The 71,876-nt window shown below is 32.9% G+C and overlaps 7 protein-coding genes and 1 pseudogene across 8 annotated transcripts in view; 3 read left to right on the top strand and 5 right to left on the bottom strand.

Annotated features, from left to right (window-relative positions):
* Positions 1-15,364: 15,364 nt before the first annotated feature.
* Positions 15,365-20,214, bottom strand: LOC130823658 (uncharacterized). The gene is made up of 5 exons (XM_057688373.1): positions 20,075-20,214; positions 19,900-19,985; positions 18,965-19,015; positions 15,869-16,180; positions 15,365-15,792 (listed from the first exon to the last, which is right to left on the bottom strand). The coding sequence occupies exons 1-5, from the start codon at positions 20,121-20,123 to the stop codon at positions 15,460-15,462; spliced, it is 831 nt and encodes a 276-aa protein (XP_057544356.1). The 5' UTR covers positions 20,124-20,214; the 3' UTR covers positions 15,365-15,459.
* Positions 20,215-20,269: 55 nt separating this feature from the next.
* Positions 20,270-21,330, bottom strand: LOC130823217 (zinc finger BED domain-containing protein RICESLEEPER 2-like). Its single transcript, XM_057687846.1, has 2 exons — positions 20,574-21,330; positions 20,270-20,514 (listed from the first exon to the last, which is right to left on the bottom strand). The coding sequence occupies exons 1-2, from the start codon at positions 21,328-21,330 to the stop codon at positions 20,270-20,272; spliced, it is 1,002 nt and encodes a 333-aa protein (XP_057543829.1).
* A 6,811-nt stretch (positions 21,331-28,141) lies between these two features.
* LOC130823657 (uncharacterized) lies at positions 28,142-36,263 on the top strand. Its single transcript, XM_057688372.1, has 7 exons — positions 28,142-28,544; positions 30,290-30,371; positions 31,190-31,308; positions 31,604-31,737; positions 33,682-33,844; positions 33,970-34,129; positions 35,826-36,263. Exons 2-7 carry the CDS (start codon positions 30,359-30,361, stop codon positions 35,915-35,917), a joined length of 681 nt encoding a protein of 226 aa, XP_057544355.1. The 5' UTR covers positions 28,142-28,544; positions 30,290-30,358; the 3' UTR covers positions 35,918-36,263.
* A 3,637-nt stretch (positions 36,264-39,900) lies between these two features.
* On the top strand, positions 39,901-42,420 carry LOC130823656 (cytochrome P450 89A2-like). The gene is made up of 2 exons (XM_057688370.1): positions 39,901-40,798; positions 41,502-42,420. The coding sequence occupies exons 1-2, from the start codon at positions 39,972-39,974 to the stop codon at positions 42,250-42,252; spliced, it is 1,578 nt and encodes a 525-aa protein (XP_057544353.1). The 5' UTR covers positions 39,901-39,971; the 3' UTR covers positions 42,253-42,420.
* A 917-nt stretch (positions 42,421-43,337) lies between these two features.
* On the top strand, positions 43,338-46,300 carry LOC130823655 (cytochrome P450 89A2-like). Its single transcript, XM_057688369.1, has 2 exons — positions 43,338-44,422; positions 45,402-46,300. The coding sequence occupies exons 1-2, from the start codon at positions 43,581-43,583 to the stop codon at positions 46,132-46,134; spliced, it is 1,575 nt and encodes a 524-aa protein (XP_057544352.1). The 5' UTR covers positions 43,338-43,580; the 3' UTR covers positions 46,135-46,300.
* Positions 46,301-48,520: 2,220 nt separating this feature from the next.
* Positions 48,521-51,709, bottom strand: LOC130823216 (cytochrome P450 89A2-like; annotated as a pseudogene).
* Positions 51,710-53,146: 1,437 nt separating this feature from the next.
* LOC130823215 (protein GAMETE EXPRESSED 1-like) lies at positions 53,147-59,470 on the bottom strand. Its single transcript, XM_057687845.1, has 8 exons — positions 59,400-59,470; positions 59,234-59,288; positions 58,873-58,980; positions 57,865-58,496; positions 56,892-57,018; positions 56,089-56,275; positions 55,664-55,811; positions 53,147-53,378 (listed from the first exon to the last, which is right to left on the bottom strand). Exons 1-8 carry the CDS (start codon positions 59,468-59,470, stop codon positions 53,147-53,149), a joined length of 1,560 nt encoding a protein of 519 aa, XP_057543828.1.
* A 4,130-nt stretch (positions 59,471-63,600) lies between these two features.
* LOC130823653 (mitochondrial import inner membrane translocase subunit TIM44-2-like) overlaps positions 63,601-71,876 on the bottom strand; it is a 12,334-nt gene continuing 4,058 nt past the window's right edge. Inside the window, exons 1-11 of one of the 2 annotated variants that reach the window (XM_057688368.1) lie at positions 71,823-71,876; positions 68,790-68,834; positions 68,278-68,685; positions 68,126-68,194; positions 66,878-66,942; positions 66,718-66,786; positions 66,567-66,639; positions 66,349-66,453; positions 65,719-65,790; positions 65,566-65,628; positions 63,601-64,140 (exon numbers count right to left, since the gene is read on the bottom strand). The exon at positions 71,823-71,876 is cut by the window's right edge and continues 277 nt beyond it. In XM_057688368.1, the coding sequence (XP_057544351.1) occupies positions 64,009-64,140; positions 65,566-65,628; positions 65,719-65,790; positions 66,349-66,453; positions 66,567-66,639; positions 66,718-66,786; positions 66,878-66,942; positions 68,126-68,194; positions 68,278-68,685; positions 68,790-68,834; positions 71,823-71,876 (1,155 nt within the window). In that variant the 3' untranslated portion in view covers positions 63,601-64,008. The remainder of the gene's footprint in view (positions 64,141-65,565; positions 65,629-65,718; positions 65,791-66,348; positions 66,454-66,566; positions 66,640-66,717; positions 66,787-66,877; positions 66,943-68,125; positions 68,195-68,277; positions 68,686-68,789; positions 68,835-71,822) is intronic. The other variant, XM_057688367.1, reaches the window with a different exon arrangement.

Here is a 71,876-nt window from a genome sequence, read left to right as displayed (position 1 = left end):
ACTTCATGCCTTGGCCCAAGAACATCACTATGCATCATGGACAACCTACTGAAATGAGCCATGAAGGTCAGCCACTCAACAAGAAGTACAGATGCTTGTGCTGACCAGCTGACCTAGCATGCGTTGTGTAGATCGTGTTTCATGGTATCTTGTGCCACCAAGGGTTGAAATGGAATCTCTACACTAGGAACTTGCTATCAAAGTCCTAAAACCATTCTAAAGATCCACGTGGAGTCCTAGAAGTTGAGCTAAAGGAGGGCTGTTTGGCTGATTTGCAGATCAGAATATTTTCTAAGTGTTTTTGCTTTCTGTTTCTGTTTTAAACACCTTGTAAATAGCACGTGTATTTTAAATAAAGCTCGTGTCATAATATAGCCGTTAAGGTAGTTGAGGACTCTATATAAGGAGGGCCTCACCCATGTAATAAGACGTTCAATTCATGTACGTTTCATTTTGACAATTCAATATAGTGAGGTAATTCAGAAAAGTGTTTTTCTATTTTCTTCTCTGAAGTTGGAGGCAACTTCATCAAAGGCTACGGAGTAACCTTTGATCCTTCGAGTGTTAAGAGTTGCGGAGCAGCCTTGATACTTTAAGGAAACCTCGAGTGCAAGGTCTGGAAGGCTTTGTACATATCAGTTTAGAGTCGATCATAGAGGAGGGTCACAGGTGATCAACATCAGAAAATCAAGAACGGAGTTCTTGGTTCTGTTTGTGGTTGTTTCGTGTCCTTTGTATGGTCATTTGTAGTTTTTATGAGTTTCATTGATTCAAGCTTCCGCACAACTTTAATCCTTGCATAACCAAGGCCCTAATCAGCCCTTGATTACGCATCACAAGGGAAAGGCAAGAGAAGTTGGAAGACAGCCCAAGAAAGGAAACTTCAAAACAGACTTTCGTAAAGCTATGATCGCAGCCTGGGGTGGTACTGAAAGTGAAGCTGAAACTGAAGCTCCAGTAGAAGAAGAAACTGCAAATCTGTGTCTCATGGCATCTCATCACAGCAAGGATGAAGAGTCTAAGGAAAAGGATGTAATGTCTTCTTACTCATTTCCTAAATACCTATTTAAATTCAACAAGAATAAATTGATTAAGTTGCTCTTGGAGACACAAGAAAAATTAGATGAACAGAATACTAAGAATCTCCAAATTAAGAAAGACTTTAACTCAAGTAAAGATTATGTTTCCTACCTAAATTCATTTAGGATCGATGTGCAAAGTAGATTTTTTAATTTGCTAGATCAGAATATAATGTTGAGAGAAACATTGGAGAAAATGAAGCAGGAATATATTATTTTTAATATTGAAATAAATCAATACAAATTGCTAGGATTAAGAAGGGACGTAAATGAAATATCCACTCACGTGTTTAGCACAGAATTTCAAGAGATGAAATTAAAATTAGAATCCTGTGAAAAAGTGAATGAATATCTGAAAGATAAACAGAACTTAAAAGCAAAAGGGAAAATCAATGAAGTTCCCAAATGGATTCTAGATGCTAAAACAAAGAGTAAAGAAGGCCTAGGTTATGTTAAGAATACTAGAAAGAAAAAGGTCTATGTAGATCTTCCCAGTAGTAAAATCTGTTCCTTTTGTGGGAAAACTGGACACCTGAAAAATCAATGTGTAAAAAGGGAACAACATAACAAAGCAAATAAAACCTATGTCGAACACATATGGATTAAGAAATATGATTCATGTATTATCGACAGGGAACCCAAGGATGACTGGGTTCCTGAACCTAACCATTAATTTGCTTTGCAGGTTCAAGTGAGGGGGAACAACTCATGATATCTCGACAGTGGGTGTTCCAAGCACATGACGGGTGACAAATCTAGATTACTCTCACTTGAAGCTTATGATGGGGGAACGGTAACCCTCGGTGACAATATGAAGGGTGAGATAATCGCCAAAGGAAAGGTTGGAAGGTCAAGTTCCCATGCCATTGACAATGTATTTTTAGTCGAGAATTTAAAACACAATCTTCTAAGTATTTCTCAATTTTGTGATAAAGGTAACTCTGTTAAGTTTACTTCTGAACGATGCATAATTTCTAGGAACGACACAGAAGACACTGTGCTCGAGGGAATCAGAAAAGGGAACACTTATGTAGTGGACCTGGACACTGTTCCCAAAACCAGTCTAACATGTTTAAGTGTTATAAAAGAAGACCCACTACTTTAGCATAAGCGTCTAGGTCATGCTAGTTATACATTGATTAATACATTAAGATCAAAAGACCTAGTTAGAGGACTTCCAGCTATAAAATTTCTTAAGGATGAAATTTGTGATCCTTGTGCCAAAGGAAAACATGTAAGGTCATATTTTAAATCAAAGAATATGGTGACTACCTCTAGACCGCTAGAATTAATTCATATGGATCTATGTGGACCTATGAGAATACAGAGCCGTAGCGGCAAAAAATATTTGTTTGTCATTATTGATGATTATAGTAGATTCACTTGGACTTTATTTTTGGTAAGCAAAGATGAAGCTTTTGATGAGTTTGTTTCTTTCGCGAACAAAATACAAAAGTCTACCAATAATCAAATAATTCACATAAGGTTAGATCATGGAAAAGAATTTGAAAATTCAAACTTTATAATATATTGCAATGAACATGGAATTAATCACAATTTTTCCGCACCAAGAACACCACAACAAAATGGAGTGGTAGAAAGGAAAAATAGAACTTTAGAAGAATGGCCAGAACCATGTTGATTGCTAGCGATCTACCTAGAAATTTTTGGATCGAGGCTGTTAATATTGCTTGTTATATTATGAATCGTGTATTAATAAGACCAATCACTTCAAAGACACCCTATGAATTGCTTAAAGGTGTTAAACCAAACATTTCCTATTTTCGTATATTTGGATGCAAATGCTTTGTTCATGTTAATGGAAAACGAAATATAGGCAAGTTTGATGAAAGAAGCGATGAAGCAGTATTTCTTGGCTACTCATCACATAGTAAAGCTTACAGAGTTTATAATAAAAGAACAACGTGTGTAGAAGAGTCAGTTCACATCATTTTTTATGAAACTAACTTTTCAACAAGTGTACAGGATATCAACAATGTCAAAATAAGTCTTGCTCATCTAGAAGACGATGATGAAGAAATGAAAATGCTAGATCAAGGAACAGCAGGTGAACAGCCAATAAAAGAAGATGCAGAAAGAACTGATCAAGTTCAGGAACTGCCAGAACATCAGTACCCGCAGACTGTTCCCAATCCAGCCGTACCCACAGACGAGCAAGATGATCGAGAAGTTGAACAGAATGGCAATCAAGTTGTTGAACCAGAACATGCTACTATTCCCACAAGAGAATTTGTGCCTAAGCCTTGGAAATATCAAACTTACCATCCTCTTGATTTGATTGTAAGTGATATGAATAAGGGAACACAAACCAAATCCCAAATTAGAAACTTTTGTGCACACTTTGCGTTCTTATCATCACTTGAACCCAAAAATCACGAGGAAGCTCTAAAGGATTCCGAATGGATAGTAGCCATGCAAGATGAATTGAATGAATTTGAAAGAAACAAAGTATGGCACTTAGAGCCCAAACCAAAACACAAAAAGGTAATTGGTTTAAAATGGGTATTTTGAAACAAATTAGATGAGCACGAAATAATTGTAAGAAACAAAGCAAGACTCGTGGTCAAAGGGTACAACCAACAAGAAGGTATTGATTACACCGAGACTATTGCTCCAGTAGCAAGGTTAGAGGCTATTAGAATTTTAATTTCTTTTGCTGCATTCATGAACTTTAAATTATATCAAATGGATGTGAAATGTGCTTTTTTAAATGGCTTTCTTAATGAAGAAGTTTTTGTTGAACAACCCCCAGGTTTTGAAAATACCTCTTGTCCTGATCATGTCTACAAACTTGATAAAGCTCTATATGGCTTGAAGCAAGCTCCTAGGCATTGGTATGAAAGACTGTCAAAGTTTTTGACTCATAATAACTTTGTTAGAGGAAAAATCGACAAAACCTTATTCTTTAAGAATAAAGGTTTCGATATTTTGGTTGTTTAAATTTATGTTGATGATATTATTTTTGGTGCTACCAATGACTTGTTATGTAAAGAATTTGCCAACCTTATGGGAACAGAATTTGAAATGAGCATGATGGGAGAATTAAATTTCTTCCTTGGTTTACAAATTAAACAAACTGAAAATGGTATTTTTATTCATCAACAAAAATACATAAAAGAACTTCTTAAGAAGTATGGACTAAACAATGCTAAAACCAACCATACACCCATGGCTACAAATGTTAGATTAGATGAAGACTTAAATGAGATTAATGTAGATCAAACAATATATCGAGGCATGATCGGTTCATTATTATATCTAACAGCAAGTAGACCTGATATTTCATTTAGTGTTGGTTTATGCGCTAGATTTCAGTCTAACCCCAAAGAGTCACATTTTACTGCAGTTAAAGAATCATGAGATATTTAAAGGGAACAGATGACTTGTCCCATTTTACCCTAAAAGTGATGTCTATGACTTGAAAGGTTTTAGTGATGCAGATTATGCTGGAGATCTTGTAAATAGAAAAACTACTTCAGGTATCATGGTGCTCCAAGAAACAAAACACTGTTGCATTATCCACTGCTGAAGCTGAATATGTAGCAGCAGCAGCAGCTTGCTGTTCCCAAATGCTTTGGATAAAACAGCAGCTAAGAGATTTTGGTATTAAATTTGAATGTGTTCCTATTTTTTGTGACAATACCAGTGCCATATGCATATCCAAAGATCCAGTGCATCATTCTAGGGTTAAACACATACATATAAGACATCATTTTCTTAAGGACAATGTAGAAAACAAAAATATAATAGTCAAGCATGTTAACACTAATGAGCAAGTTGCGGATATCATGACTAACCGCTTCCAAGGGAACAATATGAAAAGATGAGATTGGAACTCGGTATGATCAAGCTCCACTAAAGTTGATAGCAAGAATTCCCCATGAAGCATCATGAAATTGAAAAGGGTTAAATCAACCTCAAGATCTTGATTGTGAATCAGTTATTGAAGGAATCGGGTATACAGTTGATAAAGTTCGTACTATAAATGTCTTCTTGATTGCATGTTTTGAATTGATCAGACCAAAGCAGCATGTGTTCATTATTTTTTTTAAGATAATATAATAATATCATTTTTCAAGTTTTATATTTTTCATATTTTTCTAATATATGGTCAACTCAAAATTAAATAATGGGAATTCGATTTATTTACTCATTCCATGAATTTGTCCCCCAACTCTTCAATAATCATTTTATTTCAATTGAAATGATTAATGCATTAAAGAGTTGAACCTTTGGTTAACCGTCCTTTCACCCATATATTAACCCCCTTCCTCACGTCACACCTCTCACACATTACTTGTTTCCCTCATCAAACGTCACTCATCATCTTCCCTCTCTCAATACACCTTCAAAATCAAAATGAAAACACCAAAAACCTCAAACTCCGGCAAGAAAATGAACAGGAAAACACCGAAATCCTGTAAAATTTCTCAACTGCAACCTCTTAAGGTGGTTCATCCTTTACCACAGATTGATGCTCCACCATCCTCATCTACTGAAACCAAAAATGAAACCCCAATTCCATCCACAATACATGCAGGAACCAAACGCCAAATCTCCACACCAAAAGGTGGTTCATCATCTAGACCAACCAAACGTTCGAAGATTACTGATCCCGATAGTGCTGAAGAAGTTTCAAAGGAAATGTCTGTAGGTTTCAGTTTAGACAAGTACTGTTATGATACTACTCCTTTTCCACAACTTCATGCCATTCTACAAAATCAAAACTGGGAAGTATTAATGTCCGATTTCAGTTGCAACCCAATATTCCCTAACCTAATGCGTGAATTTATTTTAAATTTTTCTATTGATTGTGGGGTGTGTTCTAGCAATGTTAAGGATATAAAAATAGAATTTAATAGTGTTATGTTGGGGGAATGGTTCAATGTTCCTGCTGTTGGATTTGACACTTATCATGTTGGCTCAAAGATAGTGTGTTCTGGGATTAATGAAAGAACAGTTCTAAAATTCTTAGGAATTGATCAAAAGAAAGGGAAAATAAGCCACAACATCCTGTCTCCTTTGCATAAATTGTTGTATAATATTGCTCGTAGATTCATCTTACCACGAAATTCCAAACGAAGTGAAGTTAGTCTACGTGATGCCACTTTGATTTATTGCATGGCCAATCATATTAAAATAAACTTTCCTTCCTTGATGATTTCTCATCTGTCGGACTACATTGAAAAGGGGAGTTTTGTTGGATATGGAGGGCTATTGACATGGATTTTCAGAAAATTTGGTGTACCTCTAGATGGCTTGGAGTTCCCTATGGGTCCTAATACGAAAATAGGTGCCAAATGCTTACACAATCTGCACGTAAAATTGAATGATAAAGGGATATTGGTACATGTTGCGGAAGAGGTTAATGATGTTGAATTAGAAGAGGAGAAGGTTGAGGAAGTAAGGGAACAACCAGTTGAGGAAGAAAAGGAGCAGGAGTCTGTTCCCACTGCAACCACTAAAACAGCAGAAACTAGGGAACAGGGAGAAGCAGCTAGTAAGGGGGAATCAGAAGAGAAAGGAGATGCTATGGAGGATAATGATGATTACACTCTAAGTAGTGACTCTAGTGATGAGGAGGTTGAGATGACTATGAAGAAGCAGCCAGGTTTAATACTGAGAAAAAGTAGGAGGTTGGCTTCTAAACGTACGGTTGTTATGGATGATGATATCACCTCTCACAACATCCTTGAACCTACAAAATATGCACCTCCCTCTCCCAAGCCAGCCACACCACCATCAAAACAAATTCCATCACCACCACCATCACCTATACAGTCTAAACCACCACCATTTCCAACACACACTTCACCAGGTATAGGCTGTGCTAATTTTGATTTTGTTCCGGCAGCTTCTTTAGACTCCATACTATCTACGCTCCAAGACCTCCAGTCTCAATTTCTTGCTTTTCAAGATGAAACTCGTGTCTCACTTGCCTTAATTGCTGATCAGCTCATCCAGATGGAGAACCGTCTTGGTGCCAAGCTGGACACAGTTGAAGTGCAGACTGAGTTCATAGATGAAGATGAGACTGCTCCTTGATTCCTCTTCCCACATTATTTAATGATCATTTGTTGGCCTTACTATCTATCAATCTAAATTTATCAAACACTTTTTTTTTGTACCATCTGGGGTACAAGGTTGTATTTTTTAAACAGCTGCTACAATTTCCTTGGTTAAATTGGTCTGTGATTTTAACAATATGCATATTTGGATTGCTGTTTATGGTGCTTGCTTTCATTTACTGTTTCTGATTTTCTTCAATGGCAAAATATTTATATTTGCGCTGTGGTTTGATTATACTCATTCTTTTTGATTGATGACAAAAGGGGGAAGGTATTACACAAACTTAAGAGAAGTTGTGAATGCACAGTCTCCATATCTTTCTATTTATATTGCTTGCTCCAATAATGGAAGAGGATGCACAAACCTTAAGAGAAGTTGTGAATACACAATTTCACATCTTGATTGATTTATATTGCTCTAATAATGAAAGTTATTCTTTGATAGTGGTTTGTCTTGTTTGCTCTGATGATGAATTGTTCTAATAATTGTTTTGAATGATCTGTTGATAGTTTTATAAGATAATTATGGATATATGAGCTAATGTACTACATATATGATGCTCTAATGATATCTAAGCTATGTACTCTGATTATGATGATTGTTAATCTGATCATGTACTAACTATGTTTATGGTAAGTTTTAAACTTTGAGCTGTTTGTGTTTGAGTTTATAATTAGTTGTTTTGATAAAGTTCTGAATTCGTATTCACTGTTATTACATCGTAAATACTTAGTGAATTGTGTTAACTATTTTTGGAAATTATTTAAAAACATATATATTTGATATTATGTTTTTATACAATATGGAGTAAATTGTTTTACTATGCATGCTTGGTAAATTATATTGTAACGAGTTCATTTACTAAGTTATTTAGAGTTGCTTTAATCTCTAGTATGCTCTAAGAATTTTGTTTTACTCTATTTTACTTAAGTTTGTTTATAAGTTTGTCTTCATTAAAAAGGGGGAATTTGTTGGCCTCTTAGGTTTTGATGATGACTTCACTTTTAAATAAACAAACATGTTTTAGAGATTGTTTTGTAGGTAAATATCCGATTTTATTAAAATCGTTGATCAAGCCTATGACTTGGTTTGTGGACGTTGTACGTGTCGTAAATATCCAAGAAGTCAGATAAACGCTTAGAATGTTAAAAGTAGACAGGCTGTCTACTGTTCCCAAAGTTGACAATCTGACGGAAGTTGTAGATGGAGACAGTACACTGTTCCTACGTTGCAAGTCTGGAGAAGACATCGGCTGGAAAACTGCAAATAATTTATTTTCTGTTTTTAAGTTGATATAACGGTTAAGAGTTAAATTAGTTGCTTAATTAATTAATAAGTTGGTTGGTAAAACTATTTTTAGTCATCTAAAAATAACATAAGACTTATTCTTTATTGAGAAAAGGTGTCCTTTTATTTAGGATCTTCATTAAATTCCTATGCTATTTTCAGCTTGAAAGAACCGTCTCCTATTTTTAGCAAATGGTAACCGGTTCTATTTCTGGTTCTCCACTATCTTTTGCTTTAGGAACAAGTAAGTTAGTGGAAGTTATTTTGCAAAAGAAAGTTACGGCTGTTTTCATCATAAATAGGAAGAACTACGCCTAAACTGGTTTGGTATCCAAGAGTGTCCAATAAGGGAGATCAATTAAGAAAAATTTTTACAGCTATTTCATGCCAATTAATTTATTATATTTTTCTTAAAGCAACTATTTAATTTTTATCCTCTTGAGAATTTGGCCTTGTAAGGGTAATTGAGTGTTTTGTTGTAACTGGACTTAAGGGAAGTCTATGGGATTAGAGAAGCTTCAAGTGAAGCGTGAAAATTAGAAGAGAAAGAGAAGGAGAAAAAGAAGTGAAAGAGAAATAAGCCTAGAATAGAGAAGCTTCAAGTGAAGCAAATTGTTTTATGTGATTGTAATTGATTGCCTAAAACATAGTAAGAATTTTGAAATCCCGGGGGTCGTGGTTTTTCCTTCTTATTAGGCCAAGAAGGTTTCCACGTAAAATCTATATATATATATATATATATATATATATATATATATATATATATATATATATATATATATATATATATATATATATATATATATATATATGTATATATACACATATACATATATATATATATATATGTATATGTGTATATATATATATATATATATATATATATATATATATATATATATATATATATATATATATGTATATATATATATATATATGTATATATATATATATATATGTATATATATATATATATATGTATATATATATATATATATATATATATATATATATATATATATGTATATATATATATATATGTATATATATGTATATATATATACATATATATATATATATATATATATATATATATATATATATTAAAAATATAGTTATGATTTCTCAAATAAAGAGGTTCTTTATTAAAATGTGTGAGCCCATAAAGGTGAGTCTCTTAGTTGGGTCTCGCAAGAAAATGAATCGAGATAAAAATAAATAAATAAACCTAATAATAAATAAACATAATAATAATAATAATAATAATAATAATAATAATAATAATAATAATAATAATAATAATAATATTGATAAGAATAACAAGGATAAAACGCATAAAGCCCTCGTTGCTCAAAACCTAGCCGTCATTCTCCTTTCTTCTTTTCCTCCTTCTTTCTCTCTTCTCCTCTTGCGCCGCCTCCTCCTTTCCCCAACCAGCTGTCGCCTCCTCACTTCCTCACTAGCAAGCAGCTGCCGCCTACGTGACCACCAGCAAGCAGCTGCCCTCGCCTCTCCTCGCAAGCAGCAGCAGGGGCTGCGTTTTTCCCCCCAAAACACCAGCTGCCCAGCAACTAGCGCCACCACCTGCTGTGCGTCTGCTGCAGCCACTACCGCCAGCTTTCTCCTCCCCTTCTGCCGTGAAGGCTGCCGCTACCAGCAGCCACGGTCCAGCCGCGTGGTGTCCTTCACAACCATCTAGTCTTCACTCCTAGTCTCATTGCCCCATTGTAAGCCTCTCAAGTTTACACTAAGTAATCTTCCTAGTATCTAATTAGAATATTATAAAGGCTTATGAGTTTGGTGTTGATTTTATGTTAAATTCATTGAATCTTGTTATGGGTAAGAATTTGATTGATGATTTGAATGTACTTATGAATTGGGTTTTTGAATTATGAATGAAAAGTGTTGAACCTTGTATTAATTTCATTGAACCTTTTTGTGGGTAAAAGTGTGTTTGATGAGTTTAACATATTTATGGCTTAGAGTTGAAGTATGAATGAAAATAATTGTTGTGTGCTATCTTGATGGTGTCTTAGTACATGAGTAACTTTATTTGTGTTGAATGTGGGAGTTTTGTTAGGCATGGTAGTCATAATTGGCCTTGTTGAAGTAAAAGAAATTATTAATGTTGATTACAAGTACTCTTGTTAGGTTATCGAAGTTATAATTAAATGATATTAGTAAGACCATGAACATAGTGTCAACTTGTTGAGAATTATTAAAGTTACTTGTTATGATGTTTTGATTTTAGTTCTTTCTAACCTTAGAGATTATAATAAATGATATTGCAATGCGATAACCTTAAGATTTGTTCTTGTCGTCATATTAGCACTACACTAACATTGTGAGACTTAAGTGTGAATCGTCGTTTTATTTTAAGATAATGTGAATCCTTATAACTCAAAGTTAGTTGGTGTAATGAAACAGTTGACATAATCCTTTTATTCTTTGTCGATGGAAAAACTTGTGTTATTGTTGAATTGACTATTAAGCTTGGTGTTGAATGAGATGCGTACGTGCTAGAAGTAATTGAAAACTTGTCGTGAATGGATGATAGTGGTTACTTTGGCTTTTAGCTGGTATGACAAAGTAGTTAAGGGAACTTATTAGTTCTATTCATAACTTATATAGGTGCCCACTTCATAAGAGGAAAGTAGAACCTTAGTCGGGTGATTTTTGTAACTTGTGGTCGCACAATGACGCTTGCAGGTACGTACACGCAGTAGTTAATTATCATATTCATTGTTTCAAAGTATTATCCATATTTCATGATTATATGCATCGTATTAGAATTATAGAACGCCAGAAAGTAAGCCATGCTAGTGAATGGTCATAATAGTGATATAGGCAAGTAGAATGAAAGCATTAGGAGACTATGAGAACAGATTTCTAAATAGTAGAGAATGCACCATGGTTGTGTGTGGTATCGAAGTGATTTCCTACTTATTGAGCCTTGATTTATGATTAGTTGGCGTGACTCAATTGGATTATGTCCGGTTGATTTAGTAGTCCCCTAGGTGAGGTCTGACGGGACCACCGTAAGGGGGGTATGAGCATGCTTGGGTCATTGGGCGCCGGGTGGCCGATACCGCCCCTTGACTGAGGTGTTACCATACGAGCCTTGCAAACCCCAATATGGTGGCCTCTTTACTGGTTTAGTACCCCAGTGTGATAGTTTTTCCCGAAGGTAGGACCCGAGAGGGTCAGCTGGAGGGGGCATGAGCTCATACTTTGCCATGGGCGCCGGGTGGCCGATAACGCCCTTGGCCGCGTCACTATGCCATGAATAAAGAAAAGATCCACTACCTTGAATATACTTCGAGAGATTAGTAGTTTGAAAGAGAAATTATGAGTAAATAGAGGTGTTTAGACAGATGAGTAGACTCGTTATTGCCATACTATGTCGTTGTCTATAGTTTGTTCAATGACTTTAATTGTTATAAGTTCATTAATTACTGACGTGTATGTGTTTGTTGTTGTCTGTTCATGACTCTCTATGATGTTCCTGCTATGACACATCTGACTATGGTCATTATGTTGAGTAGCAGGTTGATCATAACTTGACATGACAGGTATAGGAGCTTCTTTTGCTTTGCATTGGGGGAAAGAGTGGAGTACGGTCGTAACAATTGTGTACAAATTGCCTAATGCTTGTAGCTTCTATATTACTTGTAAAGTTTTCTTTTAGGATTGTATAATTTCTTTTGTATAAAGTCATGTGACTCCTTGTATGATCCATAGTTCTGTTGCGTAGTTTTTGGATGTATAGTAGTGAGAATACTCCTTTAGTATCCGTCAGATCGATGCGTTAACACTGGAACCACAATCCTCGCTAGAGCTGATGATTGGAGAAGCCGACGATGATTCTTTCTGTCGTGACGTATTCTTGAAGGTATTAAAGGCCTTAGATTATTTTAGTTATGTTATCCATTTATATATTCTTGTCACATCCTCAGTATTCAGCAGAGATGCTGCCGAAATTTCCACTTACTCACCTTTTCAATTAATCTTTAGCGTTTATTTTAATTATTTTCCCTTTTCTTTTTATGTAACACCCGAATTTCCTCCCTTCCTTCACGATTCTGGTTTCATTAAAGGGGTTGAAAATTCAGGGGCGTTACAGTAAATTTTCTGATTTTTTTTTTGTGATGTTCATATGCTTCAAATGACCATTAAAAGGTCTATGTAAATGCCCATAATTTCACAATTTAATACCTAACTTAATTATACTTAATTAAGCATTTAGGGAGGAGTTACATGGACTCATCCACTCCCTTTGCACAACCGGCCACTATGGCCTTCCAAGCTATATATTTATTTTGTTTTTTTATTTTAATTAATTAATAGTTTGGTTTAATGTAGGACGCAAAAAAACTTATTATGAGAAGAAACGCGAGCACAACAAAACCCAAATAAATAATTATTTAATATATTTAATTGACTAATTATTTATTAAATAATTAATTTTTTTAAGATGTTACATGAATTAATGCCGCCACTCATCATTTCTCTTATTCATCAGTTCTTCTTTAGTCCTCCTCACAAACGCCATCACTCTCTAAGCCCTCACAAACGCCATCACTCAGCCGTCACTTAGCGACGAGACGCCATCACGCCTGACGTCACTGAACTGATTTGTTTTCTTTTTTTTTTTTAGTTTAGGGTTTGTTCTATTTAAGGTGTGTTCTTCTTATTCCCTATGTTAGATATAGTTGTATGTTATATGTTATTGATGTTTGGTTTGCTTTGGTTTCTACGCTCTAGAAGCCTCCTATTTAGAGTTTGTTCTTGTTTTCTGTTTTTTAGTTGTACTCATTGTTGTTAAAATCGCGATTCTAATCTACGATTCTACGATTTTACGATCCAAAAAACAAGCGAGCGATTTGAATCGCATGTAGAATCTTAAAGTTGTAGAATCTTACGATTCTAGTTGGAATAAAATTTTTAGAGGTAGAATCATAACACGATTCAACGATTTAACGATCCGATTCTACTACTTTACTATGAATTATTTTTAATTTTCCATACACATAAATTTCAAATTTTCCATCATGAAAACTTTAAAAAAACAAATTTCTTAATCGATATGAAGATAAGTCAAAGAAACTTTAATTCATAAATTTAAACTTTTGAATTGGATAATAAAGATAAGAAACTATATATTTTTAATATTTAAGTTTATTTGTAGAATCGTATGATTTTACAATTCGATTCTGTCGATTCGATTCTACCTCTCTAAACAATTCTAAGTAGAATCGTGATTTTAACAACTTTAGTTGTACTTGTTGTTGAACATTTAGAGTATATAGACCTAGATTTGTATACACTACATACTTAGTATAGTAGTGGGACTAAATAAATATATTATAAGTTCAATTAAGTGCCTCAAAGAATTTGATGAATTATAACTTTGATTCATAAGTTTTGTTTGATGAATCATTACTTTGATTCATAAGCTTTGCTTGGTGAAAGATTACTTTGGTTCGTAAGCTTTGCTTGGTGAAACATTACTTTGATTCATAAGCTTTGCTTGGTGAAACACTTTTGTTTCAAAATGAGGTATTGTTTGATGCATAGCTGTATAAATAAAGGTTGCATGTCTAGGGACATTCCATCCCAATTTCATATCATTTATGATTTCTCTCGTAAGAATACTCTCATTCTTGTTCTTCCTTTCATGAGATAATATTGAGAGAGTAATTAACTCTTAATATCATCAAAGTTCATAATTCACTACAACACTTGTATTTACTATTGCAATTTCCTTGTGCTAGGATTTTGTTGTGTAGATTGTATCTCATTGTGAATTTCATTTTATCATCCCAAGCACCTTTTGTGGGAGAAATATCACAATAGGAAAGTGCATGAACGCCTTCTACTCATATCAAGTTTCCGAGCGACTTCTCTGATTGTCGCAACCTTGTCTTCATGGTATCCATTTAGTGATTTACAAAGCAAGGAGTTCCATTGCCATCCACACAAGGGAAATACAAATCGGTTTGTTTATTTGTATTTGCAATATACTTCCAATAATTATATTTCCAATACTTGTTTCATGGTAGCTAATAGAAGTTGAATTTCATCATATTTTGGTTGATATGTTTGGTTGCTTCAAGAATCTTTCAATTTGGTTTGGTTAATGTTTGGTTTCTGTCAATTTCATCATATTCTAATGTTATTGATGTTTGGTTTCTGTCAATTTCATCATATTGCTAATGTTACTTGTTTTAGTTGTACTTGTTACTTATTTCTGTCAATTTCATCATATTTTTTAGTTTCTGTTTGATTGACTTCAACGAATTGCTAATGTTATTCATGTTGGAAAACATTTGAATCTTGCAAGTGATCAAACAACTTTAAGAGTTACAAGGAATCTAATGGGTCAAGTTCTTTGGAATTTAGTGGTAAAAGAAACTCAAAGAGTTCGACTAAGATTTTTCGAGAAAGGAATTAGTTTCCAAGATTATTATATACACTGTCTATGGTGGATCATATTGGGTTTAGGAGGTTTGTTGAAAGCCTTAATTGCAAAGTTAAGATGATTTCTAGGGAATTTTTGAAATGGATAAGCAATTTTATAAAAAAGCAGGAAATTAGTCAACATTCAACTTATTTCAGATTATAAGCATCTAATTTCCAAACCGGAGGTTTGGTGTTGTTTGCAGTTAGTAACTGCGAACATCTGCTTAATTTTTTAAAAAGGCAAAAAAGCTGTTTGCAGTTAATAACTGCGAATAGGCCTGTTGACTTGTTTGACCGTGTTCGCAGTTACTAACTGCAAACACCATCGAGCATGATAACAGTATAACACCACTATCATAAGTTTTTACAAGTCAATGTATGTTCCAGGCGGGATCAATCATCGCCAAAAGTCCGAGTATTCGTAAGTCAAAGCTTGGAGATTATGATAAACTAAATAAACATATATATATACAACTAAATAAACATATATATACATAGTCAATCAAAATACACAAAAACCTAACACGATCATCACTCTCATCTAACCTATCCAACTGAGTTGGTCTCCTACGCCTCCTACGGTAGTAAGAGGCATTTGTGCGTCGCGCTGGTAGGGGAGGTGACTAGTACTTTGATGGTTGGGATGGCCCAGCCTGCGAGATCCCCACAACATCACCGGGGTATGACAAGTCCGTCTCCTCCAAATGAACGTCATAAGGAGGAGATGGACATGCACATCGACGGTAGTCAGTGATGACTTCGTAGCGATTTTCGATGTGAAGTACTGGAACTGCGTGCCGAGGAGCATGCCTTGCGCAATCTCCCTCACCGGCTCTTCGTGGCTAGACCGGATCACGACTGCCGCAGCTTGTGCCTGCAATTAAATAGTTAATGTAATATTAAATTATGTAATCGACAACTTAATCATTTAAATGCGAATGAAGACTTACAAATTGGGTCATCGTAGACACTGCAAGAGCATAATGGGCCGCTGCAACGATGCCACGTGGAGTCATCCATCGGCGAGTGATGGACAGGAACCACGGCATGTAGTCACGTGTAGTAGGCGCGCTAACAGCATCAATTAGCGCACCTTGGGCTAGCAGCTCCAGTCTATGATCCCAACGAGCGATGTGGCACCCGTTGATCTTAGTCGAATTCGTCGTACCCTCATTCTTGCGCGAAATCAGGTGCAACTCGGGTTCAGTTTCGTAAGGTGGTGGAATGCCCTGTACCAATCCATTTTGGCACAGTGCTGCAAGCTTTAAAAAGCGTGGAAGGAGAGAGTAAGAACCTTCCTAAGTTCCATATATGGACAACAAGGCTTATTGCTTAGCACACCACGCTCGCTTATAATTCACTTCTATACCAAAACGATCTTTAGCCATCTGTCTAATGATAATACCTTATTTTGTGTATTTTTCCATTTCAATTTCGGTTTTATTAAGTACAATTTAGATTTAACTATATAACAATTAGAGAAATTACTTTATAGAATAGTTTTATTGATATAATTCTCTAAGATGATGATTCTAGCTTTATTAGAAGGTCATTATGTAAACATATCATTTCAAGCAAAGAAGAAGAAGCAAGCAAAGAATCAGATCAGACTAGGATGCGCGGCCCGCGGAGTTTTACGCGGCTCGCGCATGCGCGACATGCGGAGTTTTACACGGCACGCGCATGTCAGTTTGTAGGCTGGGCAGCTATTTCACTTTTCCCATTTCGGCTTTCATTTCAATTGGATATTTAGAGGGGTTTAGGAGGTGACTTGGAGAGTAGAATGATGAGAAAATCCAATAGCAAGAACCTTCATCAAATCTTTATAAATAGGCAAGAAAGCTTAGAAATGGGGGGCATCTTGTAATTTTTCATTAAAATACTTCTTCTTTATTTCTGTTTTCCTATGGTTATGGAGCTTCAAGCTTAAATTTTCATTTCTTAAGGAAGGTTGATTGGAAACTTCTAATTACTCATTGTAAGAATTCCTCTACTTAATATACTTTTGACTATTGAAAATTTCTTATTATAATTTCATGAATATTGTTTGAATTGGAAATCAACTATTGTTCTTATTATTGTAATATTCATTTATGCTAAATCTATTTGCAAAATCAGTTAGTTTTGTACTTGGATTAATGGTAGCAACTAGTTCTAATTGTGAATGCAGATTATGAATGATTAGAATCTAAATGAACTTTTCATTTTGATTGAAAACTATTTGCTTGAATAGTTTTAGCAAACCTATTGATTCTTTTTTCATAAAGCTATTGTTAGATTGAATTTATTCTTTGATTGGAGTGAATTAACTAATAATAAGAGCTTTAAATTCAAACTGATTTTGATGTTTAGCTACACTTAAGGAGAATAGAAGTATAATCATCTTCACAATAGGCAGTCAAAAGTAAATTTCTTAAGTAAAGTATTCAATGATCAATGAGAAACAAGAAGTATATAATCAACTCAACTTAAGATATCCTTTCCATTGATTTTTAGGCCATTGTTATAGATTTCATGTAGTTCATTGCTTGTTCAAGTTATTTTATTTTAGAAAGACAAATCAAAACCCCCCTTTTTCTTTGTGTTATTGATTGTTTTCAATTTCATCTTCCAAAGCACATATCATACTAAAACTTTCTCAAATCCCATCTCTCTATGGATACGAACCTTACTACCCTACTACATTAACTTGTATTTGAAAAGTAAGTGAATTTATTTTGGGTTAGATTTTAGGCGACTGAGGAATAACCTACCACCTAACGACACATACCTTAATTGATGGGTCTTTCGCAAGTGAATGCGTCCAGCAACGATAGTGTCACTACCTAAAACATAAGACCCATGCTTACTATTGTACGAAACAATATGCCATGAAATATGAATATGAATCGAGCGTAGCCCTAAGTCTCCACGAACAGCCTCGCTTACAAAGGCAAGGACGGTTTGGTTTGAAGCCTCCGTTCTATACTCTACATTTCTTTGAATATGATACACTTATAGTTTCCAACAAAGCTTCCTTACTATCGAACATCATACCCTTCTCCAACTCCGCTTCTTCGGTGTAAGTGGTATCACAAGCCAAAGTCGTCTAGGAGTTTTCCTCCTCATACTCGTCTAGGGGTGGACATAGGGCATAGGGTGTAGAAGCAAAAATTGTAGGAATGTTGCCTAAGGTCATATCATTTGCTAGGGCATACTCATCGACATCCACATCATCCTCAAAAGGATCGTCAACCAGCTCATTACTCTCATTACCATCATCCCAAGGTCCCATCTCATCACTTTCTCCAAAGTTAACTACTGCATCACTTGAAACTTGATTCGGAGGGATTTGGAAACGAGTACAAGATGGGGAAGGAACAAAGGGATTTTGAGTTTCTTGAGTTGATATGGGCATAGGCGTAGGATAAGGATTAGAAGCACTTACATTCCCTAAGGGTACTTCTTCTATGTATAACTCCAAAGAGGGTATTTGGGTAGACTTTGAATGCTCCCACATAGCATCTATAGCCTCATCCTCCTCAACCGAAAAGGCTAGCAATTCTCCACTCATGTCATATATAAAGCTTACATTTACGGTTCTTATAATGGGGTCCAATCCAATCTTAGAATATATAAAACGTTTAAAGTGATTCAAATCCATGTTCGAGTTGCACGCAAACAACCTACGTCTAACCCCAACATAATGAACTTTGCCACTACTTTCTCGAATAGAACCATTCCAAAAAATACTATAATGACACGAAATGATGCCATTTCTACATGAATACAAATAAAATCAACTTCATCCTCAACTTCATGCCGATACAAGTACATTATATTCATTTGATTATAATCTTTTTGATATATAAAGTATTAAAATACATAATGTAACTAAGTTCATACATATATAATGTACGTAAAATTCAACTAATAAATAAATTAATAACAACATCAAATTTCTAATAATATATAATGTACATATTATTCAAGTAATTCAATATGCTTATCAACAACAATACTTCAAAAAACAACAAAATAAAGCAATTAAAACAATCAAACATTACCTTGATCAGTTGTGGATGAATAAAAAGAGTGTAGATTTTAGAACTAGTGACCTACATTTGAGTAAATAACCAAACTTCATTAAAACCCTAAAAAACAATATATATAGTCAAAAACACGCATAAAAGTTTACCTTTGTGCAAGCTAGAGTATCCCAGACTAAATTTGAAGTGCCAAATTGAAAGAGGAATGTAAGAATTGATGGATTAAAGGTAGTCCAAGAGTATTTTTGAAAGGGGAGTGTCGAGTTTTAATAAGTTAGGGTTTTGAATTTGGGGAAAATGGGGAAGAAGAGACCTGCAGCTGTTATTATGCTCGATGGTGTTCGCAGTTAGTAACTGCGAACAGGGTCAAACAAGTCAACATGCCTGTTCGCAGTTACTAACTACGAACAACTTCTTTGCCTTTTTAAAAAATTAAGCAGTTGTTCGCAATTAATAACTTCTATGGATGATCATGGGGCGGGTCTGGCCAGACCCAGACCCGAAATCTTTTATTTTTTATAGATCCAGACCCGGACCCGAACCCTAAGGGTCCAAATTTTTCAGACCCAGACCCAGACCCTTTGGATCTGACGGGTCTAGGGTCCTTAATGGATCTTAAACAATGTATCTTTGATTTGTCAAAATTAAACCTTTTACGAGTCTTTTTGTATTTTTGTAAGCTACTTATTATCGTATTACAAACACTTATTCGAGTCCATGAAATTCAAATATAAAATAATTACTAAAACGTAAAAACACTTTTTTAAATGCATGATTAAAAACCAAATACAAAAGACTAAAAGAGATACATAGTTTATATTCCATAACATTACATTCAATTTGGATCAATCTTCTTCAACTTCATCAAGATCCAAAAAGATTAAACAATTATATGTTAGTTTTTCAATAAAGAAAAAGTAAATCAAAATAAAACCATTTAAGTTAAAGCGTACTAGTTGAATCGCATCTATTTGTTGTTCTTCGTCAACATCCGAATCATCAATTACTGTGGAGCAAGCATAAGCATCTTCCGAAGAACCTTAGAAAGAGATTTTAAAAACAAAAACAAATTAAGATCACCAACCAAAAACAAAACCAATACTAAATCAGTAAAAGTTAGACTTTTACCTTTTATGTCTTCCATCATCCAATTTTGTAAACACATTAATGCTTCCATAGTTTGTGAATGAAGTCTTGAACGATGAGGGCTAATAACTCTTCCTCCGTACTAAAAGCACTTTCTGAAGCGACGGAAGAAACAGGGATGGCAAGAATATCTCTCGCAATCTTTTGCAAAGTCGAATACTTCGTATTTACTTTCCATCAATAAAGGACATCCAAATCCTCATCATCCGATAATGGTTCTTCCTCTAAATAAAAATCCAATTCACACCTATTCACCTTTCTAACCTTAGTTCTCTTAGATTGAGCAAATTCATCTTGTGCACCGTCTATAGAACTTGGTGCATGTTGTTTCCTACTTTGTCCAACATCATTCACATTTTTCACAATATTACTTTTCCTTTGATACTCCACAACCAAATTATCAAGACACCTACGAACTCTTGCTAATGGCATATCAACCTCATTAACATAAAAAAAAACTTCTTAAAATAAAACTCCACACAATCCATCTTATTGCTTGGATCTAAGATAGTAGCAATAGCCAAAAGTTCACACATATGATCCCAATACTTGTCAAATATTTCAAGCATATTTTCTATCATTAATCTAATAATTTCAACATCACTTTGTAACAACCTACCCATAGCAAGCTTAATCTCACAAACCCTTCGAAAAAGATTAATAGTGATAAACTTTCTTCCAAAAAAAACATTAGTTGTACTGTAAAAAATTTCTAACTTATCACAAACAAGCTCAGCTAAAGCCCAATCCTTATCACTAGGAATAACAAAATTCATCTTTTTATTCAATCGCTTTAACCTTGAAAACACATCTTTAAACGGCAAAACAGTTTTAAGCATCAAGTAGGTTAAATTCCATCTTGTTTTACAATCAAGACTATGCCTTTTAATGTTAGCTAAGTCCAAAAAATGACAAGCCTCCTCAAAATTTTCAATTCTTTTAGGAGTTGACATCCAAAAAGACACACAATCACGAACTTTTTCAATTGCAGAACTAATAACCCCTAATCTATCTTGAACTATTAGGTTCAATATGTGAGCACTACAACGCAAATGCGAAAGATCACCCTCAAGCATCAAAGACCTTTTCTCAAACTTATCCATTAAAATCTTCATCATTGCATCATTAGTAGTGGCATTATCAACAACAATAACAAATATTTTATTTTCTAAACAATATTGAGACAAACAATCCATCATTACCTTTGCAATAACACCTCTGGTGTAAGGACAAGTCATATAACAAAACCTATATAGAATAATATAATATATGTTTTAGTCAAAGGATAAATGATAAAACAGAATTATATATACAGGCTACAAGCCTAGAACTTCTTCATCCATGAACAAACAGAATTAAAACACACTGATTTCAATTCAACAAAAAAAATTTTGCGGGTTGGTCTTATTTTATTAGAAATACAATAACTTATATTTGAATAAATAACCGGATAAAAAAATACAATAACTTTAATTAGAAATACAATAACTTAAATTCATCTTGCTTCCACTAAGGAAGAACTTAGCTATCGAAATACAATAGTTCACACTAATGTCACCTAATCCACCAGAATTTAGGCTATAAAACCACAAATTAGGACCTAGTTCATCATATATTAAGATAAAAAAAATTTACGCAGCAATACAAAAATGAAGACAATCATGAAGACGATGATCATTCTTAACATCAATGTAGACATTGAAGAGAAATTGCGGATCTGTCCAGAAAACCCAATTCTCAAAAAAAGTAAACCCTACAAAATACATAGAAGAACGAAAACTGAAATCACTAACAAATTAAAGAAAAATTAAAGAAAACTAAATCACTAAACAAATTCACTAACAAAATCACTTACAAAAAAATTAAAAAAATGAAAAAAAAAATTAAAGAAAACTAAATCACTAAACTTAAATCACTAACAAACAAAGAAAACTGAAATCACCAACAAAGAAAACAAAGAAAAATGAAAAAAAATTAAAGAAAACCAAAGAAATGAAAACAAAGAAATGGAGTATCGTGAATGGTGTCTAGGATCTGTTGAAGCATTTAGGGAGACCAAAGAATGGCTTGAATGGTGGACTACTGGACTGGCGATGGCGACTGTTGAAGAGGAGAGGAAGAGGAAACGACGCTGCTGACTGCTGAGAAGAACGAAGAAACTGGATTACGGGAATGAGAAAAAAAATTAAGGTTAGGGCGTTAGGCACTTAAGGTTGAGGCTGTGATGTGAGGCAATAGCACTATATATTAATGATAAAAAAAATAATATTAGAAATCAGAAATTCAGTTGATTGAATTGTATAGGGTCCGGGTCCGAATCTGAGGAGTGGGTCTGAATCTGGGTCTCGAGGTCAGGTCTGGGTCCGGGTCTTGGTCTGCACCTTGCGACCCGGACCCGGACCCGTTAGATTTTTTTGGATCCAGATCCGACCCGGATCTGATGGGTCTCAAAAATTAAGACCCAGACCCTTAAAAAATGCGCGGGTCCGGAGCGGGTCCAACAGGGTCCTGGACCCATGACTATCCCTACTAACTGTGAACAGCCCAAACCTTAGGTTTGAAAATTAGACGCTTATTTTCTGAAATAAGTTGATTGTTGACTTATTTTGTGCTTTTTTTTTATAAAATCGCTTATCCATTTCAAAAATTCATTTCTAAGTCCACATAAAAGCGAGGTATCATGAAGAAAGTTGCTATACATAAATTGCTTGAGCATAATAATAGTAGAATTGCAATCACTACTGATATATGGACTGCAACCTGTAATACCCCAAAATTTTAAGAAAAATAAATTAATAAAAAGAAAATAAATGAATAAAATAAAATAAAATAAAAATGTTTTGAATTTGAAATTCAGTTGTTACTAACCCAATTAATGACCATCAATATTTCATTCAAAACTGTAATTATACTAATTTCTAGAAAATTCTTCAAAAAATTCTGTCTTCAATAATTTCCATAACTCCCTTCCTAAATTAAACAGAATTTCGTTCTATAAATTGAGTTCTACTCTCAACCCTACTACACAATCTATCATTCTCTAAGAATTGGTAAGAAATAAAAAATCCTAATTTCATTTTCGTCAAACCTTAATTTCACCCTTTCTCAGGAAGATTTGATATAAGTGGAAAAGGAAGAAGAAAAACCTACCTGAAATACATGATAGACGAAAATCTTCCCTTCTTCATTTTTCTTCCTTCATTCTTCCTCTATTATTTTTCTGATGAATGTTCGTGTTTCTTTTTTCTCCCTCTCTCTCCCTTTTTTTTCTATCTAAGTTCACATAATATCTATTTTTCTCAAATCCTTTCTTTCTTTCTTTTCTTTAATCTTTATTTTACTTTTTCAATTTTTTCTTTCGTTATTCTTTCTGTTTAGCCATATCACTTTTTAAAAACCTTTTCTTTTCTCCTTTTATTTTATCTTTTTTGTTTTATTCTTTTTTATTTTTGTTTAATCTTTTATGATTTAGATATTAATGACTTTAGAAACAAATTTGAAATTTATACTTTGAAATTTTGGTTAGTTATATTTTTCTTTTAAGAAGTATTAGAATTAGAGTATCTAACCTTTAATCTAAAATTATTGACAGAGATTTCGGATGAGCCATAGAAAACGCGTTTGACCAGTTTTCATAACCCTTTATACTCTTATGCTACTTAAGGTAACTTCGATGTCCGTTATACTCCAATCCGTTAACCAAAAAAAATAATTTAAAATATATATTTTATTTTTAATGATATAAAATTTGTTTACATTATCGTGATTAATATTGTTCTTTTGTTATACAATTTTGAATCTTTTTACTTCACTCTTTAACTTATACATTTTATTCGACTATGATTACTTTCGGTTGAGATTTAATATAATAGTAACGTTTCAAGTGTTATAAGTTGAAAATAATTTGTATTGTTATAAAGTTTTCATAACTATTATTTTTGGGTCGTTATAAAATTCTCAATTATCTTTCAACTAAAATTCATGAGGAAAATATAGCCCGTAAGGGTGTTAAATGGGAGTAGTATGTCTTGTTGGATCAGTTTAGCTACCAACGGGTCTTAATATTTTCACACTCTGTTATAACTCTGTTGTCTTCCTTCTATTTGGTGTGATCCAAGTAAAAGGGATATGCACATTAGGGACTTTTGTGATTGGTCATTATTATCAAGGAGACGACCTTTGTTGAAGTAGGTGGTTAACAAGATTAGTTCCGGCCTAATAGGGTTCATATTTCTCCTTTAAATCATCATCTTAGTCTTATTATTGTGACCGGTAAATTTTTTTAAAAGATAATAAATTATTTCATTATACTTTGAATGGTTAAACAAATTTATAATAAGACTTATTTTACTGTTATTATTTTACAGAATGGAGTCATATTACTCAATTTTTATTGATTTTTGTGTACTTTATTCTCTTGTTTCTCTCATCTTATTTTGCATGTTGTTCTAGGGGGATCTTGAGTGATGATGCTTTAATAAATGCCTAGAATACGGGTGGTTTTGTGTTAGTTCCTCTGTTCCAATTTACTTGCAACACTTTTCTCTTAATAATTTTCTATTTTACCTATATTTTATTCTCGCTTTATATATTGTTAACTTTTTACTTACAATTATTGGTGTTATTAAGACATTATACACTTGACAATTACGTTTCTTTAATACTTGTGCCAAAACACAATATTTGCAACTGTGAACGGAGGAAATATTTTCTTTTTGTGGAGCTAAGACTATTTTGTTCAATTTGAATGCCATCATTTGTGATTAGGGCCATTTTTCTTGGTACTTAACAAAGTTTGAAGTATTTTTCTATGGAATTTAGAATTCTGAACTCTAACGGTTAGTTTGGTAGGTGGTATTAAACGATAGTGATGGGAATAAAACTAGTGTAATTTTGGTTGAAAAATCTCTTGCTACCTTTGGCCGTGCTTGTCTAACTTTAATTTTTTCATTTTCTTCATACATTTCATTTCAATGCATTGCCATTAGGAGATTTGGTATTATGTGGTAACGAAAATTTATACATGAAAGAACCTTTTTCTGATCAAAGTTTCATTGTTATGGGAATGACATTGAACTTTTGATGAAATTTTACACTATAAATTATTCTCATTACGTCCATTTAGTACCTCTAACCAAACGAGCCGTATGAGTCTATTAAGTATTTAGATTAAGGTCTAACCAAGGATCCATATTAGATCTATTTTTTAGATCCTTAATCTCACTTAAGAAAATAAAATTTTTAGGGTTTGAGTCAAGAACTTAAGGGTTTGGGTTTGGGTCTAAATTTTTGTGCCCTTAAAATTAGGGTTTGGGTCTAGATCCTACCCTAAAAATAAGGTCTAGGTTTGAATAGGGTCCAGGCTCTACCCTAAAAATAGTATTTGGGTTTGAGTAGGGTCCAAACTCTACCCAAATTCTTAAATGTTCATCCCTATTGCTGGCGGGGTTCTGATAGCTTGTGGTTGCTAGGGTTGAGTGAGGAAGAGAGATGGAGGTGAATTGAAATTGAAATCGTTGTTTAGAAAAGGCAAATTATTTATGATAGATTTGTTCTTGATACACTTGTTCAGTTTGTGCCAGATCTATATCAATCATAAATTTGAATAAAAGCGAACTTGTTTCTTGAAAAGCCAATAGCGACCAGATATAAGAGTTACACACTAATAGGATTGAAACTTAAATACAAGCTAATGTAAAATTTACTTTCATCCTTTTTTGGATTTCGATATCTCATTTCTCTATTCCATACTAATTTAAATGATTTTGGTGCATGATCTAATCCAAAAAACATGTTCATTACATTCTACAATGAGCTACAACTGTCAGATTAAATAATACTCGATTGAACTAATTACATGTTTTGATATTTATTTAAATTTTAGCTTTTCAGATGTTATAAATATAATTTCCTCAAAGTATAAATAATTAAAATATATTTTTTAAGTTTAAGAGGATTTCTTAGGACAGTGCAAGTACGCAATGCAACAACTGATAACAAAAAAAAAAGCGTTTTGGTTATGTAAAGTTTCTAATTTATTTTATTTTAGCGTTTTAATTTTTTTAAATTAATAATTGGATCATATAACTAAGAATTTATGGATTTTTATAGGTCAACTCATTGAATTATGCAAGTTTAAAACATAAGCCGACGCTTCGTATTCTCCGCCTTCTCCACATTTTTTTTACCTCCATCAAGAACTTGCCATATTTCACAACTTTCTCTCTCATCAATCCTCACATTGTCCCCCTTATTCTCACTTTTTACGACTTCATCTTACTGACTACTTTGTCGCCGTCCCAGGTATGTTTTCTTTTGTAGATCGAAGTTTGTTTCTGTGTTCAATTCATCAATTCAATTTTCAATTTGTTAATTTATACCTTGTTCTCAAATTTTTTCATGGAGTATGTATCACTTATTTACTTGAGAAATTAGGGTTTTTGATCTTTTGTATTTGTATTCCCTAATTAGGGCATCCTAAGTTGCGATAATTTGATTGTTTGTGTTTGAGATTTTATGGCTGCTGTGTGTTTAATATTTTTGTTGATTATAAATTGTGCGAATTACAACGTGAAATTGGAAAGTTGAAGTTTTGTTACAAACTGATTTTTCTAGATTAGCTATTTAATTCCTATTATGATGTATTCTTTTGTATAGCCACTCTCCTGTGCAAAGGCCGCGTAGATGAGACCAACCTAACCCAATAAAATACTTCCTTCAAATTCACTACTAATGTTCCATCTGTTTTTTACCCAGCCCAATAAAATACTCCCTCCAAATTCACTACTAATGTCTCATCTGCTTTTTGGACACTATTTATCTCCTACTCTTGGTTTCTATTTTATTAATAATTTTTTACCAAGTGAGATCTTGTTTGATTCGTCTCAATGCAAGGATTATTTATATCAACTTTCCATAATTTTTAATTATGCATAATTATAGATATTAATGATTGAATAAGTGCATTGAATAGAATGCATAAAACAAATGAAACATTAGTAGTGAATTAGAGGGAGTACTTTATATCACTCAAAATTGAATCTTACATTGTCCATCCTAAGACGTAAAATACCAATTATAAAACTTAAATTGCCTATTTCCTTCATTAACTTCAACAAAGGTCCAGACAATAATTTATTTAATTTTTTTTATCTATTCTTGTGAGAGACCGTCTCCAGGTGAAACGACTTCAAACAAAGAGCCTATAATGAACTCATATTTTCAGAACATATATTAGATGAACTATTTAACTCATATATAAGACACATCTCTCGATTAGACCATCTCATACAATAATTTACCTTTTTGTTTGTGTACATTTTTTTCAATCCAATTTGTTTACAAGGCTAAAACTAAGATAATGTTGGAATTGATCTTTTAAGCCTTGGATTTGGTCTTTTAAATCTAAGAATTTGAATTGTTTAAAACAATTATAATACCAAATTTTGAATTAAAACCAAATCGACTTAAGTCTTGAAATTGGTTTTTTGAGTCTTAAATTTGGTCTTTAAGTCTTGAATTTGATCTTTAAGTCTTAAATTTGGTAAAACAAGAATTAAAAAAAAAAATTAGATTGTGTACTATTTCGCCCATATATGAGTGGTTGCTCCCAGGCAACCGTTGTATACAAATTTTTGTATTTTTGTATTGTTGTAAAAAGAATTACAATAAGACTTAATAGAGATGGTCTCACCGTGAGATTGTCTCATTTAAGAATTTGCTAAAGAATTAACTTTGATTTTATATGAACAACTTTGATTTCATATGAGCATTTTATCATTTTTCTTGATGTTGTGCGACAGTGTTAGCAATAATCGAAAAAAATTAAGAAAACAATGTCGTAAAACAATAATCGAAAACAATAAATATTAAATGCGAACAAAAAGAAATAAAAATTCACGTGGTTCACCATCAATATAATAGCTACGTTCATGGGCACCGAGAATTAGATATTTCACTATAATATGCAAGATTACAAGATGAATTGAAGACAATTTCTCTTTTGGTGGTTCATTTACTGTCGTGTTTGTGGTTGGCAATATCGAAATCCTGTAAAATTGCTAGCAAAAGCGGTGGAATCGTTTAACATAGTTGAAATCGGACGATTTTAGCGATTATACAAATTCTAGCAAAACCCATAATATTACACGTGCTTTACTTAAAAACCTACTACAACTCTCAAAAATCCTTTTTCCCTAAAAATGTCCCGCAGCCTTCCTCACCTTTCCCCTATTTTCATCTAAAAAACCCTAGGCTAGATCATTCAACCTTTCTTCTTCTTCGTCTGCCATTGTCATCGGCTTGCGGGTTTGCAATTTTCATTCAACTGATCTCGACTCTTCCACCATTTTCATTCAGTCGAACAACAATTCACAGTCGAAGAATAACAGTCGAAGAACAATCGAAGAACATTTTCAATTCATCAACATTTTTCTTCGTCTGCCATTTTCATGTAACGTTTCCTTCCACCATTTTAATGGCTCGTTTTTATATTGTGCATTTTAATTGATTTATTTCATTTTAATTGCATCCAACAACTGTTTATTAAATCTTTACGCAATTGATTCAATAATTTGGTACCATTTTTAATTGATTCGTTCTTAAATTAGTATGTCTATGATAAATTTCATTGTAAATGGTTTATGATTGATTTTGCACTTTAATTGATTTATTTCATTGAATTGGTTTATGATTGATTTTGCTCATACTATTTGTTTGGTTTGGTTTTGTTTGTTTTGTTAAATCAGTGTGTCTACTAATGAGTTACTTTTTTTTGTGATATGTATCTATTATTACTTCAAACCTTGAACTTTTCATTGTTCTAAAACTTGTACTGGGCCTTATTAGTAGATGGTCTAATTTGTATTGCTTATCATGTAATGGTGAAGTCATGAAGTAACCCCTCCACTTTTGTATTTATATCCTCTAAGCATTATGAATTTATGTGTATCTTTTACATAAATTATTTCTTAAAATTAAATACAAACTTCAAAACTACTTCAATCTACAAAATTGGCAGAGTACGTCGATTTTACGATTTGATTTTAAGAGTTGCTTCTGTTTCAAAGTAAAATCCTGATTTTAACGACCTTGTCTGTAACCTTAATTTTAGAGGGGTTTATGTAGTATGCCTCTTAGAATAGGAATTAGATCAAATAAGTTACAAGAAAATTGGTCCAAATAACTCGTAACTGCCCCATCAGCAAAATCACAGAAAGTGACAAGTGGTCGCCTAGATGCAGCGACTCGTCGCATAGTTATTGGCCTAAAATTGCGTCATCAGTGATGAAGAGTCTTTGAAAACATGATTAGCATCAGAAATGGTGGGAACAACTCGTCGCCTTCTCCAACCCAGATGCGATGAATCATCGCCAGGTCATTGTTTCCCAAATTCACTCGTCCTTCTTTGATTCATCTTCCCATGTTTTAGACTCTTGTTCGGTTCACCCAAACATCAACACTTGATCTCATCACATGTCGGCATCGTTGATTTCTATTTAACATTTTGAGCCTCTAATGTTTTTGAATTTTTTTTATAAGCTAGAATATGCCCGGCATATAGTATGGCAAAACAATTTTCGCCGTACTTTTATACTGTATATATTGGGGGTCTGTAAAAGCTTACCTATAGTGTGATTTATATTCCAATGGAAGCTTTAATCGGAAGATTAGCAGTTTAGTACAATGGCTTTCATTTGAATTACCGGCTATGTTCGTCTTTTGGGTTATGCTCTTGGATTTGTATTTCTTTGAATGTATCATTAGATAATTATATAAATATAGCCCATCGTAAAATGGGTGTAGCTTCTGATATTTTGAGCCATCTTATAATCTATTTCTTGCATAGTTGATTGAATGAAAGCTTTAATCGGAAGATTAGGGTTATGCTTTTGGGTTTGTATTATTTCAAATGTAGCATTAAATAATTATATAAATATAGCCCATTGCAAAATGGGTGTAGCTTTTGATTTGTTGAGCCTGCTTATAATCTATGCCCTGCATAGCTGTTTGCTTTTTAGCTATTAAGTTTTTATAATTGTTTATTCTCTGTTAATCGTTTCGATGTGCTGTATATTGTATTTGTTCATGTTGTACTTATTAATCATGATAGAATTTGCTGTTTGTAGTAGTAGGCAGCACATAACTATACTCTTTGAAGTTGCAATTAATGGATTTATTTTGACATCTTTTTTGTAGAGTTGTTCAGTAATTGTAAGCTTCTATCTTTCAACTGGGCATACAACTCTTTGAACAAGAACTCATAACATGGAGGAGTGGGGTGAGATTTTGATCATAAATTTACATAATTTTTAATGGAAACAATGTTCATTTTCATTTGTGTAGTTTTCTCTATCTTGTTCATTACTGATTAAAAAAAAATGTGCATTTCTGGTTTCCAACCTCTGCTTCTATTTTATTATTGCTAGTATTTTAAATAAGTTGTTATCTTGGTGTTCCTTAATCTCTTAATTATTGACTTGGCTACAGAAGTGTTCGGTAAAGGATATGTCTTTTAAGTGTTGAAAGCTGTTTAGATGTGTTGATATTTTGGAAACAAACTTTCTTGAGGGATTTATTTATTGATGATTTTCATGTACAAGATTTTGAGGATGTGTTGGGGCTTTTTTAGCTGCTGATTTATCATTGTACTTGTTCATGAATTTTGTACATCTGCACATTTGGAGCACATGATCTTGTGTTATTGTTGAACTACGTAATATGTTTTTTTGTGTCTATATACATACACACTTTGGGTTAGAAACTATGATCCGGGCTAAAAAGGGTTGGATGAAGGCATATGCCATACACTTATTAAAAGATATGAAGGAAATTGTTGCCAAAGAGTTCCTCGACTTGAAAATGACTTGAAATGAAAACAAAAGATACACGTCATAGGCAAGATACTCGTCATAGGCAAGATACACCTTTTAACTTACTTAGGTATCCTTTTATTGAATGATTTGGTGATGGATATAATCCTTTTTATCAGAAATTTTATAGAATGAGGTTGTCAATATTCTATGATCACCATTACTGCATTGCTCCTTTTATTCTATGCTTTCTTTCATTCTAATAGAATGTTTACTGATGATGCAGAGGACGAACCGGTGTCACTAATCCTCAAAAAGGACCAACCTAGGAGTAATTGGGATGATGAAGATGTTGATGATGATGGAGTGAAAGAATCTTGGGAGGATGAAGATGAACCTGAACCGGTATGTATTGAAGGATCATGCTGTTTGTTTTTTGTGTGGTGATATTGAACATCTTCAACAATTTCTTATCAATATGAAGATTTTCTATCTATCTAGATTTTTACTTTTGGTGTTATTGATTGAGGCTTATAGGTTGTGGGCATTTATCATCTTTGTATCTGAAGTTGATTGTGATGCATGAACTCACTCATGTTTGTCTATATTAAAGTGCAAAACTCAAGCAATGATCTCTTTTATGTTGAGTCCTTCCATTGTAATGTCATATTTAAGTCATGGTTTGATTTTAACGTCCTAGGCTCCTGCACCGGTTAAAGCACTTGAAAAACCTGCCAAGAAAACTGGATCCAAGGAAACAGGAAAAAAAGGAAAAACAGAAGTTGTTGAAGATATAGTATTGGATCCTGTAGCAGAGAAACTCCGTCAGCAAAGGTTAGTTCAGACCACTCCACCATGTACAGATGTCTTAAAAGATTTATGCACTCTTTTTTTTTTGATGCATACTTCATTTATACGAACTGTTTGCCTAAATCTGTAATAATTTATTTTTAACAACAAAAATTGGAACAAGTTTGCAGCGAAAGATCGATTATGATTAACTTGTTCAATCACTCAATAACTAGACAGTCAAAGACGGAAGGATTTCTCGGTTAAACTGGCCGATTTTTAGATGATTTCTAAGTAATCTTTAATGATTACTTATCCTGGAAGAAGACACTGATTCCCCTAAGGAATGTAAGGCCTTAATCCTCACAATTCTCTCAATGATCAACGTGATCTTGGAGAAGTATGAATCTGTGAAGGCTTGATACACTCAACCTCTCAAACAGAAAATGGCAAACAGAAACGAACAACTTGTTCTCTGAATGATTACTAGAATCGTAGATGAATTAAAATTGAATCATATGTGTCTCTTACAATGTGGAGGAGAGCCTTATTTACAGAATTGGCTTTCATCCTCTAACGGCTTAAAATCAAGAAGAAGGCGCCTAACTTCTAACGGTCATATTAGACGTCTTAAAAAGAGCGTGATAATTCTACTGTCAGGATTTGGGAACACCTAGCTGTTCCTTATCTTCTGTCAGCGTTTGGGAACACCCAGCTGTTCATTATCTTCTGATACAGGACTATGTATACTTTCCTCAAGGCTGGATCATGTATGTTCATAGTATTGAGTAACTGTTCCTCAGCTCTTTGTACATCAGCTTCCTTAACTTGAGCTGGTCTAGATTCAGTATGCTGTTCCTCAATGCTTAAGTCTTTATTGTTCCCAGTGTGCTGATCATATGCAGAAGGTATATTTGTTCCAAAAATGGCAAAGCCTTCCTCATTTATTACGGACACGCTTAGAAGTATCTTTAATGACAGAACGACAAAGTAATGAAGAACTTAGGTTAGCATTTTCTGTGCTATGGGAAGGTGTATAGTCGTGTGGGCTCTGTATTTGTTTACAGAAATGGCCTTTATGATGGCATTTAATAGCATCTATGTATCATGCTTAGTACTCGTAGTAGAATAATCTTTTTTCTGCGCGAAACAATACAGCTAAAATTGTTAAGAGTATTATATAATGTGCTCTCTAATTTTTTATTCAATCTTCCCTAATACGTCTTTGTTCATCCATAGGTCATTGCTATTTCTTATGCTTTTGGTGATATCTATTATGTCAGAACTTCAATGCTTTTTTAACACTTAATTTTCTTCAAGCAGTTATGTTTGACATGGTTCAGTGATTTGTATGCATAGTATAATCATCTTTTTTATCTTTAAGAGATTACTATTTGACGTGCAACTTCAACTTGATGGTTGTCCGTCTAAGTTTTCAATAGAATTTTCCATTATTACAGACTAAAAATCAATAATAATCATGTTTAGTTTAAACTTGAAAGACATTGACTGAAATTGGAAACTAATAGTTGTGATATACTATATCACTTCTGCTAAGACCGCTATAAGTAAAATGTTTACCATAGACTTGGTATGTCCTCTTGTTCAAGGCTTTTATACTGAGAAGTCGAGTTTTTGTGCAAAGATCAAACTTTTTCTATGTAAATCAGAAATTTCTGAGGGCTAATTAGGTCAATCTCGGTATCATTTTGAGACAATTAGGTAACCATTTTAGATTTGGTGCAGGAATTTCATGGTGCATTTTACTCCTTTAGATTTAGATTAGTATTCTTGTATATGCTATCACGATTGGTAGTTGATTTCCTAGTGAATTGCTGCCGAGATAGTGAATGGTGAAACTATCTTTTTAATACTTGTTATTGTTGGCCTTTTTGAAAGATTTTTTGATTAAGGACTTAATTTTTTTAATTCTATGCAGGGAAGGTTACGTATAGCTTAGTATTTTGATGAATTATTTTTTGATTGCAGGCTGGTGGAGGAAGCAGATTATAAGTCTACAACCGAGCTGTTTGCCGGAACAAGTGATGAGAAGAGTAATAAAATTAAGAGTCTTGACAATATTATACCCAAATCTGAAAATGACTTTTTAGAATATGCTGAACTGGTTTCTCAAAGGCTTCGTCTACATGAAGTGTGTTCTTAGTGACCCATCTGTTTCTTCATATTTTTAGGAAATGTTTTCTATTATCTCTTGTTGGTGGATGTCATTACTGGAATTCTTCTGATCATCTCTTTATGTTTCAAATCTCAATGCAGAAAAGTTACCATTACATTGGGTTACTGAAGGCAGTTATGAGACTTTCAATGACTTCATTGAAAGCTTCTGATGCAAAGGAAGTTGCCTCTTCAATTACAGCAATAGCAAATGAAAAGCTGAAGGCAGAGAAAGAGGCCAATGCTGGTAAAAAGAAAACAGGTACGCTTCCATACGGAACTTATGTAAAAAATCTTTGATACATACCAATAATAATGGATTCTGTCTACTTTAATTTAAACTTAAAATGAATCAATATGTTCAACTGAAGTGGGGTTGATTTAGGCAGGGAGTAATTGTAAGTCGGTGTTCTGGCTGTGAGGTTGGTTCTGTGATTACCACATTTGATATTTAGTGAACTCTCAATAATTTTGGACAGGTAGTGTGTAGGACTTTGGTGTTGGATTGATGGTAGTGATCTTTTCAGCATCCCTGTGTATAGATTTAAATAAGCTGCATTTGGTAGTTGCTTGCTGAAATGATGCATCTATGCCAATTTGAAAACAGTATCAATTTTGATCATTTGGGGAAATAAGAAAGCTTGATGCAGCAACATTTTTTGTAGAGGGATTTGTTTGTTCCTTGGTGTAAAAACTAGGCATGTGTATTGGCCGAGTCATAAATGTTTTCAAATTTACTTAACAGAAACTACGCATCATAAAGATGTAAAAAATCACGTTTAAGGCCAATTCAAAGGATGTCTCAGGGTTTCAGCTGATATTTGGCATACGACTGATTGATAACCTCATCCTGTTGCTGCATCATCGTGATATTTTCGGCTATCACGAGCGACCTAAACCATTTATTTGCACTTTTGTATGCGTGTTTCTTCACTTTCAAATGTTTTTATATAGTTTTAGATTCGTGAAGGAGCAAGAAGGATGAACTTTTGGAATATTTTGATAAATCTTATATAGTTATAGATTAGAGAAGATTTATTAAGAAAAGATATAATGGAAGAGGTTAAGTAAGGGTTCATAATTAGGGTAATTATCGAAGAACTGAGTTTAGAAGAAAAGAAAGATATTTTGTAATTGTAATTGACAAATTTTCATATTTGGGCTGCTTAAATCGAGTTAATTCCAATTTCAAACTCTTCCACTTCCCAAACGCATAAATTTGGGTCAAATTTGAATTTCTAATTCAAACTCGTGTTCCTAAACATACCCTTATGGCAGTTGGTTGGAGAGGAGGAGAATTTATATGATGAATACATAATGATTAATATCATCTTATTAGCTTACCTATGACTACACTGTCAGTTTCTACAAAACTATCTGCTTGCTTTATATTTGTTAAGTAAAAGAAAGAATGTTTTTGGTCCTTTGCCAAATTCTTAGTGTATGGTGCTGTATAGCTTACATGCTCACTAATATATTGTTTCCTTGAAATTTTGGCTAAATAATTTCATCCATGCCCTCTTTTAAGGGAATTCTAGTCCAACCATCCTTAAACCCGCAACCTTCTCCTCCTTACATGTAATATGTTTTCTTCAGAAATGGAGGCAAGCAATGAAATTTTCAAAATTTAGGCTATTGGTATAAACATGCATGTTGAAATTGCTCTAGAACGGCATATGAATTTTGAGGGGCTTGGACATATCAGTTAATAATTAAGATTAAGATTAAGCGATAATAAGGGTATTTGTGTGGTAAAAAATTATCTTGCAATGGTTTGCTTTGCACGTTTTTGTGTATGCTCAGAGCCATTTCCGGTTAGCCTCATCTTGGTTTATTTACTAAACTTCTCCCATTTATGAACTTGTTAAGTTGGTTATCACCTATTCACATAATTTTTTTGTTTACTATGAATCCTTCATATTGTTTTACTTATCTTTTGTCCCCCGTCCTTTTTGTAGGCTTAAAGAAGAAGCAGCTTCATGTTGATAAACCTGATGATGATCTTGTTGTTAATGCCTACGACGATATTGACGACTATGATTTTATGTGAGCAGCAATCACAATTGATTGAATGGAAATCTAGTCAGTGTCCTTTTCCTCTCCATGGAATTGTTATATTACAACTTTTTAGCTACAGAGGAAAAGATGCCATGGATTAGCGTCGCATTATTCAGAAGAGTTTCTTTTGTGGCAAGTCCGTCAGTAGATTTTATATGCTTGCATAAGTTGTTACAAAACCATAGAGTTTTGAGAATGATAAGACTGCGTAATCCAGTATATAACTGGAACTGATGAGTTCGATTTTTGTTACAGCTTTCTCTACCTCGAGGCTAATAATAGCCTAATACATTCATGAATGAGATTTGATCTGTAATAGTTGCCAAAACTGTTGATTTTCTTTGTTGTCGAATATATGCATTTTATTTTCAAAACTGATCTCTATCGGGTATTTCCTAACAATTACTTGTATTTTTCGTTGATCGCTGATCTCCATTGGCTATCTCTGTCCCCCTCGTTTTGCAACACTTGCAAAAGCTCTTGTTAGAATGGATCATTTTCAAAACATGAAAGGTGGATCAATTCATTCTCATCCCCTCTCCCTAATATGGCTCCTACCATGTCCATTTTTTTCTAACTTTTAATCAAAGACTTGGACAAACTCCGGTCATGTGAGGAATACAGGGAGAGTCTGAGAGGTGATGTCTTGGTTTGTGCATTGATTTAGAACCAAATCGATCAGGACTGACACAAAAGCGAACCAATGCTTACTTTTCTATACTTGTAACAACTTATTTTATTGCAAGGGTATCTTTGTAATTGTATAGGGGTGTTTGGCAAAATAACTTATTGCGCAATTATACAGAGGAGGTAGTCAAACAAATCAATGCTAATATTTGGTAAATTAGCTGGTTGAAGTAATTTGTTATGTATAAGCTATTTTTGAATAAGTTGTTTATGGTAGCGCGTTTAAAAGTAACTGGTTAAACTAATAAATGAAATCAGCTGGTCAAATCAGTCATATCAGTTATTAGCTGCTAGCTATCAACCATTATACTCCCCCCAATTCAGCACTAACGTCCCATTTGCTTTTTGGATACTATTCATCTTTTAGTCTTAATTTGTATTTTATTATTAATCTACAAGTTAAAACATAGTTATGTGGGATCTTGTTTGATTCGTCTCAATGCAAGGATTATTCATATCAATTTTTCATAATTTTTAATAATGCACAATTAGCGATATTAAGGATTGAATAAGTACATTGGACAGAGTGTATAAAGTAAATGGAACGTTGTTACGGAGAGAGTACAAGAGTGCACACCATTTTATGAAGAAATGGATGAGATTTATTATTATGACTTGCTGCACTTCTTTTTTCAAATTGCAGCTCAATATGATGTCATAGTCTTTTTCTAGAAATTATTATACAGAAATCACATAAAGTATAGGTTTACGCAACAACTCCATCATTATTTGAATAGCCTTCCGGCCCTTCCTCAATCACCCACTTTTAGTATAACGTTTCCCAGTTTTCGTGATTTCCTCACGATTACATTTTAACTATAGTTTTTAATAAGTCCAACCTAATTTACTCAAATCAGTTATGTCCATACCTACCACCTCAATTTTAAATTTTACCTAATATAAACTAAAAGTTTCTAACTCCTCAATCAATAACTTCATTATTCTCCAAGATCTTTTCTCTTGCTAAGTTGATTAACTGATCGAATTAGCCACGTTCGCAACCCGACTCTGATATCAATATTAACATCCCACCTAATATCTACCTAATTAAATGAAGGTGCTATACAAATAATCCCAAAAATAATAACTTCAATATACATTATAAATATTAAACTAAAAATTTAATAAATAATTCAACTTCAACTTAAACTCAAAATCAAATAAACTTAAAAGTTACTACATTTTCGAACACAAGTAACTCCCAAATACCAAACTTTTTATTCTTTGTCACAAGACCTATAAATTCACCTCCTATTAATATAACGCAATGCTAAAAGTAAAACTATTAAAATTCATAAAATAAGTACTATGATGAATTATGTCATTATGTGATACCCCACCTATTAATCGGTTGCTCCCGTAAACCATCTGTAATCTAAAGCTTAAATAGAAAAAAAGTCAATTACGAAAGGTTCAGCAAGTAGACATATCTTTGGTAAAAATATTTTTTTCAATTTTCATTAGAACATGCTTTCAGAAATGGGGATAGGAGAATAACACATAATATTTTGAAGCCAAATCCTAGATTCAATTGCCTCTCTCGGAAGAAAAAAGAGTCAACCACAGAAGGTTGTGCGCACTAACTATCTAGTTTGGAGGTTGCACCCTAACTCTAGGGCTATGTTTCTATTGGGAGAAGTTAGCCGATACCTCAATGACAACTCATCTAAAAACATACCAGAGACCCAATTGTCTCCTGCTCACAATATAATATCAATGAGGATAAACTCATGATCTTTTAAGTATCACTCCACATAACAGATCAACCATATAAAAGATATAATTTTCATGCTAAAAATTCAAATATTAACTATAGAGCACATAGTAGAAAATCAGATTAGCGAATCCTTTTTTAAAAGAGAGTAACTATTCACTCATTTGTATCTCAGCTGTCAAGTGCGGGTCACTAACAACTACTAATATACTAAATAATTTTTCTACAAAGTCGTCTTTTGAACCACACAATAATTACTTTTGTTTTTAAGATGTAATAACCTTTAAGTTTATTTAAATTTGAGTTCAAGTTCACGTTGGATTATTTATTAAGTTTTGAGTTTAATATTTAATTATTTATAATGTATATTGAGGTTATTATTTTGGATTATATATATAATACCTTTATCTAATTAAGTAGATATTAAATAGAGTGTTATACTTATTTTGAAAATAGTTTTATAATTTACCGATTTTCTTAAATTTTTTATTCACAAAAGTTTATTTATTCAAAAGTTCTTATTTTGCACTCCTCTTTGTTATTTTGTTTGTTCTCTTTTTGGATATTGTGATGATTGATACTTGATATTCAAGATGTCAAGTGGCATAGGGGATTTCAGAGTCATATATATGCATTTTTATTCTTATAATAATTTTTTTGAGAGCTTTGAACAACTACAACTTCACATAAATAAGATATTTATAATAATCAATTAATTCAAATCCTAAATAAATAAATTTTTGACTAAAAAATGATTAATTATCTTTAAATATATTAATATTAATTAAAATAATTGGATGAATTATGAATCAATGATGAAATATAAGTGGGGGCTAAACAAAGTCCTAATTTTTGTACCCATACCTGTGCCATTACTGCCTTACCACACTACTGGCAGTATATTCATAATGATTTTATCAGCAATAACAGTTGAATGCTTTCATTAATTATGTTGAATTCTTTATATAATTTCTACAACTACTTTCCCAAAATATTAGGGTCCTCCATATGAACACTAAACTCCCTTTTTTTTTTCTTATTATTATTATTTTATTTTTTTTTAAAGTTGTCTCACAAAAAATATTCATAAAATTTAAGAAAAATAGAATTTTTTAGATGTTGGATACATTATTTAATTGAATAATAAATTTAATGGAGGAAAAATAGGGACCATAAATTAAAAAATAGTATTAAAATAAAGTTAGTGAAAAAAATATGAACACGACAACTATTGAAAAAATATTCAAATAAACTTAGTGGAAAACATGTGGAGATCATAATTAATATAAAAATGTTAAATAAAGTTAGTAAAAAATATGTTAAAATCATAAGCATTGTTAAAATATTAAAATGAGTATATATATATATATATATATATATATATATATATATATATATATATATATATATATATATATATATATATATATATATATATATATATATATATATATATATATAGGAAAATAACATATAGAACAACCTAAAATGACAAATGAGAATAACTTTAAAGAATAGAGGGGAATAATGAATTAGTTTCAATGGTCGTTCACATGGATTTTTACGTATTATTATTGAGAAGCATATTCCTTGCAATCTTACATATAAGTTAAGTGAGAAAATCTAACACTAACACACTGCTAAAATGAAAACATGGTTTCTTTTCATTATTGTAACAACATGCATTGCAGCTCTGCTTAAGCCTTTTGTTTCATTGATCTTTACAAAATCCAAATCGAGATTTCCTCCAGGGCCTCGAGGCTATGGCATCATCACACAACTACAATGGCTCGGTACATCATGTACAGGACTCGAGGCAGCACTTAGACGACTAACCCACAGGTTCGGGCCAATCATCAATCTTCCTATCAGTCGATTTCCTGTCATATTCACTTCTAGTCGATCTTTTGCTTACGAGGCATTAGTTAAAAATGGGGCGGTATTTGCTGACCGTCCTAAGCCACTTCTTACTGATAAGATTATGACTTGTAACCAACACAATATAAGCTCAGCGAGTTATGGGCCTAATTGGCGATTATTTAGGCGAAATCTGACTGTTCAGATCCTGCACCCTTCCAAGGCTAAGGATTTTGGGCATGCCCGAAAATGGGCACTTGATATACTGACTGACAGTCTGAAAAATTCAAGTGGTGCACATCATTCTGATGTTGTGATGGTGATGGATCATCTTCGGTTTGCCATGTTCAGCTTGCTCGTGTTCATGTGTTTCGGGGAACAGTTGGATGAGTGTCAGATTAAAGAGATCGAAGCAATACAACACCAGTTATTGGCATCATTTTATCACTTTTTAATACTCAATGTGTGGCCATCTTTGACTCGGGTTTTGCTTCGCAGTCGTTGGAATGAGCTTCTTGACATGAAGAAGAAACGAGCTGAGTTGTTGATTCCGAAGATTAGATCAAGGAAGCACCTTCTGAAGGAGGGTAGAATCTCTGGTGATCAGAAGAACAGGTAAATTGTTAGTTTAATTTCTTATGTCTTTTCATTGTGGGGCCTATTATTGGAAATTATGAGAAATTGTCACAGTTGTATATCGAACAACATTTAGGCTAGTTCCTAGCTTGTGCACTCGGATCATGGGCTAGGCCCGCCATGCCAACAACTTCAACAGCTTTCTAGTTGTGTTCGCCTAACTATTACGTTACCCCAATGTCATTAACTAGCTCCCATCTATGCAAGATTTAAGAAGTCGGATGAATGCAACTTTACTCTTGAAAAACAAAAGAGGTTGTTTTGGATAAATCAAAAGCGCTTATGGCTCAATGAGTAGAGCATTTGCATGTCAAGCAGAAGGTTTAGGGTTCGGACCCTGCCGGGTGCAGGTATCAGCTGGGGGGTTTCTTGACTGCGCACATCCCTCTTTACTCCCTTCTTGAAGGGTACTAGTATGGTATGTTCGCCTCTTTCAGAAAAAGAAAATCCCTCATCCCGGACCTTGCCTTGTGAGGATACTGGGATTGTCCGTTAATTTTACCTTTGTTACTTTTGCGATAAACCCTCATAGCTGATATCATCTACAACTTCACACAAATAATAACTGTACATTATTTTACAAGTAGTTTATGTACAATCCATTATAATTCGAAACCAAAAAGAACTGTAAATCATTATTTCTATTCAAAATTGAAAATCACTTTCAAAATTGTGGTTGCAGGTTGGAAAAATGTTATGTAGATAGCTTATTGGCATTGGAGATCCCAGAGGGTGACACCAAGAGAAAACTAAATGAAGAGCAAATAGTGAGTTTTTGTTCAGAATTTCTGAATGCAGGAACTGATACAACCTCAACAGCCTTGCAATGGATCATGGCAAATCTTGTTAAGTACCCTAATATCCAATCTAAGCTTTTCGAGGAAATCAAACGCGTAATTGGAGAAGAAGTCGAACAAGTTTGCGAAGATGAATTGTCGAAAATGCCTTATCTTAAGGCTATAGTGTTAGAAGGGCTAAGAAGACACCCCCCAGGACACTTTGTTTTACCACATAGTGTGACACATGACACAGAGTTGGGTGGCTACATTGTGCCTAAAGATTCGATCATAAATTTCATGGTCGCGGATATGAATATGGATCCTGAGATTTGGGAGAACCCGACAGAATTCAAACCCGAAAGATTTTTAGAGTTATCAGAAGACGAAAATTGTGAAGAATTTGATCTTACAGGAAGTCGCGAAATTAAGATGATGTCTTTTGGAGCGGGCAGGCGTATATGTCCGGGACTAGGCTTGGCCATGCTACATTTGGAGTATTTTGTGGCTAATTTGGTTTGGAACTTTGAATGGAAAGAAGTAGAAGGCTATGAGGTTGATTTGTCTGAAATCCAAGAATTTACTGTTGTAATGAAGAATCCACTCCATGCCCACATTTCTCCTAGGCTAAAGCACATAAACTGCCCTGTCTTTTAGTACTTCTAATCCTCATTCATTATTCTTTTTTATTAGTAAAAATAAATGTTAACAATAATATGACTTGGGGAGAAATTTATCATTTGAAAAATAAGGCTGCCAACTTAATTAAACATGTATTACAATACACAACAACAAGAATCATTGGATTTTTTTAAAAAAATAAAAGGGCCATATAGAAATATCAAATAATTACTCTATCAGCCCGTCTTATATGAGACTGTCTCACGTTGAGACGACCTTTAACAAGAAGCCTAAAAGTTAAAAATTTCTATTATTGGGCTATTTAATTGAAGTATGAGACATGTCTCAGACAGTCCAATACAAGAATTTGCATTACTCTATGCACCATGAATAGCACTATTTGACTCAAAAAATTCTCACAAATTTGAGTTGAATGGTGCTATTGATTTAGAGGTAATAAGTGGGTACTAAGTTTTTTGATTCTAGAGTAAAGAGAAAAGTTTTTTGATTCTAGACTAAAGAGAATCCACTACAAAGGGGAGTTGAGTTTATTGTAGACGGTGGAAATCAAACTCTATTTTCAAGGATGAAAGAGAATATCTTCATTCAATAGGTCAATCCATGATTCTCAATAATCGAGTATTATGGTTTAATTATAAAGTAGTTAAATGAGGTATAAATTTATTAATAATAATGTTAGTAAAATATAAGTATTATTTAATTATGTAGTTAATAGAATTATTATTTAATTTATAATAAATAATTTACTAGCAATCTAGGATTGTTATTTATTGATTAATATTTAGTGAAATAATATAGATATTTAATATAATTTACGAAAAAAATACTAAGTGGAGTTATTATCATAATGGTATAATAAGGTTAATAAAAAAACTTAAGAATCGAGTTCTCTCAGTTAGAGTAAGTATTTCTTTTTCAAGTAAGATCCCGAGTTCCATTCTAAGTCTAATCTTTCTTTTTTCACGGCCTATCCTGTAATCAAATAAAAAAAATTAATAAAAAATAGTAGTGCTTTTGCCAAAAAAAACCATGTTAAAATAAAACATACGTAGATTCTTTTTTTTTTCTTTTTTTTTTTTGCTTATTTTAAAACGTAGGACATATTGCAAGGATTCTAAAGATTGAAAATAACTAGATAAAAGCTATCCTGTGATCTTATGTTTTGTCTTTCTATATGTAGTTTGTATCCCTACATGGGCCAACAATGACCACACTCTAATATCTTCTATTTTCTAGAATTTTGGTGGGTTTAAGTAGATATCAAAATTACATGGCTGAGAAACATTCCTTACAATCTAAAGATAAATCAACAGAAAAAAAAAAAAATCAAACATACACCAAAAATGGAAGCATGGTTTGTGATCATTGTAACAACATGTATTGCTGTTCTACTAAAGAGTTTTGTTTCATTGATGTTAACTAAACCGAAATCAAAATCAAAATCAAAATCAAAACCGAAACATCCTCCAGGCCCTCGCGGTTATGGCATCATTAGCCGTGTGCAATGGCTCAGTATGTTATCCACAGAACGCGAGGCAGCACTCAAACGACTATCCTCCAAGTTCGGGCCAATAATGAGTGTTCCCATGAGTCGATTTCCTGTCATATTCATTTCTAGTCGTTCTTTGGCTCACGAGGCCTTAGTTCAAAATGGGGCGGTATTTTCTGACCGTCCTAAGCCACTTCTTACATCTAAGATTATGTCTTGTAATCAGCACAATATAAGCTCAGCGAGTTATGGGCCTAATTGGCGATTATTTAGACGAAATCTGACTGCTCAGATTTTGCATCCTTCTAAGGCTAAGGATTTTGGGCATGCCCGAAAATGGGCACTTGATATTCTTGTTAATAATCTCGAAAATTCAGATCATTTTGTTGGTGTTAGGGTGATGGATCATTTTCGGTTTGCCATGTTCTGTTTGCTTGTTTTTATGTGTTTTGGGGATAAATTGGATGAATATCAGATTAAAGAGATTGAAGCAATTCAGCACAGATTGCTGACATCCTTTAATGGATTTCAAATACTCAATGTTTGGCCTTCGTTTACTCGGTTTTTGCTTCGTAGACGTTGGAACGAATTGTTTGACATGAAAAAGAAACAAGAACACTTTTTCATTCCTAAGATTAGATCAAGGATGAACCTTCTTAAGGAGGCTAAGTTCCCTTGTGATCAGAACAATAACAGGTAAATTGCTACTTTTCTTTTCTTTTATTTATTAAACTTTGTAGTTTAGTTTCTAGCTTATAAAGATGGATCATGGGCTAGGCCAACTATGGGAGCACCTTATCCTAATTGTGTCCCCACCCATTTCATTATCCTATCGCTGAATGACTCTCACCTACGAGGAGTTTGAGAGAGTCAGGTATCATCATTATCATACCCAGTGTATCCCGCTCATATGAACTATGATCAAGGTCTGGGGAGGAAAGGAAGACCGCAACCCATACACATAAACGAGGATGCGATCAAAGAGTTCCTCGGCTCAAGAAAGATCCTCAGAGAGAGTGAATCCTGCAACTACTCGCAAGCCTGTGACTTATAACACATCCTTAATCTTGTTAAAAAAAAGGGGTGACAACTTTGAAGAAGATTTAACGAGTCATTTCATCATAATATATCCATTATAACCCGAAACCAAACAACTGTAAATTTCTACTTTTCTTTATTAAACTATGGAAACTCATTTAACTTACCAAAAACAACACTTTGTAGTTTAGTTCTAGCTTCTAAAGGTGAATCATGGGCTAGGCCAACTATCAGAGCATCTTGTCCAAATTGTGTCCCCACCCATTTCATGACTCGCTCACTGAATGGCTCTCACCTACGAGCTATGTTACTCGGACTCTTCATTTTGCTTCACGTACCCGTGTCCGATCCTTGATGCTTGGACATTGGTATGACACTTAGACAGTTCATTTTAGGTATAAAATTGAATATTTAGACGTATCAGACACTTAGACACGTACTAGTATCCAACATCAGTACCCAAGTCTCGGTAACATAACCTATGAGGAATTTGAGGGGAGTCGGATATACACATCCTTATTCTAGTTAAAACAAAGAGGTTACCTCCAGTTAACCTTTAATAGAAAACGTCATCTACAACTTCACATAAATAAAATACACGAGATTTAATGAGTCATTTCATCGTAAATCATTGCAGGTTGGTCCATTGTTACGTGGATAGCTTGTTGGCACTTGAGATCCCAGAGGGTGACACCAAGAGAAAGTTAACAGAAGAGCAACTAGTTTCATTTTGTTCTGAATTCCTCACTGCTGGTACTGATACAACCTCAACAGCCTTGCAATGGATCATGGCAAATCTTGTTAAGTACCCTAATATCCAATCTAAGCTTTTCGAGGAAATCAAACGCGTAATTGGAGAAGAAGTGGAACAAGTTTGCGAAGATGAATTGTCGAAAATGCCTTATCTTAAGGCTATAGTGTTAGAAGGGTTAAGAAGACACCCCCCAGGACACTTTGTTTTACCACATAGTGTGACACATGACACAGAGTTGGGTGGCTACATTGTGCCTAAAGATTCGATCATAAATTTCATGGTTGCGGATATGAATATGGATCCTGAGATTTGGGAGAACCCGACAGAATTCAAACCCGAAAGATTTTTAGAGTTATCAGAAGACGAAAATTGTGAAGAATTTGATCTTACAGGAAGTCGCGAAATTAAGATGATGTCTTTTGGAGCGGGCAGGCGTATATGTCCGGGACTAGGCTTGGCCATGCTACATTTGGAGTATTTTGTGGCTAATTTGGTTTGGAACTTTGAATGGAAAGAAGTGGAAGGCTATGAGGTTGATTTGTCTGAAATCCAAGAATTTACTGTTGTAATGAAGAATCCACTCCATGCCCACATTTCTCCTAGGCAAAATAAATAAGTTTAACTAGCCTTTTTTTTTAAGTGTTTCTAATGTAAATTGTTTTTTCTTATTTTTAAAATCTCAAACACCTTTATAGTAGCGAATTGGAAACTTAAAGGCTGATATTGTTCTTAATTATTTATGTGATATAGCATATCTAAACAAAGTTTGAAATTCACAGCAATATATATATATATATATATATATATATATATATATATATATATATATATATATATATATATATATATATAAAAGTAATAGATCATTCATTGTAAAATATTATACCAAGTAAAATAAGTTGGGGAAATTTATTATGGTATTCTTCTAGCTTCAAAATGTTAGCATGGTAGACAATTTTTTAAAACTCTTATGGTACCTATGTAGTTTCATATAGGTTTGTACTGTTAATGACATGAAATTTTATTTTTCTGGTTTAATGAGTTGTGAACCATTAAAACACCACAATCTCCAACTCTGGGCATGAAAACTGAATTTGGTGTGATATTTTGATATCCTAATCTACGATATTTATCAAAGAACACAATATAATAACTAATTTTCTATATTTTGTATCCAGAGCTATTTAACTAAGACCGCCAAACACTTAAACACAATAAGTCGTGATTGACTTCCAGTAGCATCGCTTCAAGACTATCAATGTGAACAAGCCATGATGGCTCTCTTCTATATTGAGTCACAAACATTGCAATAAGTAGCATAAGAAGAGAAATGGATCAAGGTCATGAATGAAGGAATTAAGAAGAAAAACAAAATCATACATGGGAACTGGTTGACAAGCCACCTGACAAAGAAGTCATCGGTATTAAGTGGGTTTACAAGGTGAAGCATAACAATAATGGTTCTATAAACAAGTACAAAACAAGGCTTGTCGCTAAAGAATACGCACAAAAGCCTAACATCAACCTCAACAAAGTGTACGCTACAATTGTTCGTAGGGAGAGAATCAAAATACTCTTGGCACTCTGAACGTGCAACACAACATACAATACCAATGTGTCAGCTCGATGTAAAGTTAGCATCTCTAAATGAAGAACTCGGCGAAGAAGCGTATGTCGAGCAACCACAAGGCTATATCATCGAAGGCAAAGAAGATAAAGTATATCACCTTCGAAGGGTTCTCTACAGATTCAAGCAAGCACCTCGAGCATGAAATATAGGAACGTTGACGGATATTGTATCAACATAACTTCATCAAAATTCCAAGTGAACCGTTATTATACATCAAGACGCTAAGAAACGACTTTCTTATCTTTTGCTAGTACGTAAATGATTCAATCTATACAAGCACACATCAAACAATGATCGACGAATTCAAGAAGGAAATAATGAAGGAACACAAATTGACAGACCTCGAAACAATGAAATACTTCCTTGATGTACTAGTCAAACAAAGCACAGGAAAAATATTTTCATCGCAAAAGAAGTATATAAAAAATCTACTAAAGAAATTCGACACAAACCACTACCTTTACCAATAGAACTCAATGAGAAGTTATCCAAAAATGATGCCAAACCAAAAGTAGATGGAGCAATGTATCAAAACCTATTTGGCTCACTTATTTATCTCCCACACAAGACCAAATATCACGTCTTGGTTATTCATGAGTGAGCCAAAGAAGGATCATTTACCAGCAACAAAAAGAATTCTCAGATAAATCAAGGGTAGGAAGAAGTATGTAATCATGTACGAGACAAAAGAAAATTTTAACCGTAAAAGATACACAGATAGGGATTGGGCCAAAAGCATAGATGACAAGAAAAGTACAAGTGGATGCATGTTCTAGCAAGGATCCAAAAAGCAGGCAATGGAGGCATTTTCATCATCAAAAGCGGATCGTACATTACATCTACAAGCGCAGCATGCGAAGCAGTCTGGCTCAGAATGATATTGCTCGATTACATAAGCAAGAAAAAACAACTACCATATTCTGCGACAATATGTCAACTATTACAATGACTAAGAATTCAACGCTTCATGGCCGATCAAAACACATCGACATATACAACTTTTCAATCTAAAGCGATAATTTAGTTTATATTAAAACTCAACGTTTAAGTTTTTTTTTTTTTTTAATATAAATAACATAATTAAACAATAACAAATGACTTTTAACAATTATGAAAAGTTGACATAAAAAAACAATTTCTTAGAAATAACCACACCAATAATGTCAAACTTTATTATCAAACTTAATACTTCATTTACATATTTAAATTAATTTATTATAGCAAGCTAGTATTTAGTTTTAGGACCAATCACCATAGAGTTATTTCTCCAAACACTGAAGACAACAATAACAATGTCAAAACCTGATCAATCCGAAAAAAAGCGATTACATAGACTAATATTTGAGTTTGAAAGATAATAGATTATCTATATAAATTCTCCTTCTTTATTTAATTTGATCTTTTAAATGATTTTCCTAGGGGAGATATGAGCTTGAAGTGGATACTTCATTACAATAGTAAACTCTTGTTTCTCACACAAATCAATGTCGTCTCCATCCACACCTTTCCATTCAAAATTCCACACCAAATTAGCCACAAAATATTCCAAATGTAGCAAAGCTAAACCTTGTCCAGGATTCTTCTTCCAGCTCCAAACGACATCATTTTTAAAACCCCATTTTCATCCACAAATTCCCTATGATAATCCACATTTAATATGATCGCCACCTTTCAAAAACCTCTCAGGTATAAACTCCATTGGATCCACCCACACATCCGGATCCAAACCCATATCCGCAACCACAAAATTTATAGATGCATTTTTGGGTATTACATACCCATCCAAATGAACCTCTTGGGTCACACCATGGTTCAAAAGAAAATGACCCGGTGGATGTCGTCTTAACCCTTCTAAAATCACTGCCTTAAGATAACATAAATTAGGAAGTACATTTTCCTCAACTTTTTTTGCATTTTCCCCAATATAACCTTTAATTTCTTCATAAAGATCCGTTTGGATCTTCGGGTTTTTCACAATATTAGCCATTATCCATTCTAATGTAGTCGATGTTGAATCAGTTCCTCCTGTAAGAAATTCAAAACAAAGACTAACAATTTCTTCTTCTGATAATTTCCTTGTTTTCCTAATTTGATCATGTTCATCATTACTAGTTTTACTACTATTAGTATTATTACTATTTATAGGGATTTCTAAATTTAGTAAGGTGTCTAAATAACAATTATTTACACTTGTTTTGGTTGATTCTTGGAATTGTTTACGTGCCCTAATAAAAGGGATAAGAAGATCTTGTTGTTTTTTCTTAATGGAATAATATTGTTTCCAACGATTTGGGAATATAATTTTAGTCAACCAACGTTGACTAAAATTGAGAACCCAAAAACGTGAAAAGAAAGCTGATAATAATTCTTGAAGAGTGGATTCAATTTGTTTGATTCTAGATTCTTCCATTTTGTCTCCAAAACACATTAGAACGAGTAAGTGGAACATTGCATAACGAAAGTGTTCCTTCACCTTCACTATTTCTTTCTTCTTTTCACCTGCAAATTTAGGATAAACAAATATAAGATCGTCTTGAATGAGATCAGTGGACTATGCAACGAACTCATATAATTAGCTATCGATTTGCCGAATTAAAGCCTCAAGCCTTAAAGACTTAAAACACTTATTTAAAGAATTAAAAATCCAATTCTAAGCTTAAAACTTCTACTCTAAGCCTCAATTTTCCTTCTTTAGAGGTTTAATTTAATTTTTTAGATATTAACTTCAACACCTAAAACACTCGTTCCACTACTTAAAATGCCACTTCTAACTCTTAAAACCCTTACTTCAACCCTTAATTTTATGTTTTACTTACTTACCCTAATTGTAAAATATTCATTTCAAAATTTAGAATGTCTATTCCAATGGTTTAAAGTTTGTCAAATTCAAGACTTAGAATGTCTATTTCAAAGTCTAAAATGTCTAATCTAAGTTTTAAAATGGCAACTTCAAAAGTATGAGTTGGACCTATGAATGATCGCACGTATGTGGCCGTCTCACAGGAAGTTTGCCGTAAAAAAAAATGTATTAAACTTTAATAAACTGGGACAGAGAGACGTTTGTTAGGAGACCGGCTAACACACACTTACATATAGTAGAACCGAACTTGAGAGTAGGTCGAAGGGATCACCGCCTAGCAACGGAAGGGCCCAATTGCATATTTTAGATTTGTCAATGGAAAATTATTATTGTGTTTATTTGATGTGCCTTTTTAGAAAAAAATTGAGTTTGTGGTATTTCAATAATGTACTTTCTCAAGAACTAAAAGGGTGTTTTATTTGAATTTTAGATACTAATCATACTTTTCATTGTCAATTAATTTTTTTTGAAAAGTTGTAATTAATTCTTAATCTACAAGTTAAAATATAGTCATGTGAAATCTTATTTGAATAGATTTGTTACAGTAAAGTTTATTATAATATTTAGATTTTATAACTTCATATTATATATAATTAGAGATATCTAGAGAACAAATAGCACACAAATGGGCCGGACTATCTTTTTAGTTAGGGAGAAAGTATATTTAAGCTAAATTTAAAAGTTTACAGCTCGTCTTGTATGAGACTGTCTCACCATGAGACGGGTCCATATAATATCTCATTTCTTCAATTGATTACTTTAAGATCATAATTAATCGTTTTAAGGCTATAGGTAATCATTCTAAGACTATAAAAAGTAATTATATTAAAATTGTAAGAGATCACTTTAACGTTATAAGTGATTATTTTAAGACAAAATATATATATTGGCGCAACCCAATAGAGATGGTATCACCGTGAGACCGTCTTATTTAAGAATTAGTGCCTACTTTATATTTTTCTTTATGGGCCGACTTAATTAGAGATGATCTCTCAAAAAGACCGTCTCTCACAAGAATTTGTGTGTGTTGACTATTTAGAATTTGTCACAGATTTGCGAAAATCTTATTTAAATCTTTCTTTCAAATTGAAAAATTCTCGGGTGGAAAAACAAGATCCAAAGAATCAAAAGAAGTATCTATAATTAGTTACCTTCATGTGAGCTCGAGCCAGAAGTGCAAACTCTAAGTTCATCGAGGAGAATGTCGAGAACCCAAGTTCGAGCAGACTCAAATTCTTTAATCCGAGAAGGATTCAAGATTTGTTACGTCAAGTTACCACGTAAAAGACGCCATAACGAACCATAATTGGCTAATGTAATGGATGGTTGGTTATTACTATTAAGTAAATTCGAAAGAAATTCCTTAGGACGATCAGCAAATATAGTAGCTTTCTTAGCTAAAGCTTCGTACACCAAATATCGACTTGATATAAAAATATCTGTACGTGAAGAAGAGGAAGATAAGGTGATAATTGGACCATATTTAGAGCTAAGCTCTCTAAGAACTCTTTGTGATTCTTTAAGAGATCTTGTTAACCATATGAGCATGGTAATGATAGGAACATTTTGAGGTCCCGGTGGTAATAATTTTAATTTATTTGTTTTGGGTTTCCAATTATTTGAGGAAAGTTTTAGTAAGATTGTTGCAATTTTAAATGTAATACATGATGTTACAACAATCAAAACCCATGATAATTCCATGAGATTTTTTTATAAATAATGCCCATGCATGCAAGCTAAGTTATGATGATGTGTTCCTTATATAGACTGAACTCAGTCTTTGTTTGGGTGCTAGTGAATTAACAACTCAATTTTTGAGCTTTGTTAATTATAATCTGATATTTGTGTCGAACAAGACTCAATATTCATCTAACTTTGTAACGACATTTGATTTTAGTTTGACTTTAAAATAGTTTCGCATTTATGTAAAAATTTATTAATTCTTAGATTGAAAAATAAGTCTATATGAACTTGATCTACAATAAAATAATAATATAAATTAATCGTAAAAAATATTTTATGATAAGTTTATCCACTTTTCCTTTTTTTTTTCTTTTTTTTTTCTCTCAAATTAATATAAAGGATGTACAAATTACTAATATACCTTAGCTTGAACAAGTGGGAGGGAAGTCTTATTAGATGAATGACATAGCTCATAAGTCACGGTTATGCATTCCACAAACAAACAAGGCAACGTGTAATAATTTTTTGGAGTGAATGGAATATTTCAATTGTTATCCACGGATGAATAATGCAGGAGTGGTCATGAATATTAAGCGTGAGAGTTTTACACTTGTTTTCATATATCGAAGTACTTTTTCCATAACAAAAAAATATATATCGCAAATCATCGGTTCGATTTCAGATTCAATGTTTATAGTTAGTTTAAAATTGAATTTTGCGTTTATATTTATTTTTGTATAATTTTAAATTCATTTTAAAGTCTGGTCAAGTTGGAATTGATTTAAAGATCAGATAAATATCAAGTCATCGGATCTGTTTAGAGCACCTTTACTTACAATAACGTGAATTACTCAAAATGATTAATGGTTTTTACAATAGTATTTTATTATCGCAAATTTTTTATTAAAAAAAAACATTTAAGTTATTTTCGAATTATTTCACCGATTGATTTATAATTAAATTTAAAAAACTGACAGGTGTACATTAAGCCGTGACTCGAAGGCAGCCTAATAGTTTGTACATAAGCAATTAAAGCGATTAGAACCTCCATGGAAAAAGATCGAAAAAGCTGCTGGATCTCTTCAGTCAAATGCAAGTTGCTGTTTAAAGTAAGTAAGGAAAATGGAAATATGCAACTTAGATGACAATATTGACAACTTCTTGAATTGAATTTGAATTAATTTTGGAGTTTTTAAAAATAAATCTATATTTTTATTTTTTAATTACTGTTGTAAAATTGAAAAAAAATAATAATACCAAGTTATAAGTATTTCTACCTGAGCGCACTCACTTTAACACATGCTACCAATAAGCATAGTAGAACAAATGATTTTATACTTACATGAATTTCTATAATTGTAAATAATTGAAAAATTACACTAAAAATATATAAAAACATTTTTTAAAAAAAATTAGCAAAATCAAATAAAGAAATACATAAATAAAAAATATGATTTATTTAAAATTTTGTGAAGTTCCTACATGTTGATCAAGTATTGGTGGCATATAGTCAGGATCTTCATTGATGCTTAAATCTTCAGGCAAATCCATCTCTACCCATGAAAGCCAATCAATATGACTATCATCTTCCCAGTCATCTTCCAATGAAAAATCTCTTACTTTTTCAATCTTATTTACTTTTTCTATCAAAGTTGCTAACATATTGTGATTTAGTGCTTCATAATCCCTGCCAAAACCCAATGTACTTAGTAATAATTACATGCATTATCTCAATCAAAACATCTCATTTCTTAACGGCTTGTTTGATTGTTGGTCGTTCTAAAGGATGGTAATACAAATAACTTATAATGTAAATTTTGATAAAGTGTACCATGTTATTCACTTGGTAATTCATATAGAATGCATAAAAAGAATTTTATTAAGAAAATGAGATAATTAGAGGGGAACAAACATGACTAATTAACTTGTTAAGAGATTTTCCTATTTGAGAAAGGCAACAAAAAAAAACATTCAAACGTTAAGATGTCGAAACACTACAATTTAGAAACCTTTATCGACAAATTTTTTCACTAATTTTGTCACAAAAGCCATTTTGCGACAAAAAAGGCGACAAAACCGTTTGTCGCTAAATATTTTGTCGTCAAAAAATATGGTCGCTAAACTTATCGCTAAACTGATTTCCAGATTAAAAAAATATGAATATTTGTTATTAATATTAAATAATAATTGTAATTATTACTATTATTATTTAACAATAATAACAAATATTCAATTTTGTTTTATTCATAATACTTAAATACTATATATAAATAACAAAAGTAATTAATTTGAAATTTAAAGAATACATTATTCTTAAATAAAAAATTAAATACTCATGAACAAAAAAAACAATCGAAGAACAAGCGAAGAACAAGAACAAACAAACTCAGATCTGGACATGAACAAAAAAACAAACCCAGATCTGGACATGAACAAAAGAATCCAGATGAAACAAAAAAAATAAAAGAAAAAAGGAACAAAAAAGAAGAGCAAAAAGATGAAAAATCAATAAACAAAAACAATCATTGCACATCAAAAATCATGAATATAAATCATGAACAAAAAAAACCACAAAATCCACATCAAAAATCATGAATATAAATCATGAACAAAAAACCACAAAATCCACGTCAAAAATCATGAACATAAATCCTGAACAAAAAACACACAAAAAAGATCATGAATAAAAACCCACAAAAATCAAACTAGATCCAAAAAAACAACTCATCAGATTGAAGCATGCACATGAAAATTATAAAGAAAATGGAAGAAGCGAGGAAAAAAATAAACAAAAATAACATACCCATAATCAATTTGAAAACTTGTCAAAAGATGAGAAAAGCATGACAAAATTCCACAAGAACAATTAAAAAAATGTTTGAAGAAGTAGAGAGGAGGAGGATAAGTTAGTAAGATGTTAGAGAGAATTTGAAGAAGATAAATGGTTTGAAGAATGAAATGGTAAGTTAAGATTTGAAGAATGAATTTAAAAAGATTTGAATTGAAGTCCGAAATTTAATTGCCGGGTAAAAAAACCTTAGCGACAAAAGGCTTTATTGCCTATTTTATCACAAATGAATTTCAAAAGTGTTGCAGTCCTTAGTAACAAAAATAGTGACAAGATTTATCCTAGTGATAAATTAGGCGACAAACTGTTTTATAGCTAGTTGGTGACAAAAATGGTGTGACAAAAATGGTGACAAAAAGCCTTTGTCACAATTTTTGTCACTAAACATCTCTTCTCAAAATATGATTTTGTCTCCAAATTAAATTGTTTTTATAGTGAAAATGTAATTGAGTGGCTCCTAACTAGGAAAAATTTATTGATCAAATTTATACTATTTTAAAACAACTTCATATGTGTAAGCATCCTCTCTATTTCCTTTGGTCCTTTATCTACAAAAAGATTTGGACACCTATATTTACCTTAAAACAAAGTTCTAAAATCCTCTTTATTTTTCTCCATCTAGTAATTTCAACGGTTTAATTAGATAATAAGCTCTTAATTTCTTTTAGGTAATTGAGAGATCGATCTTAACTCTCCATATCATCAAGTGGATCTCATTTAAGCTCACACTATAAAAGGATTTTATAAAGTCAGATATACAGTGTTAGACTAGCTACTCTTGTAAAAACAAAGTGGTTGTTTCAAATTAACTTGTTATAGCTACTAAACATCATATGCAATGTCACATACACAAGCAACAAATTACTATAATCCATTACTATTTAAAACTCTTTACAAGAAGAGGTAGTGGCATAGATATTCAAAACAGACCAGACGATTCGATATTTATATGACCTTATAACCAAACCCGAATTTTAAATGAATTCGAAATTATTAAAAAATCAATATGAACACAAAACCCGATTTTGAATTGACCCGAAACACATAATCTGAAAGTGACCTGATAACCCGAATGAACAACTGTAGGTATAGTAGTCACTTTATATGTATATATAGATACTTACCTGTAAGTGATGAAAGAGTATAAAAGTTGGATGAGAGCAAAACCACAAAGAAGTGATTTAATTATAGTTCTTAATTGAGTTTTTTGTTCAATCTCAATACTTGAAAACTGTAGTATTCCACACTCTAGGGCAAATGCAATGCATAGACCTATAACATATAGAAAATATCAGGTTAAATAAGGCATTATCTATTAAATCAAGCTTTTCTTTATTGCCCACAACATACCTATTTAATAATAAGTAATAATAGAATATATTGCCAACAAACTAAGACAAAGATAGAATTATTATTCACAATGAATTACGGATAAATATTGAATTATTAGAAAATAATCTAAAAATGAGATTATTCATATCGGACGAGTAAAAAGTTGAATTATTAATATCAATTTTTCCGTTCTTCGGAGTATGTAAGAAGTGCATACCTATGTAAAGACTACATCTCACAGAGTAAGTTTGCTTTGTGCTAGTGAACATGTAAATGACCACAATTAAGAGTGAGTAGATGAAAATAGCTTTAATAAGCCTTGACTCAAGTAGCATGGCATTGTGCAAGGCAAAGAGCTTATCAATTGCCTTAAACATATTTCCTTGTTTCGACTCGAAAGCTTCCTACAAATTCAAGTTAAACAAAATCAACATCATTTCGATATAACGATATTTTATTATTCCAATGTTAAACTCCCACGAAACCTAGTGCTTGCATTGGAGTTGATATAAGGTTTTCAGAAAAACTAAGGTGTAAAAAACCGTGTGTTGGCCTGATATTGGGTGTAATTGGCCTTAATGGGCAAATCTCAGGCGACGACCAAATCGTAGCCAAAACATACATTTAATGGAAACGGGTTGGTGACAGCCCAAGTCGCCGCCTTTTAAAAAAAGTACAGACGACGGCCTTGGCGATGAGACGACCATTGCCAGACGAGACAGAACAATCACCAATGTCATATCCCATTTTAGCGCGTCGATTTTTTTTTAGCGTCCAATTCTTTAGCATTGACCCAGAAGGCCGTCCCTCGAGCGATATAGTTTTTAAATGGCAAGGCCATGTGCCATCACTTTTCTCATTTTTTAGTAGTGATTATCAATAATTGCAACCCTTGCACATTTTTCTGTTTGATTGAACATTTGACTTTATTCTTGTCAAAACAAAGAGATTGTTTCACATAGTTAATAAATATATGTTACTTTACTTCATGTTTCAGTTTAGAAGTGCATAAAAATTAACCTGAGCTTCCAACATTGATTTTGAATTAATAGCCAAAAGATTGTGAGCCTGCAGTAGCTGCTTCTGCTGCTCCTGCAGTTCTTGGTGTTGTCCATGTGCAAATCCTACTATTTCTTGTAAACTAACCCTGAAAAACATGAACCAAAATTGCCCAATCATCAACAAATTACACCAGACTCTGATCCAATCTTATCAAACAGTAGTAAGTCATCAACATTAGGAGAGACATATGTATCCTTGAAATAACAGAGTTTGTTTCGTATTAATCTTGAATCACAAACATTATCTAATACTTCAGACAAATAAGAAGCGCACATAATTTTAGATGATGTCTGATACAATTGGCATTGGAATAACAATGATATCTGATACAAACGTTTAATAAGCAACAATCTATTTGCTATTACTAACAAAGATAAGATTGTATACAAACCCCACTTAAATGACATTGGGATAACAAAATATTGTTGCAAATGATATCTAATACCAATGTTTAACAAGCAACAATCTATTTGCTATCACTGGCAAAGATAAGGTGGTATATATCTAACCCCAAACCCCACTTAAATGACTTAAATGACATTGGAATAACGAAATGTTGTTGCAGATGATATATAATCCATTTCATTCCATTACTCCAATGTATTTATGGCTCCCACCTAGGATGGGGTTTGGGAGGGTCAGTATACGCAATTTTACCGTTGTTAATGATAAAACTAACAAGATGTTATTTCTGATTGATCCGAAGCAAACGGAATGTGCAACTTCATCTAAGTAAGAAGTGTATAATGCATAAATCTTTGGCCCCATCGAAATAATGAGCATCACAAATAATATCTAATACCAATTTTTAATACGCAACAATCTATTTGCTATTGCTAACAAAGATAAGATTATATACATCCGATCCTCAAACCCCGCTTAATTAAATGACATTGGAATAATGAAATGTTGTTGCATATATACATTATACCTGCTTTCTTCAAGAGCTTCAGACTGAAATTCAGTAAGAGATTGAAGACCCTTAAGAGCCTCAGATTGCCCAACAAGAAGTTCATGTTGCTTCTCTACAGTGATCCCAGCCATATCAGCAATATCATCTGTTTTTCCTTGAAGATTTTGCAACTTTTTAGATAATCCTGCTCCAACCTTAATAACTTCCTTTCCAACTTCCCCTGTTTTCTTCTCTAAAACATCAATTTCTTGTCTTAGATTACTGGAAGATTCTAGAATATGTGCAGTACTTTCCTCCATTTTCTCCTTCATTAAACCTTGTCCTTCTAATAACTCCATTTGAGACAAGGAAATCCCCTTGGCTTGCTCATTAAGCCCTTTTGAATGCCTCATTACAATCCCAAAATCACCCAACAAGTTCTTGAGATTTTCACCCACTTTCTGGGATTGTTCATCAATTGTTATGATTGACTCTTGTATTTGATTTGAGTTTTGAACAAGATTTTCTGATTTTTCTTCAATTGTTTCTAGTTTTTCTTGTGTTGATAATGCTGAGGTTTTCAAGTCATTCACTAAACCCTCTACTTGAAGCTTAAAAGCCTTGGACCTGTCACATAAAAGGGGAAAACATGCACCATTTCCCTCTATTAGCTAGATTTATATAAAAATATATGTACGTACAACCCGGTCTTCTGTGAGACTGTTTACCGTGAGATAGATAAAACTAGTTATTTCTTCTAATTGACCACTTTAAAATTCTAAGTGATCACTTTAACAAACTAAATATACATAGACTAACAATACTTTTATAAAAAAAGTATTAAAGAAATAACAAACGATAACAATAACGACAACTTTACCCTAAATCTCTATTTATCAATATCAAATCAACCACATAAATGAAAACAAATCTAACATAGAAGAAAACTCAACTGTAATTGATGGCAAATAGTGTTGGTTTGAAGATAAAACTCCAAATAAATCTTATGTTCATCATTGTTCAATTTTCTAAGACAATCAATCATACAACTCCATTCATCACACAAAGGAAAAGAATTCCTTCCTGAATCCATTTGAAAACAATCACTAAGTAACCAAGCAAGCCTACTTCTTTTTTCTTCTTCAGCAAATATTTCTGAACATGAAGAAAATAATTTCTTATATGCATTAAACCAACATGGATTTAATCCTTCTAATTTTGTTCTTGCATTTTCAACTAATTCTATTGCATTTGGATCATTCAAAGCTTCCATTGAAAATTCTGCTACCAAATTACTTTCCATTTTATTGTTCTTCCATGAAGGATTCTTGGAAGACCATCCAAACCATGATCCCCATGAATGTATTTTTGGTGGTATTAGAAGGATAATTAGTGGAATTATTAATACCTTGATAATATTATTTTCCATCTTCAATTTCAGTAACCATGAAAAAAATTTTATCCTGTGTACAGAGAAAAATTATTATTAATTAATAATATCAAAGTTCATTATATATAATTAATACACATTTATTAAGTACATTGTTGCTAAATAAATTTTATAAATATATTACATGTCATCATACAATACATATCCATTTGTTTTGTTTAATATAAATGTTCTCTCATATTGAAATTGTAACATTTAAATATTTTATGTAAGAGTTTTTTTGGGAGATTTATTGCAAAGAGATTTTTATTATAATATATTTAAATAAATTATTAAATTTACACAGTATAAATTTAATGAAGTTTTTCTTGGAAAAAATATTTTCTTCCGCATAATTATTAATTATCTTGACTCTTACATACGTACGTATATAAAATAGCAAATTAAAGACCCATATATAAAAATAAAAAAATTATAGATGAATATTGTACATAAAAACAAGACTATAATAAACCATGAATTATAGCAAATATCAGACAATCTTAAAGTTGGATAAGTGATATTGTTATTATCGATATGATTTCTTATATGTAAATACCCGTATTTCACTTTAATAAACTAAATAAATATATTGCTTGTTAACAAATAATTTTAAATTAATTAGTTTTAAAATGGTCACATTAGGTTAAAATTTAAGTAAATTACTAATTAGATAAGGCAAAATCAAAGAACAAAAGCAATACAAATCATATTTCGCTCAAGTTTTATATCAAAATCATCAAAAACTGTTAAAAATCAAAACTTAAAAGAATAAAATTGAAATAAAAACTGTCTCTATCAAAAAAAATAAACAAATAGAAACTGTCATAAAACAAAGTTAGTACAACATACCACTATAAAATATATTTATTTGTCGCCCAATCTTTTTAGATTAATCTTCTAACATTGCCTTTTATTTGGTGTCATATTAATAATTTGACATATATAGAAAAAATTTGTGTGATTAATATATATATATATATATATATATATATATATATATATATATATATATATATATATATATATATATATATATTAAAAATCTATGATAAAAATGATTTAAATTTGAAAAGATGGTCGTCGTATGGAGAATTTGTGGAAAGGCATAAGGTCGGTTGGTGGGAGGAGTATAATAAAATAATGGCGGTTTATTTATAATTTGCATTTATTGTATGTTTGCAAACCATTGTCACTCAATCATGTGTCTTTTCGAAATCATATATTAGAGAGATCGTCATTTAAGAGACAAATTCAAAATAAAAAATTCAGAATTTTTTTTTTCTTAAAAATTAATAATACTATTTAGCTCATATATTTAATGTGTTTCTCAGAGAACCATCACTCATTACAATTAGTGTTTCAAAATTTGATTATTATAGAATAGACTGAAAAAAAATGTATATTTGATGAGAATCGAATTTAAGACTTTTTTGAAACAATAATTATTGTGTGAGAAGGTCTCACAATGAGACGTTCTTCAAATCTGGGTTGAATAGCCATGAGCCCAATTAATACAATTATTAGCGTATGAGCTCCTTGTAAATTTTGAAGTACTTTCATCGAGAAACGGTCTGTCACAAGAATAAATACTCTTGAAAAAGTTGAGTTTTGTATTAGTTAGAATATATAATATTATTTTAAGTAATATTTTAAATTCGATCATCGCTTATCATTTCACTCTCCTCGACCTACACTATAATGCAAAAAAAATTATGTATACGTAGGTGGTTTCTTAATAAAAAGAAAAAAAGCATTTACATAACTTATCATATTGTTTTAAAAAATTTGCTTTCCATACAGGTATAAATCAAAAATAAGTTAAAACTTAAAACTTAACGATAAAATCTTCCATGCAATAGTTAGGCATTTAAAGGAAATACAGATTTGTAGAATTAAATTTAAGTATATATATTTAATTCATGAAATTAATTTGTGTTAAAATATAAATTTTATTAATATCACTTGAATTTTTTAAATAATTTATAATAATAATATTTTATTACCCTAATATCTTTTTCAAAAGAATAAAACCTAAATTTGCTTCTGGAAAAAATTACTTTCAAAAATCTTTTATTATAAAAATTTCAACTTTAGATTAATATTTAAAAATTCGAACTTTAAGAGTATTTTATATTAAAGGCACTCAACCAGTTAGTGACTTGTATAAGAGATTAAACATGATACTTATCATCATCCTAATGGTTCACAAAGTAAAAAAAAAAAAAGAAAAATTAAAAAAAAAGCACTAAAAAACTAAAACCAAATAAAAAAAAAAGAAAGGCTCCTACTCCAACCCCATTCCCGTAACTACCCCCAGTGCCACCAAAACCGTCAACCTAATCACCTTCCTACTACTGCCACTATCGCCACCCTAAAACCTCCCCATCCCCTCCCCTCTTCTTTCAGATGGTGGTTTTGGTCTCATGGTGGTCTTACAAGAGAGAGAGAGAAATGAGATTTAAGGGCTTGGGAGGCTCGAGCATCACAGTGATAGAGGTGGGTACGACGTTGTCTCATGGCAATGGAGATGGGAAAGTCAGCCTAGGAGGTGGCGCTTTTAGGGTCCTTGAGTTCAATTATGGTGTTTTTAGTGGTTGTGGTGAATGGAATTTGGATGAGTGGAGAAAGAGGAAGGGGTTTCAAACTGCGCAGTGGTAGGGCTATATTGTTCATCGTCTCAGGGCGATAGTTGTAAGGGGGAAGCAGGCCCAGTGATGGATTTTTGATGGTGTTAGCGGCTAAGAGGAGGAGGTTCAATGGTGGGCAGCTAAGGGGTGGAAAAAGTGGGGTGGATTTTAAGGTTTTCCCTTTCTTTTAAAGTTTGTGAATTAAAAAAATCAAATTTAAATTGCCATCAAAGTTTAGATTTTTTAAAAAATTATTACAAGAAATTTCTAGAAAAAATTACTCAAAGTTGAGATTCCCAAGTTTTTTTATATGCAATTTTGGACTTCTTTAGTTATAATTTGAAAGCTTACACCTTGTTCAACAATCGATATTGAACGTCGGCCAGACCTGTGCAAAAATTAAATTGGTAAAAATCTACAGTATAAATTTGAGAAACAAGAGAGCAAATTTTACCACTAAACTAACTATTTTTATTTGAATTTGATTATATTTTATTGAGTATTTATTATAATGGCAAAAAAGTTGGAGGCTGTCATTCCTACCTATGTTTCACCACTGATTGTGATAATAAAAATAAATTTATACTGATAACTTTTTAGATGCACAGCCAATGTCATGATAAAATTCTCAGTCTTAATTATTTTTTTTTTTCAAATTTTTTGGTCACCTAATATCATTTTTCCAAAAGCTTATAAATGATAATAAACTTCATAAAAAAATATAATAATTATGATTTAAGAAACAAAATCATCAATCTTATTAAGTAATTTTCTAATATATATTACATAAACATTACGTCCGGACAAAAACCATGAGGAATTGGAAGACAAAAGAGGAAGAAAACTAGACAGAAGGATTACAAATCCTTCATTTGGATCTTATGGGAAGGGATCAAATAAAAAAAACATATCGAGACATCCGATCTACAATAAGCTCTAACGGCCCGTTTGGTAATCAATACTAAATGATAGTAATTATAATGAAAAGTTAGTTCAATTTTAGTAAGAATATCTCTTGACAAATTAAATGATCATGCTTAATCTCCTTCAACATCTTATTTTCTTCGCAAAATCCATTCCAATGCATCATCACTTGAGCATGTAGTATTAGGTGATAATGAAAAATTGTGAACAAAATTTTTATTTTTATAATCAAAATTTCATTAACATGGGAATGACATGATGCACATCATTAATATTTACACTACAAATTGTTCCCATTAACATCAATTAGTACTGCTAACCAAACAGGTTGCAAGAAGAATAAAAGTAAAAGTAACAGAGAAAAGCAAAACAACTAAAGAAAGACAGAGAACCAGGGAATCAGCTAGCAAGGAGCCAAGCATACAAGAGGCAACACCAAATACATTAGCTAACAGCGATAAAAACATAGCAATGTTAAGGAGATAATCATTATTCTCTCCTTGATTAACTGAGTCAAATATTGTGCATAATTATCTCCTTGAATTATATTCACTTGTAATAATCTTCCACAAACATTGTATATAAAGTCATGCGCTGATATTGCATATTAATGAAAATACAAATTATTCACTTTCTCCACAAGCAAGACGCAACACCACTCAAATCCACAAGAACAATCCAAATCGAGCACTCAAATCCACAAGAACAATCCAAATCGAGCTCCACGCGGTTGTCGAAAAACATGACTATCTTATCACAAGTTTATATACTATCAACAAATTCTAGTATCAATGAAAAATACGCAATTTGCAACCATTTCTATTGACATTGCCTTTTGAAACATCGACGAGTTTTTAAAGACCTTGAAAAAACTGGTCAATGCATTACAATCTCACAGTATGAAAGTTCAGAGATAATCACATTTCTCCTACTATTTGAAATATTTCATTATTTTGTTTGAAATGTAAATTTTTTATTTTTAAATTCCCCACTGCAGAGTGAGAATTCAGACTTGCAAGTTATAACATCTCCTTCCGAAATGTTCTTTTCAAAAGAATTAAGGATTGCATTACGAAAATTTAAAAATAAAAAGGAGGAAATCTACCTACTCAAAAACACCTCTTGGGACAAGCTGAGCACCAGAGGAGCAATAAAACAGGTATCAAAATGGACAGAGCAATAAATTGTTGCATGTACATCCTAGATAAGGGCAGTTATACCAAATTGTTGCATCTCTCTCAGCTTCCACATTGAGTAAATGGCATCTACGTCGATTTCGTCTGGCTCAACTTGTTGCATAGCCCACGCGTAATATACAGTTTGTATTGTGTCCTGCTCGGAATACCAACCAGAGCACATCAAATTATGGATGATCCAGATCTATGCAGTTTTTGAACAACTTTAATAGGCTAGTGTAGTTAACCATTGAGTTTCATTATCCGGTGCTTTCTAAAGTTAGACTTCAGACCTAAATTCCAGCAACACGATTTTGCCACATTTAATGGTTCGTTTGAGGAAGCACTTGATGGGTTATGAAAAAGAAATGCATGTCACGTAAGTTAGTCCAAGATATGTATGAGAAAGTTCAAACTAGTGCTAGCACATGTCAAGGAGGGAGTGAAGATTTTCCTATCATGTTGGTCTGAATCAAGGTTTCTTATTACAGTTGATTTTTGTATGCAGTGGTCCTAAATGAGAAACAAGACCTATCTAGGAAGCAGTTTCATTGTGTATTTTGTGGTTGATGACATAGTATTAATAAGCAAAACTTCAGATGGGGTCAACGTTGAGCTAGAGATGTGTAGGGAGACATTAGAATCAAGTGGGTTTAAACTAAGAGGACGTATGATAAAATATATAGATTCCCTTTGGTACGAGCACAATAAAGTTGTTGTTAAGTTAGGCATGAAATCATCCTTCTAGAGAGTGTTTTAAATACAGTGGTTTAATTCTTCCACAACAAAGATATTGATTAAGATGTTAAGCCTAGAAATCAGGTGGCTCAAATTTAGGATTGTGATCAGCATATTATGCAACATAAATGGCCACTGTAGTAAAGAAATTATACCGAATTGCCACTAGACTAAAGAGTGCCACCAAGACATAGAACGTTGAGCCAAAACCTTCGGCTTTTAGAAGAGATCATTGTTGAAGGATAAGGGTAATTGAGATATGTATGTTAAGATGGATGAGTTGAAGTATCCTAAAAATATAGAAATTGAAATAAAGACATAAGAAAGACTCTTGGAGTTGCAGAGTTCAAAAACAAAATGAAAGAAACTTGTTGATGTTGGTTTGGTCAGCTGCAGAGAGTACCATAAAATACTCAATTAAAACAGTGCAAGTTGAAATTTTGAGGAGCCTAAAAGAGGTAAAGCTAGGGCATAAATGAACTAGAAGTCAAAAATCACACAAAGATTAGGAATTAGGATTTGCATAAGCATATGATAACGGGTACCATACAATTGAATGGAGGTGAACATATGTGGAAGATCATTGGAACAGATTTTCTTAGTTGTCGATAGTGTCACACAATTCATTAATCGTCTCGTAAATCGCAAATCGAAAAGGCGAAATATGGTCAATTTTGGACTAGTTTAAGTGAATTTGTTGGCGAATTATGTTACACTAGTTGTAGATTAGTATTAGGTAGGGTCATAATGAAAATAGTCGAGGGTAGATCATAGATGTGACCAAAATATCTAAGCAATAAACATACAACAAAAACAAGAGGAAGAAAAAGGACTCCAAACATACCTGACTTCCCTCCTTTATCGAACCTTGTCTATCACGTGCACAATATACTTGCTGTGTTTGAAACTGAAGAATAATATTAGCAAAATATGTAAGCCACTAAACCCTCAGCCTAGGAGGAATATAATGTACAATAATAGTCACAAAAGTGCTCACCGCAAGAATAATAATGGGGCTAGAACCCATCATTTTAGTTTCTCTTACATCCACTTCAGACACATGCAAAATCTGCTCTTAATAGAAAATTGTATCAGGGAAGTCTATAATAGGTACAAAATATAAGAATCAGACACACATAAACATAGTAATATACACCATCCGCAGACAGTGGGCTAAGTTCATATGAGCCAATATCATTTAATCAAGATTAATGTTTCAAGCACTGTTGTTGTATGGACAAATCTAACTGAAGCAAGGTACAATAAGCACCCAATTTGCAAAACTTCAGCTTTTTTATCATTATGTTAGGTCTATTTCATAACAGTAGGCTAAAGGTTGAAATCATTATGCCAGATCTACTCAATAAAATTGTGTAAAATGGAATCAAATAAAAAAGTTAATAGAATAAAGGTTAGACAAAGCAATTAAAAATGCTAACTGAAACATATAAGAAAGTAGCAAGGAATCATAATAGGAATGTTTCAGGAAACCAAAGCTTTTGCATATAGAAGTATTTCATTCAATGAAGCTACACATGGCAATCAACATTACGGGGATGCATCCATAATTCCATGATTCAGTAACGACTATAATCCTTGAATAAGTGATTAAATTTGGACACCTGACCTTGTTATCAAAGAAAATATCTTGGCTTTCAGAAGCTTTATGAAGTGCTTTACATCGCTCCACAACTTCAGGGCTACAATATTTTTCCAAAACTTTGAAGTCTCCCTGGCATAGAAATTTCAAAGAGAAATAAGCACACTTCTTTTGAAAGCCACACAACTGAAATTGTACAAAAAAGGGTGCATCAATATTTTTTTTTTGAGGTTTTCAACATTCACCTTGAGGTATGCAGTCAAAACGGGCTTGATAACTTCTTGAACCTCAGCTACAAAATCAGGTAAAGAAAAGGAGCTGGCAGCAAAGGATATGTAAGTTTTAGATGGTAATACTAGCTATCAAAATTAATAATCAATATTAACAATTACATACGGATCACGACGACGAATTTCTTTGAATGACATTGCGGCGTCATTTTCTCCAAACACTCTGTCATTGAGGCTGAGAAAAAGAATAAAAGATGTAAACTTTTATGATTAAACTAGTGAGCACGTTAATGTAGAACAGACACAAAGTGTGTAGCTGAACTTACTCCTGAATTTTATGTACAACAGGACTATCACTTGTTTCCCACCTTTCCTGCAAATCTTCTGCCAACTGACAGATTTGTAAAAGAAATGTAATATCAGATGTATTACAGAAAATTATTTACATTTCAAAACACAGAAAATGATCACATGCACCACAAAGCTTAGTTTCAGTTTAATATCTTCCTTATAGTTGCTTTCTAGCCCAAGTAAAGCCAAAAATGATAACTTGAAGATAACTAAGTAGTTCATATTTATAACTCTCACAAATATCATACCTCTCATTATCATAGAGAGAAAACATTAAAACTAGTATTGGTATTTTTAGAGTCCACAATGAATCTGGTTTTTCATTCAGAAAACACAAGTCACAAGACCAAAAAATAAAAATAAAATAAAATAAAAAAATAACAAACCTTTCACGAGAGATAAAGCATACCATACAGTTCATTTTCAACTAAAAGAATTAGATAACCAAAAAGCAAAATACAACTGCAACAAACTTGAACAAAAGGACAATCTCTTTGTAGAGTATATCTCATGAATAAGCCCAACTAGGACATGAAAATATTTACACTTGAAATATATAAATGAAACAGCCATAAAAGGATGGAAATTCAACCAATATACGTCTGAAGCAATAAGTCCAATTGCTTGAAACATGCAAGTTCTGAGTTGGAGAATTTTCAATGACCGGCAGAGGTGCTATGGGAGAAGGTGGTCTTTTTGGCGTCACTTTGGGCTAAGGCACATAAATTATTAAACCATTGCTCTCTTGATGATTCATGTAGAAGTAACTGAAATTGTAGCTCACTTCTTGGGATTCCTCAACCCATCGATATAGGACGTATTTCCTTATCAAAGTAAAGTTTAAGTCTGAGTCGGAGTCGGAGTAGACTACAGAACCAAACTTGGACAGATGTCCACTATAAGTCCGAAAAAAAACCCCACACTTCACATCATATTAGTTTACTTCATCTGGTAACTTTGTAAGTATTCTTTCCACTTGCTAGGTTTTAAATTTTGATGTGCCACCTCCCTTATAGGGTTTGATTTGATTCTGACACATTGTCATCCCTACCGTCATAAGTGATCTCCAATTTATTCATTTTATTACTTGAACCAGCCCCTTATACCAGGGTAAAGAAATGTATAAAAGCATAGCATGATGACAGTGTCCAAAACGCAAACAAAATACATGTCCAACTATGTAGGCTATAATGAAGACACAGATAATTAAAATGGTGGTGTACCTCCTGGCTCTTAGTAACCACAGGTTCACTTATCTTAGTGGCGCTTTTGAACATTGGATGGCTGCGCATCTAGGTAAATAAGAGAGCAAGAATCCAGATCAGTTGAAACATAACAATAAACTCAGGAAGAGCACTCACATATAGCAATTCACCTTTTCTTTCACTTCCTCCCACTTTTTGCTCCATGGGGACTGCTTCACTGGTACCACAACAACTTCAGTTCTGTCACTTGTTTCTCCAGTTGATGAAGCATAATGCATTTGTTTCCTTCTATTTGGTTTTCCACTCAACTCTTCCTTCACTATATCATAACTCTTCTTGGCCCAATCAGCCATCTTTATTTCCTTCAATCTCTGGAACGCTGATGAAACCTTAAGAGAAGGTGAAGCAAAAGTTGACTTAACTTTATCAAACAATGTCTCGGCAGAACCAATAGGTTCAGATTGCTGGTGTTGCTGATCAGATGAAGCAGTCCCATCCTTAACATTACCATCATTATTTAATGTAGTACCATTAGATGCTGAGGGCTCTTGGCCCCCAAAACCAAGACTTCCTTTGACCTATATAATAGAATGAAGTGAAAAATCAGAATAAACCTGCTGGAAATTGATAATTGAAATCAATAGCAGAAGAATAATCCTACTACGTTACTAACTACACATACCTCCTCACTTGCAGCTGATATCTTTTCCTTGGCAAATGCAGAAACCTGTAGGAAGTGAACACATAATGAGTTAAGGACTGTTAGAAAGTATGACAAAAAATGAATGCTTCCAATCCAAGTTCAACTTAAAAGATCCAAATTTCTGCAAGCGTATAAAAATTTAAGCGAAGATAAATTGCATGCTGTCATACCAGCTATGCGAGAGACCCAACTCAATACTTACAAGAGGAGAAACAAAAAGAATAAAGACATAAGGGCAGCTGTCTTAAGTAGTTTCTGTTTTGAGTAGTTAGTTTTATGTTCTGTTTAGGTGGTTATGTTTGTTATTTTGTTATGCCAGCTGTCTCGTAATCAGGAGGGTAAGCAAAGGCTATATATAGGCCAGCTTGTATTCTTTGTAAGATCATCTAAGAATTGAATAAGGAATAACAAAGGGAGTTAGGAGCAGACTCGAATTGCTCATTTCTGACAGTAGCATTCTGATCTTCTTTAACATCTTGATCTGTCTATTTGCATTCTGATCTTAGTGAGAATCTTGGTCTGAATTTTCAGTCCATAACACATGCACATAATTCATACACTACATAGTCCAGAATAGGACATGAGAGAAGCTAAACATTACTCTTGAAGTCCATCAATATCAGCAAAAACAAAGCAGTAATGCCCAAGCATGAGTGCCATTAAACATTAACACCAACTAAACCAAAAAATAATAGTACTTAACATTTTTCCTGCAATGACATACAAGGAGCAGTGTAAAAACCCTTATCCCTATTTTTCAAACTTTCTAAATGCCTTCCAAGAAAAGAAGTAACTCAAGGATAGCCAGCAATCAAGAAAAGAGAAACAGCTCACCAAGAACTTTAAAAACCCAAAGCAGGAAAATGCCATCGGAAATGGAAATCAAAACACAGTGATATATGCATTCAGAAACTCTTAAACCCTCGCAATTCTACCTTTCCACTGCATTGTATCTCCAAGACGCACTGCAAATTATACTAATAGAAGAAAAACAGACAAGTTAACAGATAAAGGCTAAATTTGGTACATTTCCATTAAGAGAGAGAAAGACTAGTAAGCGGCTAAAATTTGAAACATTTTCATTAAGAGAGAGAGTGATTAATCGCAAAATTTTGGGATCACTCAGTCCCTAGTGTTTTTGAGTCCAGCTGAGTAAAAGAGACACAAGCATAGTAGGCTCTCTTTCTTTCTTAAAACCTTTTGTTTCAATGCCTATTTTCACGGCTAACATCAAATTTTAACTTACTCTATCACTCATTATGTTTGCTTTTAGCCATTATTGAGTAATTGGGACACCAAAGGAATAAGAAAACAAAGGGGCATGTAAACTATGGAGAAAATCTTGCTTGCCAAGTAGCATCAAAGATTCAAATCTTCAACATGCTCTTTTCAATTGTTTCTTCTTGCCCCAACAATACTCAGGCTTCCCCTATCAACAACGCCACTCTTTTCTTCCAAGAAAATGCTTTAAAGTATACAATTCTACACAATCATGTCACTGCCATAATTACTTTATCTGATAATCTACTTAACATATCATTATGGATAAGTACATGATGAAAATATCCCTTTAAAAGTGAAAAAAGCTATAGAAACAAAACTTGAAATAATATGTCATTTCCCTGTATATCCTAAAGTAAGTTCTTGATGACACTTTGCTTTCATCTAGTTGACCTTGACTTTAACAACCATCAATAATCTATTTTCCTTTCCAAAGAGTACATGCATTGGAAAACATTAGCATCAGATTCCTGTGATGACTCAAGCCAAGGGGTCTAAGGGCATTATCGACATTTCGCATTTAATTAGTCTTTATGTTTTGTAATTAGATTAGTTGTTATATTTTAGTAATCTCTTGGGGTTTAGGCTAAATATAGAGCCACCCTTGTAATAATGAATTAGCTTTCAATTAGTGATTAATAAAGGAAGTGTCTTTTTGGGAGTTAGTGAAACTTGAAGTGTCTATACTACCAATTTTGGTAACGGGTCTTGGCCGATCTATTATAATGGTATCAGAGCGGTACGATTCCAGTGACCGGAAAATCGCCGGAGATGGCAAATGTCCAAAAAATAATCAAGAAGATGATCTTGATGGGTTTCTTGAGGGTTTTGGGCCTAAAATTTCTCCTTTAGACATGCTTCAAATGGCTGTCCAAAATGGTTTCATCCAATCATTCAAACCCACATCCACCAATGAAATTTATGAGAAGTTTGGAAAAGGGATTTGTGAGATTTTTGATGAACATTTCGATCCGGAACATGAATGTAGTCACAATGGTTATTCACTCCTCATCCTACATCAAGAAAGGAAAGATGAATTAATGGCATTTGTATTCCATAAAGAAAGAGAGGATGTTCCTGAAGAGAGTGTAAAGGTAGAAATTATGGGACAAAAGATAAGAGAACTTGATAACTATAAGGTTCAACTTACAGATCAGGAAGAGACATTGAAGAATCAAGAAGAGTGCCCAATGGTGGTGGAAATTAAAAAGAGGTGAAGTTGAGCAAAATGGGGAATAAGCATAAAGAAAATGTCAGAAACAAAATAAAAGACAAAAGGAATTTGGAAAAAAATAAAGTAAAGAGAAAAAAAGTAACCATGTGGAGACACAGCAAAGAAAGAAGGGTAAAAAGAAGGAAGGCTCAAGAAGGAAGATGCAAGAAAAAAGAGAGGATTCTAGATATTCATGACAGTGGATCTGGGGGCGGACCGACCAGGCAGCGCCGGAAAAAGACACATACGACAGTGAAGGTGCCGGCTACAGGCGAGAATGTGGAATGGAAGGTAAGAAAGAAATTAGGGTTTATGGAAAAAAAAAAAGAGGGGAGTAGAAAGGAGAGAAAAAGAAGTGACACAAGGGTCGTCGACGTCAAGGTAGCGGGGAAATGGGGAGACAATACCGAGAAGTGGCCGGCCATGGAGAAATTGACGAAGACTCAAGGGAGCCGACAAAGGGAAAGCATAAATCCAGCAATGAAAAAAGAGGAATTAAGCCTAATAAGATGGTTTACCGGCGAGAGGCGCAGCACGAACGAAAGCAGTGGCATCGATTTACCGGCGTGAGG

This window comes from Amaranthus tricolor, chromosome 9 (genome assembly GCF_026212465.1).
Source record: "Amaranthus tricolor cultivar Red isolate AtriRed21 chromosome 9, ASM2621246v1, whole genome shotgun sequence".
NCBI classification, from domain to species: domain Eukaryota; kingdom Viridiplantae; phylum Streptophyta; class Magnoliopsida; order Caryophyllales; family Amaranthaceae; genus Amaranthus; species Amaranthus tricolor.
The sequence above is the reverse complement of the archived record's forward strand: the minus strand, read 5'-3'. Positions and strand labels throughout refer to the sequence as shown.

Excerpts from the sequence above, each read along its gene's own strand:
- LOC130823217 (XM_057687846.1), bottom strand. The coding sequence starts at position 21,330 with ATGACTTGTCCTTACACCAGAGGTGTTATTGCAAAGGTAATGATGGAT. Across the intron at positions 20,515-20,573 it reads TCCAAGCAATAAGATGGATT|CAAGAGTTCGTAGGTGTCTT; the intron begins GTGTGGAGTTTT and ends ATATGCCATTAG.
- LOC130823657 (XM_057688372.1), top strand. Across the intron at positions 31,309-31,603 it reads ATGAAGATGAACCTGAACCG|GCTCCTGCACCGGTTAAAGC; the intron begins GTATGTATTGAA and ends TTAACGTCCTAG. Across the intron at positions 34,130-35,825 it reads TGCTGGTAAAAAGAAAACAG|GCTTAAAGAAGAAGCAGCTT; the intron begins GTACGCTTCCAT and ends TCCTTTTTGTAG.
- LOC130823655 (XM_057688369.1), top strand. The coding sequence starts at position 43,581 with ATGGAAGCATGGTTTGTGATCATTGTAACAACATGTATTGCTGTTCTA. Across the intron at positions 44,423-45,401 it reads TGTGATCAGAACAATAACAG|GTTGGTCCATTGTTACGTGG; the intron begins GTAAATTGCTAC and ends AAATCATTGCAG.
- LOC130823656 (XM_057688370.1), top strand. The coding sequence starts at position 39,972 with ATGAAAACATGGTTTCTTTTCATTATTGTAACAACATGCATTGCAGCT. Across the intron at positions 40,799-41,501 it reads TCTGGTGATCAGAAGAACAG|GTTGGAAAAATGTTATGTAG; the intron begins GTAAATTGTTAG and ends TTGTGGTTGCAG.
- LOC130823658 (XM_057688373.1), bottom strand. The coding sequence starts at position 20,123 with ATGGAAGCATTAATGTGTTTACAAAATTGGATGATGGAAGACATAAAA. Across the intron at positions 19,016-19,899 it reads AAATAGATGCGATTCAACTA|GTCACTAGTTCTAAAATCTA; the intron begins GTACGCTTTAAC and ends ACTCAAATGTAG. Across the intron at positions 15,793-15,868 it reads TGTCTACGATGACCCAATTT|GCACAAGCTGCGGCAGTCGT; the intron begins GTAAGTCTTCAT and ends ATTTAATTGCAG.
- LOC130823215 (XM_057687845.1), bottom strand. The coding sequence starts at position 59,470 with ATGTTACAATTTCAATATGAGAGAACATTTATATTAAACAAAACAAAT. Across the intron at positions 57,019-57,864 it reads GAAGCTCTTGAAGAAAGCAG|GGTTAGTTTACAAGAAATAG; the intron begins GTATAATGTATA and ends CATGTTTTTCAG. Across the intron at positions 53,379-55,663 it reads TACTCTTTCATCACTTACAG|GGATTATGAAGCACTAAATC; the intron begins GTAAGTATCTAT and ends GGGTTTTGGCAG.